This window comes from Scyliorhinus torazame, chromosome 12 (genome assembly GCF_047496885.1).
Source record: "Scyliorhinus torazame isolate Kashiwa2021f chromosome 12, sScyTor2.1, whole genome shotgun sequence".
In the NCBI taxonomy this organism is placed as follows: domain Eukaryota; kingdom Metazoa; phylum Chordata; class Chondrichthyes; order Carcharhiniformes; family Scyliorhinidae; genus Scyliorhinus; species Scyliorhinus torazame.
The window spans coordinates 24163618-24235706 of record NC_092718.1 but is presented as its reverse complement, the minus strand read 5'-3'; the positions used below and the strand labels follow the sequence as shown (position 1 = coordinate 24235706).

Sequence of the window (72089 nt, the reverse complement as noted above, 5' to 3'; positions counted from 1 at the left end):
ACACGGCCCTGTTATCTGCAGGTGGCCGCACGGCGACGTGCATCCCATCGATCGCGTCCTGGACCATGGGGAACCCGGCCATGGCAGAGAAGCCCACGGCCCGGGCATCTTGGCTGGCCCGGTCCACAGGGAAGCGGATGTAGCAGTCCGCAATGGCATATAGGGCATCTGTCACTGCCGGGATGCACTGGTGCACCAATGTCTGCGAGATGCCGGACAGGTCCCCACCTGGCGTCTGGAATGACCCCGTGGCATAAAAGTTCAGGGCCACCGTAACCTTGACGGACACGGGGAGAGGGTGGCTGCCCAAGTGCCACCCGGTGCCAGGTGTGCCAGCATGTGGCAGATGTGTGCCACGGTTTCCCGGCTCATCCGGAGACCCCTCCTGCATTCCCGGTCTGTGAGGTCCTGGTACGACAGCCGGGGCCTCCTCGGGTGCCTCCGTTGCCGTGACACCGCGACGTCCTCCTCCCCCTCCTCGTGTTCCTCCTCCACTACGTGCTCCCCCTGCTCCTCCTCCTCGTCCTGTCAGGCGGGTGTCCCTCCAGCCTGGGAGGCTGCCGCCTGCCCCTCTGTGGCATGCTCCTCTGCGGCAGCCTGTGCTGCCTCTCTGGCATGCTCCTCCTCCTCCTCCTCCTCCTCCTCCTCCTCCAGGGCAACATGGAGAATAGCTGCTGCCGCCACGGTGGCCAACATCGCTGGCTGATCGGAAAACACGATGGCCTGGGGGGGGGGCGGGGGGGGGCGACATGTGGCATGGGCTGCAGGGGCGCGACTGTTGGAGGATGGCACCTGGCCAGGCGGACAAACTCCCTTGCCCTCACACCCCCCTACCCGGCACTCATCCCCCCCCCTACCCGGCAATCATCCCCCCCCTACCCGGCACTCATCCCCCCCCCTACCCGGCACTCATCCCCCCCCCTACCCGGCACTCATACCCCCCACTACCCAGGACTCATCCCTCCCCCCCCTACCCGGCACTCATCCCCCCCCCCTACCCGTCACTCATCCCCCCCCCTACCTGGCACTCATTCCCCACCCTACCCGGCACTCATTCCCCCCCCTACCCGGCACTCATCCCCCCCCCTACCCGGCACTCATCCCCCCCCTACCCGGCACTCATCGCCCCCCCCTACCCGGCACTCATCCACCCCCCTACTCGGCACTCATCCCCCCCCCCCCTACCCGGCACTCATCCCCCCCCCCTACCCGGCACTCATCCCCCCCCACCCGGCACTCATCCGCCCCCCTACCCGGCACTCTTCCCCCCCTACCCGGCACTCATCGCCCCCCCTACCCGGCACTCATCCCCCCCCTACCCGGCACTCATCCCCCCATCCCCGGCACTCATCCCCCTGTCCCCGGCACTCATCGCCCCGTCCCCGGCACTCATCCCCCCATCCCCGGCACTCATCCCCCTGTCCCCGGCACTCATCGCCCCGTCCCCGGCACTCATCCCCCCATCCCCGGCACTCACCTCCCACTCACCTCCCGTCCCCGCCCCCGGCACTTACCCCCCCGTCCCCGGCACTCTACCCCCCCCCCCCGCCCCCGGCACTCATCCCCCCGTCCCCGGCACTCCCCGAATCCCACACACACACCTCTCCCTCACACACACAGACTGCGGCCACGCCATCACCTCTCCTGCGGCCACCCCCCAGGCCGTGACCTACCTCCACGCTGGACGGCGTCAACCATCAGCACGGGGGAATATGGGCAGCCCCGGAGTCCATTGTCCCCTGCCCGCCCCTGCCATTCTCCGAGGTGGGCGGCGATTGACGCCCCGCCGAATTTTCACCCTTCGTAGAATTCGGCGGGCGGCGGGGGCGGGATTCACGCCAGTCCCCAGCGATTCTCCGACACGGTGTGGGGTCTGAGAATCCTGTCCATTATTTCTGAATCTACTCTGTCTAATCCTATTAGAATTGTATAAGTCTCTAAGAGATCCCCTTTCACTCTTCTAAACGCCAATAAATATAATCCTAACTGACTTAGTCTCTCCTCATATGACAGTCCTGCCATCCCAGGAATCAGCCTGGTAAACCTTCGCTGCACTCCCTCCATAGCAAGAACATCCTTCCTCAGATAAGGACACTGAAACTGCACACACTACTCCAGGTGGGGCCTCACCAATACCCTATACAATTGCAATAAAACATCCCTTTTCCTATCCTTAAATCCTCTCGCCATGAACATACCATTTGCCTTCTTTACTGCCTGCTGTAACTGCTTGCTTGCCTTCAGTGACTGATACACAAGGTCATCAAAAGTCTCGCTGAGTATCCACCTCTCTCAATTCATACCCATTCAAATAATAATCCACCTTCTCATTTTTGGTACCGAAGCGGATAACCTCAGATTTATTCACATTATACTGCATCAGCCATGCATGCACCCACTCACTCATTGTGTCCAAATCCTGCTGAAGCTCTCTGCATCCTCCTCACAGCTCACCCTCCTACCCAAGTTCATATAATCTGCAAAATTGAAAATAGTACATTTAGTTCCCTCGTCCAAATCATTAATATGTAATTTGAACAGTTGGGGTCCTAGCACAAATCCCTTCAGTACCCCACTAGTCACTGCCAGCCAATCGGAAAAAGACCCATTTATTCCAACTTTTCGCTTCCTTTTTAAAATAAATTTAAAGTACCTAATTATTTTTTTTATCCAATTAAGGGGCAATTTAGTGTGGCCAATTCACCTACCCTGCACATCTTTAGGTTGTGGGGGTGAGACCCACGCAAACACGGGGAGAATGTGCAAACTCCACATGGACAGTGGTCCGTATCGAACCCAGGTCCTCAGCGCTGTTAGGCAGCAGTGTTAAGCACTGTTGCTTCACAGCGCCAGGGTCCGAGGTTCGATACCCGGCTTGGGTCACTGTCTGTGTGGAGTCTGCACGTTCTCCCCGTGTCTGCGTGGGTTTCCTCTGGGTGAACATAGAACATACAGTGCAGAAGGAGGCTATTCGGCCCATCGAATCTGCACCGATCCACTTAAGCCCTCACTTCCCCCTATCCCCGTAACCCAATAACCCCTCCTAACGTTTTTTGGTCACTAAGGGCAATTTATCATGGCCAATCCACCTAACCTGCACGTCTTTGGACTGTGGGAGGAAACCGGAGCACCCAGAGGAAACCCACGCAGACACGGGGAGAACGTGCAGACTCCGCACAGACAGTGACCCAACAGGGAATCGAACCTGGGACCCTGGCGCTCTGAAGCCACAGTGCTAATCACTTGTGCTACCGGGTGCTCCGGTTTCTTCCCAAAAGTCCCGAAAGACGTGCTGTTAGGTACTTTGGACAAGCTGAATTCTCCCTCTGTGTACCCGAACAGGCACCGGAGCGTGGTGACTGGGGGCTTTTCACAGTAACTTCATTGCAGTGTTAACGTAAGTCTGCTTGTGACAGTGAAGATTGTCCTTTTAACGTTTCTTGTCCCATCCCTACTATTTTTACAGTGACATTATCTGATACAGGCCGTCACTTCTCTGCCTATCACTTTTCTTATTCTCCTTACTGTCTTTTTCTCTTATTGTTGATTCCCCTGCTCCGAATCCTCACATAGATTCACAGACGTCATGGCCCTGCACACTGCACTCCCCCCCCACTACCCCCCTCCCCAAAGACAAGGCAGTCTGGATGGAGGTGGCAGAGGAGGTGAGCAACTGTGGGGTTACCCAACAAACTTTCAGTACAGGAAATAGGGCACCAATCGGCTCCAACCTGCAACGGTAAGTGCCATTGTCATTTCTTCAACAGTCGTCTCTTGTGTGGTCACCAATAAAGTATAATGTGCAAGTGGACAACTATACCAGAAGAGGGAATACATGATCAGCCTTGGCGCTACATGACAATTCATGCCAAATAGTCTGGATGTTTGCCTTTTACGTGTGCTTAGATGCCACATGTGAGTTTCAGGCCTTAATATGTGATGGGGATGAATACAGACAAGAGACAGAGGTGTCATTTGACAGGTCTCTAACTCTATATTTTGTCATGCATGACAAGCAGACCACAATTCCCATGAGAGGAATTTCCTTGGTTATCTGCGCCGTAACTTGTACTTTAGGAAACTGTCTCTTTGCAGTTCCCGTCCTGTCCAGTCTCTCTTCTGGCAGAGTTGAGAGATAATGACTTCCTGAGATCCTGGGCTGCATTCACCGCCCCACATTTCTGTTTCACCCCACCGGCGGGATTCTCCGCTACGCCGGCCGGTCAATGGGGTTTCCCATTATGGGGCAGCCCCACGCCATAGGGAACCCTCCCGGGCTGCCAGCAAAACAGAGCATCCCGACGTCGGAGAATCCTGCCCCCTGTCTCCAACTGCCAACAAATTCAGCTGAAACTAACTTACAAGGCACCAGTTGCTAAGCAACACTGCATACCTCTGCTGGTCTATTTATTTGCTCTTCACACCATAACCATCTCTAAGCAGAAAAAAACAGAGTTGGAATGTAACCAACCCCCACACATACAAACACCTTTGTCTAGCATGAGCCTAACTACAAGTTTTATCCTTGCAGGCACGAAAAAAATTAAATTAAACCCTTTTAAAACTCCACCTTATTTAGCATATTTACCGATACAAATATAAATCCCTTAAAACTACCTTTGTTTCCCTAACAGGGGTTACATGTAGATTCAGATTCAGGAGCACAATCTGGTAAGCACACCACAGATACATCCCAGAAGCTGAGGGAGGATGTGATAGCTGGGTCCCCAGAAAATTAGAGAATAGCTGGTGACTAGGCCCCTGCTGAGACCCGAATAGATGATGGGTCTCTGGTTGTGGCCACAAGAAGCCTTCTGAACATGTAGCAGAGGCTAGGGGGGGAGTAAGCCAGAGGTGCTAGGAATTATGCGGGGCATGGAGGAGTGCTTGCATGCCATGGGTTCTGCCACGTCCCAGGCACTTGAATGCATAGCTTCATCCATGGAGAGAATGGCGACCAATATGGAAAGCCAAGTCGAGCATTCGATCCATATGCACTCAGAGCTGCATTCCATCATCCTAGCTATGGGGTCAGTGCAGCAATATCTAAGCAGGAGGGGTCTAGGCACCTGGACACCCCTTCAGTCGCCCAACCCCCTCAGACAGACAGTGAGGTGCCATTGTGCACATAGATGGCGGAGGAGTGAATGCCAGCTGCCCTGGGTCTTCATCTCAGGACATCCACAGGGTTAATGGTGCCTCTTCATCCCCTCCACCATTGACCCCAATAGTTTCAGCAGGTGAGGCTGAAGGAAACACCACTGCAGGAGACCCCCAGTAATCAGAGCCCTCAAGGCCCCATGCCTCCAGAGGCTCGTGCCAAGGTCATCCAAGGCAACATTGAGCAGACTGCCTCCACCTCAGTTGGTGATGTTGGGGTTGCATCTCGGTATTGTGATAGAAAAATCACATTGATAAAGGTAGGAGCCTGAAGGTGCCACAGGTGATTTTCTTCTATGTCTCTCTCCCTTGTTGAAATAACTGCTTTATAATTGGTCTTCTGTTCTTGCTCATAATTATTGAGACATTTGGGGGCCAGTTCTTTGTTTCTCGCATTATGATGGCTAGAGATGAGATAAGGACTGAGACATTTGAGGTGGGTTGTGTCATAGTGCGTTCTTTATTGAAAGTTCATGTGAATTTAGTTCTGGGATGACCATTCTGTGCCGCATGATTTTAAATTCAGGCATAGCTGGTGGTGAAAGGGATTGGTGTGATTAACTAGGGCATCGGTCACCTCCTTCATGCGCCAATGTGGGGCAGCCTGTGAGATGTTGCATGTTGCCTGGCATGTCCTGGAAACCAGTGCTGGCATAGAAATTGAACCCCGCTGTAACCTTGAGGGCCGCTGGCATCAGGATCGCACCAAATCCACGTGGCTGTACGTCTGGATGAACAATCTGACATATCTGGGCGACCATTTCCCGGGACATCCTCAGGGTCTCTGACATTGCCCCTCTGGCTTCTGGAAGTAGTTTGCTCTTCTCGTCTGGATGCGCCTGTGTTCGTCTTTAGATGTCAGCACCAGGACCGCCTTCGTCCTCTGTTGCTGCCTACTGTGGTCTTGTGCCCTCTTGTTGTTGGACAGGAAGATCTCACCTTCTTTGTGATCTCCTCTGCTCCTGAGGTTGCAGGAGTATTGGGTGAATGAGACCATGGTAATGGCAGTCATTGCACTGTGTGAAGAGGGCAGACATACATATGGCAGCATGCTCAGCCATGGTTCTCATCCATTTATCTAGTTATTAGGGAGACCCTTTTAATTGGCCAGCTGTGTGTACAATTAACTCCACCCACCCAAAACAACCCTCTTCCCACTTCAACTGATCTTATATTCAGAAAAGCTGCATTTGAAAGGAGACTTTAAGATTATTGTGTGTGTTATATTTGAAACCGGAGACTTTACAATCTACTGTCCTTTTGTCACTGTCACATCACCCTTGACCACCCAACATAACGTTTCCTCAACCTCTCAGTTACCATTGAACAGTCCCTCTTACCCTGAACCCTATACTGATTTTCCAACACATACTTTCTCTCCCTCCTCTGCCAACACCCGTGGCCATCTAAATGCCCCCTTTGACCCTGAACCCTCAATGCTTTTGTTCAGTCTCTCTCACCTACCCCATAAGACCTTCTGATACCCATCCTTGACTCTGGATCTGCCCCTATATCGAGTACAATTACCCTTGGATTGTGACTGTTCCCCCCGCGCCCCAGCACCCTCAGGTCCGCCATTGACAGCACTGACCTCACCCTTATGGCCCTTCATTCATCTTTCAGTCCCTGCCTTGATCCTCCTACCACAACTCCTTTACCACAGCCAAAAGCTAGGCCCTTCCCTCCTCCACCCAAAAACTAACCTTTCATCACTCACCCACCACCTGGTGGTGCAGACTTCAATATAGAAACCCGTTGACCTCAGCCACAACAGCACAAAGCCAATTGGTGCAAGTGACCTTCAAAAAATCATGAACTGGGTGCACCACTGACTTTATCCTGAGGAGAACACTTTATTGCAAACTGTTTCATGTCAATGAGTATTGATTGCATTCAAATGTATTAAAAGGCTGAAGATGCCACAGACCGGAGTAATTTTCGACATGCCGCAAAAGCTTTGTTTATAAATTTAATGTACGCAATTCATTTTGTTTCCAATGAAGGGGCAATGTAGCGTGGCCAATTCACATACCCTTCACATCTTTGGGTTGTGGGGCTGAGACCCACGCAGAAATTGGGAGAATGTGCAAACTCCACACGGGCAGTGGCCCGGGGCCAGGATCGAACCCGGGTCCTCGGTGCCGTGAGGCAGCAGTGCTAACCATTGCGCCACTGTGCCGCACTAGCGGATCGGGAATCTCACTGGCGGACAGCGTGAAACTGATTTACATCTTGCTAACGGAATACAGATGATGACCCGACGGGAATCTTCCTGATTCTCTGCATGCGACGGGAAAACACACTGGCCCAGAACATGACTGGAACAATGTCGTGTGCAGTAGTCGGCACTTACCTGAAAGAGGCCTGGGGCTGCCTCCAGAGTGGGGATGGACGCCGCTAGCGACCTGAAGCCTGGAACACCTCAACAGTGAGCGGCGGGAGCATCTATCAGGTGGACCTTCCAGTTTTGATGACATCAAAGATGTCTATCTTCCAGCCTCAGCGTGTCCCTGGAGGTCCTTCCTCATTCTTCAACAGGAGGGTACTGATGTTGGGAACCTTTTAAATATGGTACGTGGATATGATGACAGATTGCGCGCCATCAGGCCCGTCCCTCCACAGATGCATAACTAATTATGCCAGGGATGGAAGATACAGTGTGGTTTTTCATCGCCATCTGCAGCGTTCCCTGTCCTTGCCCCCACCATGGCGCTTAGTCACAGATGGGAGAAATTGCCCCATGTTTTCCGTTCTTGTGAGCTCCATAAACCCCCCCTTCCCCGATAGAACTATTGATGTGGAAAGTCAAACAAATCTCATTGTGGTGCAGTGGGGGAAGGCGGGTGTCTGTTCTGCGGCAGTGGTTGAAAAATATTGGGGGCGATTCTCCAATATTGAGGCAAAGTATTCGGCGTCGCTCCAGCGTCCTTACGCGGCGCCAAATGGGCGCCGCTCCAACCCGCGCATGCGCAGTTGGGGCAGCCCAATCCTGGAGCCAGTGTTCTGGGGCCGCGCACGGAAGGAGGTAGGCCCGGGGGGGGGAGAGGCCGGCCCGCCGATCGGTGGGCCCCGATTGCGGGCCAGACCCCATCGGAGGCCACCCCGGTGAAGGAGCCCCCCCCCCTCACAGGCCGCCCCCCCCAGCGTTCCCGCAGAGTTCCCATCGGCAGCGACCAGGGGTGGACGGCACCGGTGGGAACCTTTCATGTCGTAGCGGCCGCTCGGCCCATCCGGCCGGAGAATCGCCGCTCGCCAGTTCTCCGAGCGGCTCGGTGCGAATCGCGCGCCTCTGGTTTCTGGGGGTGGGAGAATCGCGTGCGGGGGTCGGGGCGGCGTGGCGCGATTCGCGCGGCGCCCCAGCGATTCTCCCACCCGGCGTGGGGAGGGAGAATAGCGCCCATTGTTGGTCAGGATGGGCCAGGCGTTATCTTGTTTCTAATCCCTTCCATACTGACTCAGCTCAGGAGTGCTTGATGTTGCCATGTAGAGAGAATTTTATTCAATAGCTCATCTGGGCGAAATCTGACTTGGGAGTGCTTGATGGAACAATAAACTGCATTACATAAAAATTACAAAGAACAAAGAACAAAGAAAAGTGCAGCACAGGAACAGGCCCTTCGGCCCTCCAAGCCCGTGCCGACCATGCTGCCCGACTAAACTACAATCTTCTACACTTCCTGGGTCCCTCTCCCTCTATTCCCATCCTATTCATGTATTTGTCAAGATGCCCCTTAAATGTCATTATCGTCCCTGCTTCCACCACCTCCTTCGGCAGCGAGTTCCAGGCACCCACTGCCCTCTGTGTAAACATCACAGGGAAAACCAAATCAGTCCATCATGTTTTGTATCCTTCACGTGAGCACAAGTCCTTATCCCGTGAGCCTATCATGTTTTCACATCCCTAATCCCCTGTATCGTCAGCCACCTATGTGTCAGCGAGCAGTTCCATGAGCTATAGCAGATGTAATATGCTTAGTGCTGACAATGGAAGAAAAAGGATTGTCTCTATAGGGGTCATTTTAACATGTCGCGATGATGCAAACTGAGCAATGTCAAATTGCCTACCTATGATATACCTGGCTTACCCGATCTTTCATTTGTAAGTGTGAAGATTTCCTCTGGTCACTGATAACCGGTAACAGTTTTATATTGGTTCCTGGGTACCGGTCATATTAATCCAATAACATCTGGAATGCTTTCATGAAGATGTCACCAGATTGTTACACATGTGTAACATCTTGTTATGCATGTTCCTGAAGATTTCCTCTTGTCAGTATTTCTAAAAGAAGTCATGAATCTGTTCTTAAAGGAAAGCATCACAGAATGGTTGCACCACAGGAAGATGCCCATTCAGCCTGTGGTGTCTTTGCTGAATCTCGGTGAGAGCAACTCAGCTAGTTTCATGTGAGTATACCTGACAATTTCACTTAAAAACCAACTGGAGGAAATCTTTGTGCCTGCACTTGCAACACAGACATATGTATCACCCCTCAGTGACACGTATATTGCTGTTTTCCCACTATCATTTGTCGTATAGCTGCAGGAGCTAATTGCGCTAACCTGGAAATGACTATCTATGTTGTTGCTGCACAAATGTTTAACGCACTCATACCAAGTTCCTTCAAGCTGGCAAACTCCTGTTTCAAAATGCTAAAGGAGAACATGTTAAACCTTTCCGTAGCACGTCCAACAGTTATTTCCACTCTTTTTGTCTCTCAACCTTTTTATTTATTGATTGGCCATGGGATGTGGGTGTCACTGGCTAGAGCAGCCTTCATTGCCCATCCCTAATTGCACTTGAGAAGGTGGTGGTGAGCTGCCTGCTTGAACTGCTGCTGTCCTTGTGGTACAGGTACACCTACGATGCCATTATGGAGGGAGCTCCAGTATTTGATCCAGCGACAGTGAAGGAACGGTGATATATTTCCAAGTCAGGGTGGTGTGACTTGGAGGAAAACTTCCAGGTGGTGATGTTCCAATGCCCTTGTCCTTCGAGATGGTAATAGCCATGGGCTTGGGATGGTAATAGCCATGGGAAGTTGTTGTCAAAAAAAAAAAAAAAATTCTATGAACCTTGGTGAGTTCCTACAGTTTAAAAAAATTAATTTACAGGATGTGGGCGTCGCTGGTTAGGTCAGCATTTATTGCCCATCCCTAGTTGCCCTTCAGAAAGTGGTGGTGAGTTGCCTTCTTGAACCGCTGCAGTCCTTGAGGTGTAGGTACACTCACTGTGCTGTTAGGGAGGGCGTTCCAGGATTTTGTCCCAGCGACAGCGAAGGAAATGCAATATAATTCCAAGTGAGTGATTTGGAGGGGGACCTCCAGGTAGTGGGGTTCCCAGGTATCTGCTGCCCTTGTCCTTATAGGTGGTAGCGGTCGTGGGTTTGGAAGGTGCCATCTGAGGAACCTTGGTGAGTTACTTAAAAACATTTTTTTTAGAGTACCCAATTAATTTTTTTCCAATTAAGGGGCAATTTGCCGGGATCGAACCTGGGACCTTGCGCCGTGAGGCAGCAGTGCTAACCACTGTGCCACCGTGCTGCCTGTCCTTGGTGAGTTACTGCAGTGCATCTTGTACATGGTACACACGGCTGCCACTGTTCATCGGTGGTGGAGGGTTTGACTGTTTGTGGAATGAGGAGCAATCAAGCGGGTTGCTTTGTCCTGGATGGTGTTGAGCTTCTTGAGTGTTGTTGGAGCTGCACTCATCCAGGCAAGTGGAGAGTATTCCATTACACTTTTGATTATGCCTTGTAGATGATGGACAGGCTTTGGGAGTCAGGAGGGAAGTTACTCACTGCAGAATCCCTAACCTGCGACCTGTTCTTGTAGATACAGTATTTATATGGTTCGTCCAGTTCAGTTTCTGGTCAATGGTATGCCCCAGGATGTTGATAGTGGGCAAGTCAACAATGATATTGCCTTTGAATGTTAAGGGGAGATGATTAGATTCTCTCCTTTTGGAGATGGTTACTGCCTGGTACTTGTATGCTATGAGTGTTACTTACCACTTACCAGCACAAGCCTGGATATTGTCCAGGTCTTGCTACATTTCGACATGGACTACTTCAGTGTCTGAGGAGTCACAAATGGTGTTGAATCATCAGTGATGGACAGGCTTATGACCTTATGATGGAAGGAAGGTCATTGATGAAGCAGCTCAAGATAGTTGGGTCTCGGACACTAATCTGAGGAACCCCTGCAGCAATGTCCTGGGACTGAGACCACCAGCAACCTGAACCATCTTCCTTTATGGTTGTGGCCTGTTACTCAAATGTGAGAGAAAACACTTTGCATTACGACACAGCATTTCAGAATAAACACAGCAGGTACCCAGGTACCAGTTTCAAACTTATATATAAATGCTGTATGGTCATTTCAAGCTGACCCACCTGAACAGATGGGGTCTGACCAGCCATCCAATTTTTCTGTCAGGGAAGACGTCTGCTGGCAACCAGAGGTGTTAAAAATTACCCTTTTAAAAGTCAGACCATCTGGTAGGTAGTTTTAAATTGGATTACAGCTTTGCCACAGCTTTACATATGAAGGTGGGGCACGCACTTTTGTGAAGAGACTTTGGTATGGGACAGCATAGAATTGAGAGCAATGAAATGAGACATGAAGCCGAAACAGTTTGTGCCGATGTTTTTTTTAAAAAAATTTACAGTACCCAATTTATTTTTTCCAATTAAGGGGCAATTTAGCGTAGCCAATACACCTAGCCTGCACATCTTTGGGTTGTGGGGGCGAAACCCACACAAACACAGGGAGAATGTGCAAACTCCACACGGACAGTGACCCAGAGCCGGGATCGAACCTGAGACCTCGGCGCCGTGAGACTGCAGTGTTACCACTGCGCCACTGTGCTGCCCGATGTTTATACACCACTCCTCCCATGTGAGCTATTTCATCTCGCCCAATCAACATATCTTTTATTACTTTGTCCTTTTTATAATAATAACCTTTATTGTTACAGGTAGGCTTACATTAACAGGGCAATGAAGTTACTGTGAAAAGCCCCTGATCTCCACATTCCGGCGCCTGTTCGGGTACACAGAGGGAGAATTCCGAATGTCCAAATTATCCACCAGCACGTCTTTCGGAACTTGTGGGAGGAAACCGGAGCACCCGGAGGAAACCCACGCAGGAACGGGGAGAACATGCAGACTCCACACAGGTAGTGACCCAAGCCGGGTATCGAACCTGGGACCCTGGCGCTGTGAAGCAACAATGCTAACCATTGTGCTACCATGCCGCCCCCTCATGTACTTCGGAGGTCATCTATTCAAATCCCACCATAGCAAGTTGTTAATTCAAGAAATCTGGTAACCTGTGGATTCACTGGAAAAGCTGCTGGATTGTTGTAACAACCCAACCAGTGCCATTCATGGAAGGGGACCTGCTCTCCACCATCCCTAGTTTGGACTGTACGTGGTGGAGACCATGCAGCTGACATTTAATGGCCTACAAAGTGCAAGCCACTACATTGTAATTTCTCCTTCCTGTTTCTGACAAAATCCCCTCTCAGGGTAACAAACGATGAGCAATAAATAATGCAGTGTTGCCAACCTTACCACATTCGAAGAAATAGCCGGTACAAAGTGGGGATTTGTACTGCATGGCCAACCTGCCAGTTGGATTTCCCCATGAGTTGAAATGTCAAATGTGAAATTCAAGTAAATTATGTAGTGCACCATGTACCTTTCCGTTTATAAGGGAGAAAAACAAGAAATGGTGCCCTGCTTGTGTGTGCGTGTGTGTGTGTGAATGTACATATGTAGAGTCAGCATAATGGGAGATGCAATGTTTGTGTTTATTTTTTAATTTTAAAAAATAAATTTAGAGTACCCAATTCATTTTTTCCAATTAAGGGGCAATTTAACATGGCCAATCCACCTAGCCTGCACATCTTTGGGTTGTGGGGGTGAAACCCACGCAAACACGGGGAGAATGTGCAAACTCCACAGGGACAGTGACCCAGGGCCGGGATTCGAATCCGGGTCCTCAGCGCCGCAGTCCCAGTGCTAACCACTGTGCCACATGCTGCCCATGTTTGTGTTTATTTTATGGATGTAAGAGAAGTCCTGTGCCACCCAATTAAATGTTGTGTATCGATTTTATTACAAGTAGCGTATTGAGAGGAATTCTTTAATGCGTAACCCTGTTTTCTTTAGTCAGTGCGTGGTATTCGAAGGCTTCTTCTCTGAGCCTCACTTGCTGTACCGGGCTCGTCTTGTCTCGCCGATCTGCGCTCATGTTTTCTTACTGAATTAGCACATGAATAGAGGAGGTGTGCTTTTCAAAGCAAGGCCCATGCCTGAGCCCATCTGAGCGGCCCTACTGTCCACTCAAGCAAACAATTTGGCCACCAAATTGACATAATTATAGAGAACAGTGGAAGAAAAGAGCCTCCCCTCAGTGGGACAATTTGCTGAGTAGGCCGAGGCTAACCCCTGCCGTGAGATTTGAGGCCTCCATTCAATTTGGTGCCGTGTAGTCATTAAAAATCTGGTGTACTCTCAATAGCCATAAGTATGAGGACCGAGTCCTCTAATCTGATTATAATTTAGAGAAATCTTCAGAGGGCATGATGGTTTCACACACCAGAGGTTTGTTTTAACTGGACGGGGTATATGATCTGAGTAGGCTGTCTCAATTTAAGGAGCACTGTGGCAGGCCATTCATGACGACTGGGATCTGAGCCCACCTGCTCTGCCCATTAACTGGAGGATTAAGTGGTACAGCTCTCGGGAGTTTTAATACCAGCCTGTAAACTGACGTTTTTACATGAAAATCCATTGACCTATTTTTCTGCTTTTTTTTCAGCCAGAGATCAGATGGATTAGCCTGAAGGGCAGGGCCTAGGATACTTGAACATCGTTCTGAGCAATGCGAACCCCTCCCCCTCCCTCCCCTCCACCCCACCCTCTCATGGGAACTTACTTAGGGTAGTCTCACGTCAATTTCACCTGCCCCTCCCATCCAATTTGTCAGCCTAATCCATGCAGCCTGTTGCTGGCCACTCCTTTTATGGGTGCCACATCCCCCCTCCCCCCGTTTTGTCATTCATAGTTGCTGCATCTCTTTGTCTCAATGTCAGTTGCCAAGCTGTATTGAAATGAGCAAGGCAAGAAAGCGAATCAAATATGTGAGGTGTCTCCCAGCGGTCTTGTCCTCTCCAATAAAACAGTGGTTTGCGGCCTTGTTAAACCAGTGAGAGTCATTTGACCTCTTGACCTTTGACCACAGGACACCATTGGGATCAGCAGCCAAATAAACGGGGATTGAACTGAATGCAGTTTGTCCATTGACACTCCCACACTGCTACAGGTAATTAATCACTGCCAGAAAACTGGAATAAAAATGATTCCAGGCCCCAAAAAATTATTGAACTGAATGGAGCAAAATCTAACGCTCAAAAGGTTTTATTTGATTTGAAATATTTTACATCAGCGGAAATTTAAATGGACAACAAATCAAACTTCTCAAGAACTAATGATTTGTTATTATTGAAAAGTGTTAACCATGCGAATGCATCGCCGTGTGCAGTCTGGAAGTCTGAGTGAAAATTAGTCTTAAAATCTTAATGTAAACATTTTTATTGTTAATAAATAATCATTTTCATTTAAATTGCACTTTATCACATTTCTCTGTTGAATCTTAAAGTGCTTCTGGAAAAGTAACTCCTTGGATTCTGCTGGTGAAGCTTCCACTGATCTCTCAATGTTCTAGAATAGACTAGAGGAATCTGCAGGAATTCTGTTTAAGGAGCCTCTCAGGGTCCGAGCTGACTCGCACTGGGAGACCAGTGCAGCCCTACAGATGGTCAAGGTTTGAATTACTTTCAAAGTGCGCGCGGTGAGTTTTTATTTAAAAAAATGTTTGAGTACCCAATTCTTTTTCTCCCCAATAAAGGGGCAATTTAATGTGGCCAATTCCCCCACCCTGCACATCTTTTTGGGTTGTTGGGGTGAGACCCACGCAGACACGGGGAGAATGTGCAAACTCCACATGGACAGTGACCCGGGCTGGGATCGAACCCGGGTCCTCGGCGCCGTGAGGCAGCGGTGCTAACCTCTGCGTCACCGTGCACGGTGTAAGCTGCTATGTCGGTCAGCTCTGCACTCTTGCTTCAACAGGTATGTGTGCTGTGTAGTGTGGGTCATACAAAGCAGGCAAGGGACAGCCACCTAGATGAGATCCTTAGGAAACACAACCCTCAGGTGGCACGGTGGCACTGCTGCTTCACAGCGCCAGGGATCTGGGTTTGATTCTGACCTTAGTTAACCATCTGTGTGGAGTTTGCACATTCCTCCCCTTGTCTGCGTGGGATTCCTCTGGGTGCTCCGATTCTCTCCCACAGATGTGCAAAGGTAGATTGGCCATGTTAAATTACCCCTAGTTTCCAAAGGTTAGGTGGAGGTTGGGTTATGGGTTTGATGGGGAATGGGCCTAGGTAGAATGATTTTGCAGACTAGATGGGCTGAATGGCCTCCTGCTGCACTGTAGGGATTCTCAGTAACTTTTCTATGGTTCTGGTTGATGTGTTGGGTACTCTGCTACACAGACGAACCAACACAGTTGCGAATGGTACAATTCAGTTTTATTACTAACATTTAATTACAGTGGTAAACTGGTTACTCGTCCAGGCCGCGGGCCGGGAGGAACTCGATCGCCTGGACCCGTTTGGCCTCGTAGGACACCTGCCTCACCGATCCGGCCACGTAGGACCCCTGCTGCACCGATTCGGCCGCCTGAAATTGGGAGTAGCGGCTAGTCGCGTTTTCATGCAGGACACAGGCTTCGATTGAGGAGGCTAGGGTGAGGCCTTTTATTTTTAAGAGCTGCTGGTGTAGCATGCCCAAGGTGACCCCAAAAACTATCTGGTCCCGAATCATGGAATCGGAGGTGGTGTCGTAACCGCAGGACTGCGCGAGGATACGGAGATGCGTAAGGAAGGATTGAAAGGGCTCATCCTTACCTTGCAGGCGCTGCTGGGAGAGATACCTCTCGAAACTCTCGTTGACCTCAACGTTGAAGTGTTGGTCGAGTTTGAGAAGGACCGTCTTGTTCTTGGTCTTGTCCTCACCTTCCGCGAACACCAGGGAGTTGTAGACATGGATGGCGTGTTGACCTGCCGTGGAGAGGAGCATGGCGATCTTTCTGGTGTCCGAAGCGCTCTCCTTTTCGTTGGCTTCCAGGAAGAGCTGGAAGCGCTGTTTGAACAGCTTCCAATTAACGCCGAGGTTTCCAGCGACTTGTAGTGGCTGCAGTGTGCTGACGGTGTCCATGGCGCAGGATGGCAGATTCCGGAGGATCCGTAGGTAGGTCCCACAGTTACTCCTGGTACTATGATGTGTTGGGTGCTCTGCTACACAGACAAACCAACACTGTTGCGAATGGTACAACTCAGTTTTATTGCTAACATTTATTTACAATGGTAAACTGGTTACTGAGGTTCGATCACAACCCTAGAATCTGTGGACCTATTCCTAATGCTATCTTGTAGTGGCACTCAGCACATGGTGGATGTCTGAGTGGCTTGCTATGAGCTCTGTGCCCTGAGCTGTCTCCTGCTGGAATGCTCAGGAAGTGTTGTGTTCCCTGTTTTGTACTGTGTATGCTCTTGCCTGTGATTGGCTGTGGTGTTGTGTGTATGTTGATTGGTCCGTTGATCTGTCCATCAGTATGTATGTATGTTTGTGCTGTGATGTTTACCTGAATATCATGACACTGGTCACGTTCCAAGTTCCAATAATGCATCAGACAAAATTGTCCCCACTGGAAACCAGAATGGCAGGTGTGGGAAATGTCACATGGTTACAATATGGGACATTCTTCTGCTGGAGGCTGAGGCAGATTATTGGGTTAGTGTAGAGTATGTTGTCATCTTCACCGAATGCACATGGAACGTGACCTGGAAATTCTTGGTTGTCTTAATGGTGAGAAAACCTTAATCTGATTTTAAACAATGTCATCCATGTGCTTGATGTTACGCCACATACGGAGCTTTGGCCGGCATCTAACTTGTACCATACTTGGCCTAGGAGTGTTTGGCTTGGCAGAATCGGAAGAGCTTTACTCTGAATTGAGTAAGTCCGGTAGCTGAGCTGGGCATGCTTGATGTGGTGGTGTGGGGGAAGCTTTACGCTGTATCTCACCAAACGTGATTTAACCTGGGAAAACCTGATGGGGCGGAAAAGCAGGGGCTTTCCTCCTTCATATAAACCTGTGCTGTACCTGTTCCATTTCTCACCAGTGTTTCCTTCATTTTGGTGAACATAAGGTGGCATTTGTTTTGTACAGTGGATCCATTCATGTCACACCTAACCTTGTCATAGAATTTGCCACTGTAGATTATAAATGAGAAATACTCCTGCCTGAATTTTCCAGGGAGGCAGATTCATTTTGGAGTTGCCTCTGTGCACTTTCCCCCGATATCCCATAGATAGCGTTCACCAGCCAAGAGTAGCACTTAAGGGGGCAATTGGCCCGTGTTTGTGAAATTCACAGACCCTCTCGCTGTGTCCAATCCCCAACACGTGATGGCTTCACAGCAAGAGATCAGAGCTTCGTTCAGGCTGTTGGAAAAGGTCACCGACAGGGGCTGGTTTAGCACACTGGGCTAAATCACTGGCTTTTAAAGCAGACCAAGGCAGGCCAGCAGCACGGTTCAATTCCCGTACCAGCCTCCCCAAACAGGCGCCGGAATGTGGCGACTAGGGGCTTTTCACAGTAACTTAATTGAAGCCTACTCGAGACAATAAGCAATTTTCATTTTTTTCAATTGGCAAGGCTCATTTTACAGCCTTGCAGTTGAGTAATGAGGTTGTGCAGACGGATGGCTCAGATGACCAGACGCTTTTTACTTTTCAAGCGCTTCACTCTGATGCTGATGACTACCTACCTGCTGCTCCCTCTGACTCCCAACAGAGCTCCCATAGAATCCTACAGCAGAAGAAGGCCATTCGGCCCATCAAGTCTGCACCGGCCCTTGGAAAGAGCACCCTACTTAAGTCCACACCTCCACCCTATCCCCGTAACCAGTAACCCCACCTAACCTTTTGGACACTAAGGACAATTTATCATGGCCAATCCACCTAACCCGCACATCTTTGGACTGTGGGAGGAAACCGGAGCACCCGGAGGAAACCCACGCAGACACGGGGCGAAGGTGCAAACTCCACACAGTCACCCCATGCCGGAATTGAACCTGGGACCCCGGAGCTGTGATGCAGCTGTGCTAACCACTGCACCACCACGCCGCCATTGGTCTCACAGTGACGGCTGCTGTGCCCGCAGTGGGCCAGGCTCTCTTGAGCACTCACCTCTGGAACCCATGGCCCCTGACTGGCTGGCTGGAGAACACCCTGTTAATTGGCTGCCAGCTGCAAAACGAAATGCTGGCTCCAGGGCCCCGAAATGATCTCGACACCAACAGAAAAAAAGTCAGCCCTCTGGCTGTCCCGTCACTGTCAGGGGGGGTGAAAGGATTAGACCCACGGAGCTGAAGATGCCTCAGAAGTGAAATGCAGACAGAGATCCCAGGCAGAACGGCGGCACTCCCGACAACAGATGGTGGGCATCAGTTCTATTCTACTGCTTTCCAGCCATTCCCAGGCAAATCTCACAACAATTAAAAGAGCCAACGGTGTACACGCCGATTCTGAGGAAAGTGACTGTTTTTCACTGATGAAACCCGCGGTCAGCTGACAATGCAGCAGGTACTGGTTGGTTCAGCTCAGTTGGCTGCTGGTTTGTGATGCAGGGCGAGGCCAACAGCACGGGTTCAATTCCTTCTCAACCTCGGTGTGGTGATCCTCAGATTAAGTCACCACCAGTCAGCTCTCCCCCTCAAAGGGGAAAGCAGCCTATAGCAGCTTATAAAAAAGCACCTCCTCCACAAACAAAATGGAGGCTCTTCCTCACAACCACACCTTTGCTACCGAAGGCCAGTGTCTGCCTTCAACGATGCCTCCTATCAATGGCCGTATCCTGACTTGCCTTCCTCTCTGCTGTTGCCCCCGTTATCGACTGGGAAGAGACACACACCTGAACTTTGTCATATTGGGTAGGATTTTGTGCCACCTCCCCGGACAGGCAGAGGCAGCTCAATATTGGCCTCTGGTGGGATCTTCCGGTATCGACGCCTCGCCCCGTCTTTCCAGCGGAGTACCCATTGCGGAGCTCGTCTTCAGCGAGACTGGAAGCTCGTTGGTGGAGAGGGCTGGAAAATCCCACCCATTGTCTCCGCCTGCTGCTGAGGGTGCAGGGATCTCAGGTGTGTGACACCCAGATGTATCTCAGCAATTGTGTGAAGGAAGTGTTCAGTGAGATGAGAATGTTTCTCCCTGGTTCTCATGTCTGGAACTAATGAGCAGTGAGATTTTCACCTCCTTCCACTGTCCGCAAGTAGATCTCCACCCAACTCGCACTAAGTTCCTCCCACTTCAATCACAAATCGCATGCATTGCATGTAGGGGCTTTTAGAGAAGTAACAAGAATGGTAATTGTAAGGTTTGCGATAGAACCTATTGCCCTCCACCCATTTCATGTTCGTCCCCATCAGTCTTGACCCTCCCAACATCACATTGCCCCTTCCCTCTAGAATTCCTCAACCCCCCCCCTCCAAGCAATTCCCTGGACTCTGTCACTCTTCAAATTGTCATGCCACCTACCCAGCAACCCCCCGTCAACACATCCCCCACACACAGGCCCAAGTCCATCCCCATCAACATCTGCCCTTTCCCTTTGACCCTAGATCATCATTCCTAGAGTTGCTGTAAGATGCCATAGCCTAGACTATGCCACCTTACATTGTCCTAACCTTAGGGTAGACCTCCCTCCCTACCAAATTGATATCCCCCTTTGACTGTGAACCTATGCCACTGAACATCCTGAGATGGCCCACATGTGAACAGTACCTACCCTGCCCTTTAGGCCCCTCATGTTTTAACCTTGACCAACAGTCCTGACCACACTCAGGATGTCAGGCCCTTCCATTTCCACTCCACCATGCCCCCGACCCATTTCACCCACCCCAACCCACCCCTGATTTGCCCTTGCTGTTAATGTAAGCCCACTTGTGACAATAATAAAGATATTGAGTAATAATAAAGAGTCAGCAAGGAAAACTGCTGACTTTAGACTCGACCGCACAAGGCCCCTTCAACTGAACGTGGAGTGGGTAGTGCGAGATCCAGACATGCTGCTGACTTGAGCTTGATGGTAGGAAGTCATTTAAAAAGTTTCACGCGTGAACAAGCATTCGGGGCATGCAAAAGCATCACCACCAGGAACACACCACAAGAAAATGCGAGGCCCCACCTGCTACAAACACGCGGCTGACTTAATATCTGCATCTCCGTCAGTCGGCAGGACATGGAAATCTGTGCCTCTGCTTCATCCAGTCACCTGGAACGCCGCATTTCCCCTTCTGTGCAGGCTCCATAAAACTCTCCAGATGCAGGGAAAATAGATTTTAACAAATATTTCTCTTAAAAGTTAAACCCTTTACAAATATAAATTTGTGCAAACCGTATATTTAAGTTCAGAAACTTGCTTTAAAAGTACACATGTACATTATACATTTTAAAAGTCAAACTTCAATCCCATCACGTTTCCTTTCAAAAAGGTTTAGTGCCTAGAAGCGAATAAGTTTGAGTTGTGTTTACCATAATTAATAAGGGAATACATTTAAGAACCTATCCAGGTATCATAGAATCAAAGAATTTACAGTGCAGAAGGAGGTCAGTCTGCACCGGCTCTTGGAAAGAGTACCCTACCCAAGCCCACACCCCCACCCTATCCCCATAACCCAGTAACCCCACCCAACACTAAGGGCAATTTTGGACACTATGGGCAATTTAGCATGGCCAATCCACCTAACCTGCACATCTTTGAACTGTGAGAGGAAACCGGAGCACCCGGAGGAAATCCATGCAGACACAGGGAGAACGTGCAGACTCCGCACAGACAGTGACCCAAGCCGGGAATCGAACCTGGGACCCTGGAACTGTGAAGCAATTGTGCTAACCACTATGCTACCGTGCTGCCCTTATAAGGTAAGGATAGTAGGTTTCACCAATCCATTCCATTGATTGTAAAGCCTCCCTCACATATTGTCAACCCAAAGATCCCTGGTTCAGACCTTGATTCTCGCCATTGAACTTCCACAGGAAGCATTGGGTGTCAAGAGTTATGCAGCTGGGACTGCAGCACTAAGGACCCAGGTTCTAATCCTGGCCCTGGGTCACTGTCCCTGTGGAGCTTGTACATTCTTCCCATGTCTGCGTGGGTTTCACCCCCACAACCCAAAAATGTGCAGGGTAGGTGGATTGGCCACGCCAAATTGCCCCTTAATTGAAGAAAAAAAATTGGGTACTCTAAATTTATTTTGAAAAAGGAGTTATGCAGCCGAGGTTCCCTGTCTGGAACGTACTTGTGTATATGTCCGCTGAAGGCAGAATGGAGCTTAGCTATGATGCCTCTCCAGGTTAAACATCATACCGACACTCACCCTTTAGCTTCACAGCTTAACAATGGTTTCTCAAGCAAGCTGTCCGAGAGAAGTCACGTCCTTTAATAATAATCTTTATTGTCACAAGTAGGCTTCCATTAACACTGCAATGAAGTTACTGTGAAAAGCCCCTAGTCGCCACATTCCGGCGCCTGTTCGGGAACACGGGAAAAATTTACTGGCTCAGTCCGAGTGAGGTCCAGCAGTTTGGGGGAAGCAATAACACCGCTGCAGGCCCCTGAACAATTTGCTCTGCCTCCGAGCGAGCCCAGGTTTCTGGGAAGCCTGCTTAATTTGAACAAATTTCAAATGAATTTTGAGCTGGGGCAAGGCCATTTTATTTTATAGATGGCTGTCAAAATAATGCCGAGGACAAAAACTAGGCAGTGCTTTCTGGAAAACAAAAAGATTCAGCCGGAAGGTCGGGTTGACGTTTGGTGGCTCTGCAGACTCTGTCCACATTAAATACAAATGTGATTGACACTGCACACATCAAATTAGCAACAACGCAACACTGACAAAAACCCAGGCCAGCTAGTTAGACCTCTATGCCGATGCATCAGTGAACACCTTTAGTGCATGGTTGGTGCTTCAATTTTTATTTTTTATAATCTTTATTGTCAGAATTAGGCTTACATTGCAAAGTTACTGTGAAAAGCCCCTGGTCGCCACATTCCGGCGCCTGTTCGGGTACACAGAGGGAGAATTCAGAATGTCCAAATTCCCTAACAGCACGTCTTTCGGGACTTGTGGGAGGAAACCGCACTGGAGAGGACACTCACACAGACACGGGGAGAACGTGCAGACTCCGCACAGACAGTGACCCAAGCTGGGAATCGAACCTGGAACCCTGGCGCTGTGAAGCCACCGTGCTAACCACTGTGCTGCCGTGCTGCCCACGGTGTGCAATACCTCAGTATTACCCGTCTGTGCCACATGTGTAGCAGGATTATGGGGGAGCACAGTTTGCTCGTGAAGAGCCCTTTTGATGAGAATTGCATTGATAATTACCATTTTGCTACAAATACCAACTGGAGAAAACCTTCACCACGTTTCCAAAGCTGGTTCCACATAATAAGGAATATATAAAAAAATAAGAATTCTTCCCAGTTTAAGCATTGGTGGTCGAGTAAGGAAGGGGGATTTGAGAACACACCATGAACCCTAATTTTAATAAAAACTCTTTGGACTAAACCCGGCGCTGATTTGCATCGTGCTGATAGAAGGGGCAACCTGCACGCGTGATGCTGGCTGCTGCGGAGGTACCATAATCGTTTGGATAAAGCTCTCAGGAGACTGAAGATATTGGATTTTCCAGACCAAAACCACTCTCCCCAATCACAGTGAAAGCGTCCTTCACGCTATGAAGGCATTTTCACTGCCAGAGTAATTCATATTGGAGTTACAATGGTGACAGTGTGATATGGACCTCCCAGAAATGTATATGTTTATTAAACTCACTTTTCAAGGGAAAACAAAATCGAGATCAGTTCTGTTTTAGAGGCTTTGAGGGCAGGCCACTTTCTTATCTCATTGCGAAATGCCTCTTAGTTTGTTCTGACTGCAGCCGCATTTCCCATGTTGATACAGCAAATGGGAGTCAAATGACCAGTTCTGGAGCTGAGCTGTTAAGAGTTAAACCAGCAATCGACAACTATCTCTGTATAACCCCTTTCAGCTCTCCAACCCTCCGAGGTCAGGCCACTGCCATGGCTTCCTGGGCGGCAACCTCTGGCCATCCTTGCCCTCTCGGTCTTGCCACATCTCTCTCCTTTCAAGCAGCTCCTTCAAAGCAATTTATTTGGACCAACTTTTAGTCATCTTGCGAACCTTATTAGTCCCAATTCCTCCCTGTGTGACTCGATGCCAAATTTAGCTCGTTAATGTTTCTGTGAAACACTCTGGGATGTTTTACTACATCAAAGGCACTAGATAAATGCAGACGTATGGAGTGATATAGCACAACGTTCTGTTCGTTCCCTCAACTTGAACAGGTGAGGGAGGCGGGTCAAATATTTCGCCTGTCAAATCACCATTATCCATTGTGCACACTTCAAAACCGATAAAAACAAGTATTTCAATTTATGGTGCGGTTACTTAACAAAACACATCTTTAAAATTTAGTAAGACTCAAAGGATGTTATGCTGCCTTAAGAATTTAAGGCCCAGGGACCAGGGCAACATGGGGGAATTTTTATGAGGAGATTTGTGCAGAATTGATTTCGACCGGGTTTTACAACGTTTGAATTTCCTCAATCGCGCGCACTCTGTCCAAACGCCCTCTGCTGCTTGTTTGCGTAGCCCCGCTACACACCATAGACCTAATCACCCTACACTGACTCCAGCCATGCATTAGTGTGCAATTACCATCAACAATTGCAGCATGACCTAAAGTCGCCCAGTATTGAATTAACTAGAGGAGTCAGCCCATTTCTCGGTGCCGAAGCCTTCGTTTCTTTTTGGAAAGAAGCATTTATTGAGAACAATCGAAGCTTCCTAGTTTTAAAAGTATCATATTATATCCTATATAAATAATTTTAACTGTTGACTAGAAAGTGTAGGCTCAGCCCCTGGAGATCGCCTCCAGCGAATGATCACCTGCTTTCAGTTAGTGTTCGATCTGAATGCATCATAATAATAATTGCTTATTGTCACAGTAGGCTTCAATGAAGTTACTGTGAAAACATAGAACATAGAAAATACAGCACAGAACAGGTCCTTCGGCCCACGATGTTGTGCCGAACCTTTGTCCTAGATTAATCATAGATTATCATTGAATTTACAGTGCAGAAGGAGGCCATTCGGCCCTTTGAGTCTGCACCGGCTCTTGGAAAGAGCACCCTACCCAAACTCAACACCTCCACCCAACACCAAGGGCAATTTGGACATTAAGGGCAATTTATCATTGGCCAATTCACCTAACCCGCACATCTTTGGACTGTGGGAGGAAACCGGAGCACCCGGAGGAAACCCACGCAGACACTGGGAGGACGTGCAGACTCCGCACAGACAGTGACCCAAGCCAGAATCGAACCTGGAACCATGGAGTTGTGAAGCAATTGTGCTATCCACAATGCTACCGTGCTGCCCTTAAGAACAAATAAATCTACACTATATCATTTTACCGTAATCCATGTACCTATCCAATAGCTGCTTGAAGGTCCCTAATGTTTCCGACTCAACTACTTCCACAGGCAGTAGTTGAAAAGCCCCTAGTCGCCGCATTCCGGCACCTGTTCAGGGAGGCCGGTACGGGAGTTGAACCCGCGCTGCTGGCATTGTTCTGCATTACAAGCCAGCTATTTCGCACACTGTGCTAAACCAGCATCTTCCCTGATGGAACTGTGAATTCATGCAATTTCTCAAAGTTCATGCTCATAGACTTTCATTCTATGCCCCTTGTCAATTCAAACGTCTCCATAGAGAACTTCCAGTCGCTTGTTTCTCGAAGGTTCGGAAATGGAGATCAGAGGAACAGGCGGAGACCGTTCGGCCTGTCTAGACATGAAATTACACCATTGCTGATTTGTTTTTTTCGCTCGCCTACAAACAGGGGAAATCTGATTGGCAAATGTTACATATCACAAAGAAAAGACTGGCCCAATTCTGCAATACTATTGGAAGGGAGGTGGTATGGAGCCATAAGATTCAGATCCAGCTTCTGTTCAATTTTGACTTCCTAAAAAGAAACCTCACTTTGGGTTTCCGAACTACTTCCACTTGTCAAAGGCTGACATGGCGAAGAACGCTGTTTTACACTCTGTTAGCATTATTGTTTAAAAGAAAAATGCAACAAAGAGAAACATGATGCTCTATAGGTGCACAGTTTCGGTTTGTGCACCAATGCATGGGGCTGGTTTAGCACAGGGCTAAATTGCTGGCTTTTAAAGCAGACCAAGGCAGGCCAGCAGCACGGTTCAGTTCCCATACCAGCCTCCCTGAACAGGTGCCGGATTGTGGTGACTAGGGGCTTTTCACAGTAACTTCATTTGAAGCCTACTTGTGGCAATAAGCATTTTTCATTTCATTTTTTAGTTTGCATCTATTTTAATAGGATCTGTCCAAATCGACTATTTCAGGGGTTTGAGTTTTATATTTTCCTGCTCAGAATGGGTGATCCAATTCCATTTCCACAAATCTCCAGGTTTAGTGCCAGGAAGGGGTAGACGGGCTGATTCCAAAATGCTGATTGGTGGTCCCCCGACAGTAATCAACCCCTCAAATTGCTTTTTAACTGGGGTCTGAGCAAAGTGGACACCGCCAAGTGGACATAGACACTCGTTCTTGTACAAGCCAGGAGATCGAGCGCCCTCCTCATCACGAGGAGATCCCCTGACGGCCCTCATCTGCCAGTAACCACCGTGAATTCTCTTACCACTCTCTGCCCAACCATCTTCAATATGCTTCGAATGTCAGTTTGCGCTTCCGTTATGAAAACCGGGTGAGCGAGTTCAGTGGTAGAATCTGGTGCACAATTTCCCAATTAGCATTTCAATTAGCAAGATTGGCGCGTCAATTTTGGTGTAATTTACACACGTCATCGATGAAATTCTGGGCCTTCCAGGTACAGGACTGCTGTGTCTGACCAAGCTACATATAATAATTTGCATCTTGCAGGGTCATTGAATATTTTTTTAAGGCTGAGATGATAGATTTTTGGTTAACAAGACGCTATAGGGAGCAGATTCTAGATTAACAAGAGGATACAGGGAGCAGATTCTAGATTAACAAGAGGATACAGGGAGCAGATTCTAGATTAACAAGAGGGTACAGGGAGCAGATTCTAGATTAATAAGAGGATACAGGGAGTAGATTCTAGATTAACAAGAGGGTACAGGGAGCAGATTCTAGATTAACAAGAGGATACAGGGAGCAGATTCTAGATTAACAAGAGGATACAGGGAGCAGATTCTAGATTCACAAGAGGGTACAGGCAGCAGATTCTAGATCAACAAGAGGGTACAGGGAGAAGATTCTAGATTAACAAGAGGATACGGGGAGCAGATTCTAGATTAACAAGAGGATACAGGGAGAAGATTCTAGATTAACAAGAGGGTACAGGGAGCAGATTCTAGATTAACAAGAGGGTACAGGGTGCAGATTCTAGATTAACAAGAGGATACAGGGAGCAGATTCTAGATTAACAAGAGGATACAGGGAGCAGATTCTAGATTAACAAGAGGGTACAGGGTGCAGATTCTAGATTTACAAGAGGACACAGGGAGCAGATTCTAGATTAACAAGAGGGTACAGGGAGCAGATTCTAGATTAACAAGAGGATATAGGGAGTGGACCAGAAAGTAGAATTGAAATCAGATCAGTCATGATCTTAACAAATCTTAACATGTTCTTGGCAGGGAGTCAGCTGACCTAATTCAGACCACCAATGCTGCAACTGGGTTGGCCTTTGTGGTCTGAACCAGGGAGAGAGAGGGCAAATAAAATCCGCCAAGTTCCTCCCTGATCATTTTTCACTGACACCCAATGGAAAACAAGTAATAAGCAAATTAGCAGATGCTTTAAACAGGACTGGACAAGGGTTCTGCAAGTCAAGTTGCCGATTTCCTGTCTCATGTTTATTGTTCTTCGATAACACATTTGACAATACCACCCCCCTCACATGTGTGTGGAAATTGAATAAGAACAAATGGAGGCTCTTTTTTGGTGTCACACAGGGTGGCAGGTTGCCACTACAACAGTGAGCACACCATTTAGAAAAAAACGTACCCCACTCTCTGGTGGTGAAAGGCCCTCTACACAGTTCTGGCATTCACCATGTGGCCTCCAATCTGAGATCAAGAGGGTAGAGGCTGCCACCTGTGCCCCAGCAAGAGTCAGTACCCTTCAACAGAGGAAAATCAGAGGGGAATTTACAGAGAAACGAAAGAGATGAAAGGAGCTGCTGGCGACAGTCGCTGGCTCTGAATAGATCCGTCCTTAAAAGAGCTAATGGTTCGAGGGAGACCGAGCAGTCCTCAGTGAGAGCAATCGTTCGTGGTAAATGTTGCTGAAGAGATGGAACTGGTCGTGGTCCTGATCCCTGCCATCTCATTCCGAGAGGATCCCGAAGAATTCCATCACCCGTTACCTGGAGTCATGAAGGAAGACGGATTGTATTGCTCATTTCCGGATGAGGTCAGTGAAGGTGCTGATTTTAATCGTTGTTCAGTATTTACAGAGGTATTCGACAAATGCTCTTTTTCTGTTTTCTAACTGAAAATGCTTCATAAAATTGAATACGACCCAAAAGAGGCTAGAAAGAGACACAGACATAATCATTTTGCAAGCAGGATCATCTTCAATAGGCTGCTCACCTGATTTCATCCCATCTCCAATGTTTCTTAGTACAAATTGTCACTCTTTCCTTCAATCTCGGTGCAGATTATGCTTTATATGTTTTCTTAAACTCTTCACCCCAGTGCCCTTCCTTCTCCCTTGTCTTTTCTGTGGTTCAGAGCTGAACTGCGCCCCCCTGTGGCCAGCTAGCGAGGCTGCAGCTATTTATTCAATACATGTTGTTTGTGCCAGAGATACCCACCAAATCTAGAGAATGAAGTTTTATAAAACAGGCCACGGAATATGATCCAGGTGTGGCCTCCTCTTTCCTGCAGTCACTAGACGATCAGTAATGTTTGAGATTCAATTTTCCATTCATACTTTTGCTATCTCTATACTAGACTATTTCAGGGTCACCTTGCACATTCTACCCTCGTAACCTTGCGGATGTCACAAATTCTGCCACCCGTATCCTAACTCGCAGCAAGTCTCGCTTACTGACTGACATACACATCCTTGTTTTCAAATCCTCTGCCCCGTCTCTGTAATCTCCTCCAACCCCACTACCCTTTGAGATATCTGCGCTCCTCTAATTCTGGCCACTTGTGCATTCCCAGTCAAAATCCTCCACCTTTGGTGTCTGCGCCTTCAGTTGCCCAGGCCCTGAGGTCCGGAATCCCCTTCCTAGACATCCCCACCTCTCTACCTCACCTTCTTCTTTAAGAATCTCCCGGGTTGGGATATTCCACCCGCGGAGTTTACAGAATTTACAGTGCAGAAGGAGGCCATTCGGCCCATCGAGTTTGCACAGGCTCTTGGAAAGAGCACACTACCCAAGGTCCACATCTCCACCCTATCCCATAACCCAGTAACCCTACCCAACACTAAGTGCAATTTTGGACACTAAGGGCAATTTAGCATGGCCAATCCACCTAACCTGCACATCTTTGGACTGTGAGAAGAAACGGGAGCACCCGGAGGAAACCCACGCAGACACGGGGAGAATGTGCAGACTCCGCACAGACAGTGACCCAAGCTGGGAATCGAACCTGGGACCCTGGAGCTGTGAAGCAATTGTGCTATCCACAATGCTACCGTGCTGCCCCTAGTGTAGCGGCGGTGGCTTGCCGCCATTAGCCGGCAGCGGGATCAGCAGATCCAGCCACTGTCAATGGAGTATCCCGTCCTATCGCCACCCCCACCACGGAATCTATGGCAGGAGTTTGGGTGGACCAGCAGATTCCGCCGGCGAGAATGGCTGGTTGGATAAGTCCAGCCATTACAACCTATCCCTTTGACCAAATGTTTGGTTATCTGACCTGTAATATCTCCTTACATGGCCTAGTGTCATCATAACTTGTTTTATATCGCTCCTGTTTCAATATGTGAAAGGTTTCTAGAAATAAAAGTTGTTGTTTTGTCTCCATTTGTCTCTCTCCTGAAGAGTACAGTGAAGAGGAGGTTACACCCGGATCATATTCGTCATAGAGGTTTTACAGCATGAAAAGAGGCCCATCGGCCCATCATGTCCGAGCTGGCCATCAAGCACCTTTCGTATTTTCCAGCACTTGGTCCATAGCCTTGTATACTTTGGCATTTCAAGTGCTCATCTAAATACTTCTTAAATGTTGTGAGCGTTCCCGCCACTGCCACCCCTTCAGGCAGCGAGTTCCAGATTCCCACCACCCCCTGGGTGAAAAGGTCTTCCCTCACATCCCCTCTCCAGCACGTTATCTTAACTCTATGCCCCCTGGTTATTGACTCCTCCGCTAAGGTGGAAAGTTCCTTCCTATCCACCCTATTCCACGTCCCTCATAACTTTATACATCTCCATCAGGTCCCCCTCAGCCTTCTCTGCTCCAAGGAAAACAACCCCAGCCTATCCCGTTTCTCCTGATAGCTGAAAGGATCCAGCCCAGGCAACATCCTGCCCAATTTCCTCTGCCCCCCTCTCCAGTGCAATCACTTCTTAAAAATAAATTTACAGTACCCAATTCATTTTGTCCAATTAAGGGGCAATTTAGCGTGGCCTGCACATCTTTGGGTTGTGGGGATGAAACCCACGCAAACACGGGGAGAATGTGCAAACTCCACACGGACAGTGACCCAGAGCTGGGATCGAACCTGGGACCTCAAGGCAGCAGTGCTACAACTACGCCACTGTACTACCCCACCAGTGCAATCACTTCCTTAGTGTAGCATCCAGAAGTGCACGCGGTACTCCAGCTGAGGCCTAACTAGTTAAATCTCTGTTATTATATTCTATGCCTCAGTCCCCGTACCAGCCTCCCCGAACAGGCGCCGGAATGTGGCGACTAGGGGTTTTTCACAGTAACTTCATTTGAAGCCTACTTGGGACAATAAGAGATTTTCATTTTTCATTCATTTTCATTTCAAAGGCAGGTATCACATATGCCTTCTTAACCACCTTATCTACAGGGATCAATGTACATGCATACCAAGGTCGCTCTGGTGCTCTGTACTTTCTACAGTCCTATCACTCATTGTATATTCCCTTCCCTTGTAATGTTCTATGTTCTAATTAAGGAGCAATTTGGCGTGGCCAATCCACCCACCCTGCACATCTTTGGGTTGTGGGGGCGAAACCCACACAATCATGGGCAGAATGTGCTAAACTCCACACGGACAGTGACCCAGAACCTGGATCGAACCTGGGACCTCGGCGCATTTACAAACTTACTGATCTTACCTCCTACATTCACATTCAGATCATTAATATACATAAACGGCACGGGACTCAGAATTGATCCCTGTATCCTGAGCATTTTGAGTCCTGTTTTATATTTTACAAAATAATTCTCAGGAAGTGGGATCTCTGGCACGGTCAATATTTATTACCTGCTCCTAGATATCTTTTAAAAAAAATTAATTTAGAGTGCCCAATTCATTTATTCCAATTAAGGGGCAATTTAGTGTGTTCAATCCACCCACCTTGCACATCTTTGGCTTGTGGGGGCGGAACCCATGCAAACACGGGGAGAATGTGCAAACTCCACACAGACAGTGACCCAGAGCTGGGATCGAACCTGGGACCTCGGCGCCGTGAGGCAACAGGGCTCACTCACTGTGCCACCGTGCTGCCCCGCTCCTAGATATCTTGAGAGAAACTAACAATCAAGCATATAAAATTATGAAGGGAATAGATAGGATAGATGCGGGCAGGTTGTTTCCACTTGCGGGTGAAACTAGAACTCGGGGGCATAGCCTCAAAAAAAGGGGTAGCAGATTTAGAACTGAGTTGAGGAGGAACTTCTTCACCCAAAGGGTTGTGAATCTGTGGAATTCCCTGCCCAGTGAAGCAGTTGAGGCTACCTCATTGTATGTTTTTAAGGCAAAAATGGATAGATTTTTGAACAGTAAAGGAATTGAAGGTTATGGCAAGCGAGCGGGTAAGTGGAGCGGAGTCCACAAAAAGATCAGCCATGATCTCATTGAATGGTGGAGCAGGCCCGAGGGGCCAGATAGCCGATTCCTGCTCCTGGTTCTTATGTTCTAACCACATTGCTGTGGGTCTGGAGTCACATGTAGGCCTGACCTATGGTAGATTCACTTCCTTAAAGGGAATTAATCAACCAGTTAAGCAACAATCTGATGGCTTTACATTCATTTTCTCTGTCTTTTCAGGCGTCTGTTCCAAATTGTCAAACTGATAATGCTGAGAATTGAACTTCTGCTCCCTGTAATAATAATAATCTTTATTATTGTCACAAGTCGGCTGACATTAACACTGTGAAGTTACTGTGAAAATCCCCTAGTCGCCACACTCCGGCGCCTGTTCGGTTACACCGAGGGAGAATTCAGAATGTCCAATTCACCGAACATCATGGGCGTCATTCTCCGACCCCCGGCGGGTCGGAGAATGGCCGTTGGCCGCCGTGAATCCCGCCCCCACCCCCGCCGAAGTCTCCGGTACCGGAGATTGGGCGGGGGCGGGAATCGGGCCGCGCCGGTTGGCGGGACCCCCCGCTGGATCTTCCGGCCCGGATGGGCCGAAGTCCCGCCCAGAAATTGCCTGTCCCGCCGGCGTAAATCAAAGCTGGTATTTACTGGCGGGACCAGGCGGCCTGGGCGGGCTCCGGGGTCCTGGGGGGGGCGCGGGGCGATGTGACCCCGGGGGGTGCCCCCACAGTGGCCTGGCCCGCGATCGGGGCCCACCGATCCGCGGGCGGGCCTGTGCCGTGGGGGCACTCTTTCCCTTCCGCCTCCGCCACAGCCTCCACCATGGTGGAGGCGGAAGAGACTCTCCCCACTGCGCATGCGCGGGAAACTGACAGCAGCCGCTGACGCTTCCGCGCATGCGCCGCATTTCCGCGCCAGCTGGCGGGGCAACAAACGCCATTTCCGCCAGCTGGCGGGGCGGAAATCCCTCCGGCGTCAGCCTAGCCCCTCAATGTTGGGGCTAGGCCGCCAAAGATGCGGAGCATTCCGCACCTTTAGGCCGGCGCGATGCCCGTCTGATTGGCGCCGTCTTTGGCGCCAGTCGGCAGACATCGCGCCTTTGGGGGAGAATTTCGCCCCATGTCTTTCAGGACTTGTGGGAGGAAACCGGAGCACCCGGAGGAAACCCACACAGACACGGGGAGAATGTGCAGACTCTGCACAGGCAATGACCCAAGCCGGGAATCGAACGTGGGACCCTGGAGCTGTGAAGCAACAGGATAACCACTGTGCTACCGTGCCACCATGGTGATCGTAGGCATCTAGGTGGCGTAAGGTAACCATCTCGCTACTGCAATGCTCCATCAGCATTGGGCCTGTGCTCAAAAGTAGCCCATTAATACCTCATGAGCATTAACATAGTGTTAATTGTATATGAACTTTGTTTAATTGTACGCAGCTGGTGGGCACAAGCTGGTGATTCTCTTGAATCCTCGTGAATAGACACAGAGTGCAACTGTGGTAGTTGGGTTGGGAGATTTATGTTTGTAGTATGTATGTGGAGGTGTGGTATGCTTGGCCTACTGCTCATGTCATTGAACTAGTAATCCAGAGGCCCAGGCTAATGTTCTGGGGACAAGGAGTTCAAATCTTCTCACAGTAGATGGCAGAATTCAAATGAAAATAATAAATATGGAATTGAAAGCTCGTCTCGCTGGTGGCGATCAGGAAACTATTGTTAAAAGAAAATTACTGCGGATGCTGGAATCTGAAACCAAACAGAAAATATTGGACAATCTCAGCAGGCCTGACAGCATCTGTGGAGAGAGAAGGGAGCTGACGTATCGAGTCCGGATGACTATTTGCCAAAGCTCTTTGATTGTTGCAACCCCACTAATAAATACTAAAGGAAATCCGTCGTCCTTGCCTGGTCTGGCCTACATGTGACTCCAGATCCACGGCAATGTGGCTAACTCTTAACTACCCACTAAACAGCAGTTCAAGGGTAGGTAGAGATGGGCAATAAATCCTGGCTTTGCCAGTCATGCCCTCATCCCATGAAAAACTAACTCCTAATCAAAATCTTTGTCAATAAATTTAAGCGTGTAATGATTGGCTCCAGTTCCATCCTTCATCAACTGGCTTTGTGGAATGGAACACACAGCTCACCTTATTGTTGGGTGTCTCCATTTACAGCAGGTTTCGTCGGTGGGCTGTTCACATAATGGACACTGTACAATGCAGCCTCTTCCTCCCCCGGCACCTATAGATTTAAAGATGTTGCCAAGAGTTAAATGGATCGGAAACCAGCTTCTCTGAAACAACCATAACCGCGAAGGGTGGAAGCAATAAGTCCAGAGAATTCTGGACATCGAGGGAGATCCAAGCTTGGGTAAGGGGGAAGAAAATGGAGGCCTATGGCAGATACCGAGGGCTCAAAACAACGGAAGCCCTAGAGGAATATAGGAAGTGCAGGGGGTTACTTAAGAAAGAAATTAGGACAACGAAGATGGGGCATGAAAAAGCACTGGCGGGTAAAATAAAGGAAAATCCAAAGGTGCTTTTTAAGTATATTAAGAGCAGGAGGTTGATCAGGGTAAGAGTGGGCCCTATTAGGGTGCAATGTGGCAAATTGTGTGTGGAACTGGAAGATCTTGGTGCGGTTTTAAATGAGTACTTTGCATCTGTGTTCACTATGGATAAGGATGATGCATGTAGGAATCGAAATCAGGGAGGCACATTGTGATTTCCTTGAATGACTTAACATGGAGAGGGAGGAGAAATTAATAGTTTTAACGGGCCAAAAAGTGGATAAATCCCTGGCCCAGATTAAATATATCCCCGGTTTCTGTGGGAGGCAAGGGAGAAGTTGGCAGGGGCTTTGACAAAAATGTTCAATTATTCTCTGGTCACAGGAGAGGTGCCAGAGAACTGGATGACAGCTAATGTGGTGATATTATTCAAGAAAGAAAGTAGAGGCGAATCAGGAAATTACACGCCAGTGAGTCTAACTTCAATGGCAGGGAAACTACTGCAAAAAACTGAGGCACAGAATTAATCTCCACTTGGAGAGGCCAGGATAATCAAGGATAGCATGGTTTTGATTGAATTTTTTGAGTAGGTAATTAGGTGTATCGATGAGGGTAGTGTGGTTGATGTAGGCTACATGGACTTTAGTAAGGCTTTTGACAAGGTCCCACATGGGAGGCCGATGAAGGAGGTAAGAGCCCAGGGGATCCAGGGCAATTAGCAAACTGGATCCAAACTGGCTTAGTGGTAGGAGGCAGAGGGTGATGGTTGAAGGTTGTTTATGTCCAGTGGTGTTCTGCAGGGATCGGTGCGGAGCCCCTTGTTGTTTGTAGCATACATCGATGATTCTGGATGTGAATGTAGGAGATGTGATAAGTAAGTTTGCAGATGACGCAAAAATTGGTGGTGTTGCAAATAGTGAGGAGCCAGGCGTAGATTACAGGAAGATGTAGATGGGCTGGTTTGAGGGGCAGAAGAGTGGCAATTGGAATTTAACCATGAAAAGTGTGAGGTAATGCATTTTGGGAGGACACAATTATGAGAGACATAGGGTGGATAGGAAGGTATTTATCCCCTGACTGGAGGGGGCAATAACCAGGGGGCATAGAGTTAAGATAACGTGCTGGAGAGGAGACGTGAGGAAAAACCTTTTCACCCAAGGGGTGGGGGGAATCTGGAACTCGCTGCCTGAAAGGGTGGTAGAGGCGGGAACCCTCCCAACATTTAAGAAGTATTTAGATGAACACTTGAAATGCCAAAGTATACAAGGCTATGGACCAAGTGCTGGTATTTGGAATTATGGTTGGCCCGGATGCGATGGGTTGAGAGGCCACGTTCCGTGCTGTAAAACCTCTTATGACTCTAATCTTCATTGCAGAAGGTCTCATTTCATTCACAAAACAACATTTTCTTTCAGACTTTTAAACTCACTGACCACCAGTTTGGGCCCTTTTATGAAAAATGAAATATGAAAATCACTTATTGTCCATGGGTCTGTGCATGGAGATTAGATAAATGGAATAAAGTTCATGATCGGGTAGGGTGTACACCGGCAGTGCACAGGACGAGCTCAATGGGCAGAATGGTATTCCTTTGTTCCAGTAGAATAAGAACAAATTACTACGGACGCTGGAGATCTGAAATAAAAACAGGAAGTGCTGGAAATGCTCAGCAGTTCTGGCAGAGAGAGAGAGAATAAAGTTAAGGTTTTGAGTCCAATATTATGCCTCTTCAAAACCGTGGGTCCGATTTTCTGGCCCCACCAGTGGGGGGGGGGGGGGGGGAAATCACTTGGTGCTAAATGGCCTTCACCGTAGAACGATACAGCAGCGAAGGAGACCATTCGGCCCAACATGCATGCGCTGGCTATTACACAGTGCAATCCAAATAACAACATTGCCAATCTCTCTCTGCATCGCCCTGCAATTTGTTTCTCTTCAATCCAATTCTCTTTTCGAAGTGACAACCGATTCTGTTCTCATCACATTTTCAGGCACTGCATTCCACATCACAACAATTTGGCTTTTTGAAAATGTTACCTGGTTCGTTTGCCTTTCAATTTTGTGTCTTACAAATCCTTCATCATTATTTATTCAATTCCAGGCTTGAAGTGTGAAATAGAGCAAAGGGACTGACTGCAGGAGAGAGAGAGACCGGATTGAGCTGACTGACACCCCCCCTCCCCCACCCCTCTCATCTTTCTAACAGTGCGAGGTTGAAAAGTGCAGGAAAGAAACCAGGAAGTGCCGATTAGCTGATGTTGAGATTAAGCGCACAGGAAGCAGAATGAAGGGGAGCCTGGTGGACATATGGGGTTCGAGAGGTTTTAAAGGCCCAGGAAAGAAAAACATTTGAGTGGGAGATGATTCTAATTCTACAAATCAGAAGAATTTATGACTCTGGTGAGAAGCTAGTTAATTAATATTTGTGTGTGTCGCTGTGTCTGAAAGATCCGAAATATGAAGCTATATTCCGTGTTAGTGAAGCAGTCACTTAACTGAGGCGATCGTTTGACTAGACTTAGTTACTAAAATTACGTAAAAAGAAACATACTCCAGTTAAGGCATTAATATATACACCGGCTCACTCTGACAAGTGCATCAATGGCAAAAAAAAACCCAAACTTGTGTCTTTTAAATATGTCCAGTTATAAAAATGGAAGGCCAATGGAGATATAAGCAGGAGATGGGGCTGACTGGATTGGCTAGTATGGAATCAATGGGCCAAACGGTCTCCTCTGTGTCATAATTACATTCTAACCCATTGAAAGCAGGAGAAGGTACAGCTCCCGGTTTCAGTGGTGAGGAATGACCAACTCCAGTTTTGCTGTCACTTTGCACCCTCGCATCTACCTACCTCCCAGTACACATCGTCTTCAAAGCAGTTTTCATCTGACGGATCGCCCCAGAATGGCAACTTCAGAATAAAACCTTCAGGGGAAATAAAACATCAACAGCAATCAGTGGCTTTCAAACAAACTTTGAACTGTTAAAACTTTCCCGGGATGACTGGACTGTAAAATTAGGCTGGGCTATTTACGTGGCGGTAAAAGATGCTGAAGAAAAATGAAGCTAAGGGGCATTGTCTTCTTTTAGGCCAATTGGACCAACCTTTCCAGATTGCCAGCCCTGCAATCTCCGCACGACAGCACCCCACAAGAGGACACAAGCTTAATACTGTGAAGGGCAGGTTTAGGGGCAGAAGACAGAAGGAATTTCTTTAGGCAGAGGATTAAAAATGGCTGTAACTGGTTAGCAGGCAGGGTGGATGAGCTGAGGTAAAGCTGTAGGCAGTAATGGAAAAACGACAGGATTTGTATCGGGAAGAAATGGGACCAGGTGGACTTTTGCATCTAAATGCAATCGTGTCAAAGATCCCTTGCAACGTATGATACCTGATCATTTTTTAAATAGGCTGTTATTCTACAGATTAGAATACACCAAATAACAATTTTTACTTATTCTTGCAATGTGACATACTCGGCAAGCGGATTTCTTCCAGCTTTTCATAATTACTCTAATGTAATGGCACAGCAACACCACAAGGTGGCAGCCAAAGACCAGCCTTTTTTTTTAATGGGATTTGATTGTGGCTTCTGAAACTCAGTTGTGCGGTTTCCAAAAAGGTGCAGTGCCTTAATGAATTTAACGCACGTTTCTTTTAGGTTTGGGAAGGTTGTATTCGGGGCAGCTGTCGCACTGTCACCGTAAGGTCATTTAATCAGCTTTATGCTTTCTCGCCCGAGAAGGAATTGGCCCTTTGCTCGTGTACAATTGCACACTGTGCTGACTCATTGGCCAGCATTCGTGCCTCAGGCTCCCCAGATTCTCAGGTCAAGTCCCACTCTGGGGTGGCTGGCGCTCCAGTGCAGTGCCGAGGGAGTGCTGCGCTGTCAGAGGCACTGCCCTTTGGATCAGACATTGAGCCGAGATCCCCAGCCGCCTGCTCGGTGGATGCAAAGGATCCCAGGGCACTACTTTGAAGACTGCCTGCAGCTACTAGTGTACATTCCATTTCTTCGCAACCACACCCACAGGCTTTAAAAAACAGCACAGAGAAATAGAAATCCACAAATAGAAATGACTAGATCTGATCTGATTGCTGTTGAAATGGGTTACCTAGGACAGAGGCATGTGTAATAAATATTATATAACCCACATTTATATATATATATCTTCATAACTAACTATGAGTTGTCCGCAAGGCATCAAGGAACCTAGCTAACTAACTTGACCACATTCCTCATATGGGCTGTCTCACACAGAAATACGCAAAAAGGCACATTCAGCAGAATGCTCCTAATCAGCAACCCTCAGGCAGATGCTCCTGTGGAACAATGCAATGGTACCAGCCTGTAACAAGATTGAGATAGGGAACTGTGTATGCACAAGACCCAAGGACGGTCGATAAGGGGGGTCTGGAAGATGACATAAGGGCATGAGTAACCCCTTTAGTTGTCCATGAGATGATCATGAAGTTCGCTGGTGCCCAGTAAGCAGTTTCATTTGTTCTAAACGTCAATGTATGTAATCTGTAATCATTAGAATTGGAATGTGTCCAGCGGGGAAGGGCTGAGTAACCATTTGAAATTGTACAAACAGTGATGATTCTCTTTACTCGGTGGAGAAGAATCTGGTTAGCCCAGTTGCCTGCTCCCCGCCGGTGTAATAAATAAACCCTTTGATGTTTGGAGCAGACCCAAGCGTCGAGTGATTCTTTTTGGATTCATTCCCGCTAATATTGCCATTACAGAGACGTGGCTGCAGGGTGACCAAGACTGGGATCTGAATAGTCAAGCGTTGTGACATTCAGAGAGAGAAAGGGAGGAAAAGGTGGTGGGGTAACCCTCTTAATTAAGGATGACATTGGCACATTAGAGATGACCTTAGTTCTGGAGATTAAGCAGAGGTTGGAGACGTCAGGTTTGTATCAATTAGAGTTTAGAAGAGTAAGAGACAACTTGAATAGGTTTCCATAGAGATGGGGGATAATAAAGGCAAGAAGTCACTTTGGGGGGGGAGGGGTTTATCGGTACCCTAACAATAACCACACTACACGACATGGTTTACTGGAAGTAAAATGGGGGCTTGTGATAAAGGTACAGCTATAATCATGAGTGATTTTAATTTACATATATAACTTTGTCAACCTGATTTGTCCAATCTATATGAACTAGGAGCCAGGGGTAGGCCACTCGGCCCCTCGAGCCTACTCCACCATTTAATAAGATCATGGCTGATCTGAACGTAACCTCAAATCCCCATTCCTGCCGACCCCCGATAACCTTTCACCCCCCCCCTAGCTACCTCTGCCGTAAAAATATTCAAAGATTCTGCTCCCACCACCTTTTGAGGAAGGGAGTTCCAAAGACTCCCGGCTTTCCAACACAAAAATTCTCCTCATCTCCATTTTGATGGGCGACCCCTTAATTTTAATCAGTGGTCCCTAGTTCTAGATTCTCCCACAAGAGAAAACATCCTCTCCACATCCACCCTGTCAATATCTCCTCCCAGGATCTTGTACGTTTCAAGCAAGTTGCCTCTTACTCTTCTAAACTCTAGTGGATACAAACCTAACCTCTCAACCTTTCCTCATAAGACAACCCACCCATTCCAGGTATTGGTTGAGTAAGCCTTTCCTGAACTGCTTCCAATGCATTTACATCCTTCCTTAAATAACGATCAATAATAAATGAGTTATAGAAAATGCTTAATCATTCATATATTAATAAAACTATCAGCTTCACATGGTAAAAATAAAATAAATATTTGCATTTTGGACGCAGAGGACACAGCTCTCTCAGTCAATGTTGTGAGAAATCAGCATACACCTCACTTCACTCGCCCTCGCTTTACGTGTGGATCACGTCACTCACTCAAAGGAGACCCCCAATTTTCAAACAGTACCCCCTAGTTCTGGTTCACCCACAAGAAGAAACATCCTTTTCCCCATCAACCTTGTCAAAACGATAGGATAGATGCGGGGAGGTTGTTTCCACTGGTGGGTGAAAGCAGAACGAGGGGGCATAGCCTCAAAATAAGGGGAAGTAGATTTAGGACTGAGTTTAGGAGGAACTTCTTCACCCAAAGGGTTGTGAATCTATGGAATTCCTTGCTCAGTGAAGCAGTAGAGGCTCCTTCATTAAATGTTTTTAAGATAAAGATAGATAGTTTTTTGAAGAATAAAGGGATTAAGGGTTATGGTGTTCGGGCGGGAAAGTGGAGCTGAGTCCACAAAATATCAGCCATGATCTCATTGAATGGCGGAGCAGGCTCGAGGGGCCAGATGGCCTATTCCTTCTCCTAGTTCTTATGTTCTTACGTTCAGGATCGTATATGCTTCAACCAAGTCACCCCGCAGTCAGACCCAGTTTTTCTAACCTTTCCTCATAAGACAACCCATTCATTCCAAATGTCAAGTTAGTAAACCTCCTCTGAACTACCTCCAATGGATTTACACCCTTCCTTAAATAAGGAGACCAAAACTGCACAGAGTATTCGAGATGTGGTCTCACCATTGCCCTGTAAAACTGAAACATTAGTTAGAAGTCTTACTGTGCCCACCCCATCCAGCGCCGGCATCTCCACATCGTAACTGAAACATAACACCCTTACTATTATGTTCAATTCCTCTCTTAATAAAGGATAACATTATATTTGTTTTCATAATGAAAGGGTTAAAAATCATACACTCTAAAAATCACACAAGCCAATAGCTGCTAAATTCTCAAAGTCAGAAAACTAGTGATGAGAAATAGCTCAGATTATCTGGAGATACAACTCAAGGACCCTTGCTATATTAATTATAGTGAGGCTGTAGACACACAGCTCGCACACAGAAGAAAATCAATTGACCATTATGCAGCTGGAATGGATACAGATAATTCCCAACAAATGGTATATTACTTGGAAGATAAGCTAATGTATAATTGTCCTGCATTTTCTGTGTCCAGGAAGCTGGCAAGCCACCTAGTGGATGCTTGGCTCCCGTGCTATAGCTGGAATGAAGTTATTGAACTGAAAGTGTTGTCTGGTCAGTTGGGGAGTGAGGAACACTACTGCTCTCTCCACCTGTCCTGCTACATTCAATGATACACCCATGTCCCTCTGCTCCTGCACCCTGCTTAAGAATCGTACCCCTTATTTTATATTGTCTCTCCATGTTCTTCCAACCAAAATGCATCACTTCTTCTCCACATTGAACTTCAGCTCTCAAATATCTGCCCTCTTCACCAACTTGCTTATGTCCTTTTGATGTTCTGAACTGTCCTCCTCACAGTTTACAATGCTTCCAAATTTTGTGTCATCCGCAAACAATGAATTATTCTCTGCACACCAAGATCTGGATCATGACTATATATCAGGAAAAGCAAGGGTCCCAATTCCGACCCCTGGGGAACACCACGACAAGCCTTCCTCCAGCCCCCCAAAATATCCATTGACCATGACTGATTGTTTCCTACTCCTCGAACAATTTTGTACCCATGTTGCTACTGTCCCTTTTATTCCAGGAGCATTTGTTCCATTCTGCTAAGCTTTGACCATCAGCGTCCTCAAGCTATTCGACCATGGGTAGCATTTGCTTTCCCTGTGAATCAGCTTCAAGGTTGTGGGATGGAGCCTTTGGTTTGATGCCGACATTCCCACCTCAATCAGAAATGTCTGCCTTTGATGGCTCCAATGAGTGGAGTGCAGGGCTCCAACTTTGAACTCAGTATGGACAAATTACATGTGCAGGTGTCTCCCTCCCCTCTTCCTTTGAGCTGCAGGAGCCCATAGAAAGCCTCCCCCATCCCCACTGTTGAGGACTAACCACCTCTGTACTGTATGTTGGCTGGTTGCAGTCATGGTAGGTTCATTCATATCGCGGTCCGTCCGACTGTTAATAATAATCTTTATTAGTGTCACAAGTAGGCTCATATTAACACTGGAATTAAGTTATTATGAAATCCCCGAGTCGCCACATTCCGGCACCTGTTCGGATACACAGAGGGAGAATTCAGAATGTCCAATTCACCTAACAAGCACGTCTTTCGGGGAGGAAACCGGAGCACCCAGAGGAAACCTACGCACACACAGGGAGTACGTGCAGACTCCGCACCGACGGTGACCCAACCCAGGAATCGAACCCTGGCGCTGTGAAGCAACAGTGCTAACCACTGTGCTACCGTGCCACCCATCAGTCCAGGAGTCCTTCCTCTATTTTGTCAGTGGGTGAGGGTGATGGAGCTTCATGACGCAGTCTCCTACCGCTAATTATTAGCATTCACTGGTCTTTACATTGTGCACTTCATGGTCCCCTAGCATCAGAGTCCGATCCACTCACCTACAATCGTTCCTCCCCCCACACTCAGAAGGAGTGTAACACAGAGAGCCGCAGCCTGATGACCTCCCTGGACACTGGGCGTCCGATCTGCAAACCTACCCTCGAAACCAAAAGCAGCCTTTAACCTGAAGGAAGTGGAAAAAATCAGTCACGGAATGGTACAAAATGAAGCCCCGCCCATCCGCTCATTGGGGCTGTCAATGGCAGGCACTCTTTTTTATTAATAATCTTTTTAAAAATAAATTTAGAGTACCCAATTCATTTTTTTTTTCAAATAAGGGGCAATTTAGCATGGCCAATCCACCTAGTCTGCACATCTTTGGGTTGTGGGGGCGAAACCCATGCAAGCATGGGGAGAATGTGCAAACTTCACACGGACAGTGACCCAGAGCCGGGATCGAACCTGGGACCTCGGCGTCGTGAGGCAGCAGTGCTAACCACTGCGCCACCGCGCTGCCCAATGGCAGACATTCCTGACACGGGAACTGGAGCATCAGCACTCAGCCAAAGGCTCAAAACAAATAGCTCCCGCCCATCAAATGGGCTCCCTTAACACCGTTAACAACAGCTCAGCTGAGATTAGTTGATTCAGCATTAACTGAGGGGGGGAGGGGGTATTTATCAGAGGTATTTATTTTTCTTTATTCATATGCAGGATGTGGACATCGCTGGCTAGACCAGTATTGATCGGCCATCGCCAGTTGTCCTTGGGTACGTTGTGCTGAGCTGCCTTCTTGAATCGCTGTAGCCCATGTAGTGTAGGTACTCCCACAGTGCTGTTTGGGAGGGAGTTCCAGGATTTTCACCCAGTGAGGAAATTAAGATCTATTTCCAAGTCTGGATGGTGAGTGATTGGAAGGTGAATTCCAGATGGTTGTGTTCTGATGTGCATGGTGGCTGCCCTAATGTGATCCTGTTCAAAAAGAAAGTCCATATTCATAAGGTTAAATTTAATGGCGAGCCAATACACAAATAAAATGTTTCATTATGAAACCTAATATTTGAAATGGCTGTGAGATCAACTCTGTGGTGGTGTTACACATAGGTCTGGTTCTGTTCTGTCCTACCCTACACATCTTTGGGTTGTGGGAGTGAGACCCTCGCAGACACGGGGAGAATGTGTGAACTCCACCCAGACAGTGACCCGGAGCTGGGATCGAACCTGGGACCTCAGCACCGTGAGGCAGCGGTGCTAACCACTGCGCCATCATGCCGCCTAGAAGGCAGTATTAAAATGAAAACTTCTCAGACGATGACATAGACAATATGTGAGGTATTTTGATCGGGAAGAAATGTTTAGAACTGCCTCCTACAAGTTACGTGAATGGAAAAGGTAACAATCGGGAGGGAGGTGTATTTTTAAATGTGAATCCTGTTTCGATTGCAACTGTGGGGAGAGTATAGCAGCTTGCTGGGTCAGTGGACTCTGCCCGAGTCTCAAATCTCCCACCATGAAGGCAGGCTATGGCTTCAGAATTTGACGAGCATCTCACACTCCAACTCATTATTTCTCCCCGTGAAATATTTTGCGGTTGAATCAATTTCAAAATAAGCTGACGTCTGAAAAACGTGACAATGTATTGTGTGACATTGGACATTTATTTTGAATTTATATGTTGACGAGAGGAATAAGATTGATCGTATTTCTTTATAGCTGAATTCACGTTGATACAGCGCGACCAGATCAGCGAAAGTGTTCATATCGGCGTGTTGGAACAACGCGTGTTGAATCCTCTGATCGATTCAGCAGCGTACCGGGACTTTGGACCCAGAGTTAAATCTCAGTTATGAGTTGGAAATATCTGATTGGACGAAGCCAGCAATTTCAGTGTCGAGGATGTAAAGTTAAATTTGCAAAACACAAGGTGGAATTATTTTGTTGCCATGCAACATCTTGGCTGTAAACATGCGGAACTGAATGTAACAAATGAGGAAGATCAATTATATTAATTTTAAATGCATAAATGTGAGGACAGGCTCACCTGAGTAGTGAGTGAACATGGTGCAGTCGCAAGGGACAGCCATTTGGTAAAAGTGGGTCGCCAGGAAAAAAAGTTTGATAAATACTGGGCGGGATTCTCCGACACCCCCCCCCCCCCCACCCCCCCACCTCCCGCCCCCGGCCGTGTGAATCCTGTCCCGCTGGCTGCCGAATTCTCCGGTGCCGGAGATTTGGTGGGGATGGGAATCTGGCCCCGGGCGGTGCCCCCACGGTGGCCTGGCCCGCGATCGGGGCCCACCGATCCGCGGGCGGGCCTGTGCCGTGGGGGCACTCTATTCTCCCGCGTCGGCCGCTGTGGTTCCCCCGCCATGGCCGACGCGGAGATCCCCCCCTGCGCATGCGCCGGGATGACGCCAGCAGGTGCTGGCGCTCCCGCGTATGCGGCAACTCGCACCGGCCGGCGGAGGCCCTTCGCCGCTGGTTGGCGTGGCGCCAAGCCCCTTCCCCGCCAGCCGGTGCGGCGCAAACCACTCCGGGCACCTTTGGGGCAGCCCGACGCCGGAGTGTTTCACGCCACTCCTTGGCGCCGGGACCCCCCCCCCTCCCCCCGCCCCGCTGGGTAGGGGAGAATCCCGCCCCCTGTCCTGGCAGACAGTGCCTATATTTAAGTCGTGGCTTAGCGTGAATGTCCCTCCAGTGAAATTGCAATCAATACCTTCAGGCACAGTGCAGGCCTCAGTGAGTCCACTAAAGTACAATGCTGACCAGTTTACCCTTATTCACAATATGGCAGCGACAGTGCCGTGAGCTCCACCTTACCCCTCTCTGCTGTACACTTCCTCCGTCGCAGCTGCTGCAGTTACAGCTCCCACGATAGCTCCGATCACACCCGGAATACCGTGGAGATTGTGGATGCCGCAGGTATCTTGTATCTTGAGGTACTTTTCCAGGAGTGGCTTTAAAACAGGCAATCACAGCGTAAGATCTTGCGTGAGGTTTATTTACCCAGCAAGCAATTATAAAACTCACCCTGGCCAGTCACTATTCACCTCCGGCCGCTGGGGTCAGGGGTCGCGTCAAACGCAACCCTCAGAGGTGTTACCCCATCCGCGCTGCTTTTAAAAAAATAGAACCACAAAAGCCTTTTGCTATTCCGCAGCCCCTCAAGCAGGATTGCAGCGTTGAGCTGGAGTGAGAAGCGGCTCTCAGATTGGGTGGGCAGAGGGTGAGGTTTGGTCAGAGAGACTTCACCAATCCTCAAAACCACTCTGCCAATAGTAAGTGCCCAGGTGCCAGCGGCTGACTTGGTTCAGCTTGCAGGAAGGGTAGTGCAGCCTGATCAAACCTGGGGGAGGGGGGATCGTCATCCCATTGTGTGTGCCTCAGAGTGAGTGGCCAGTGGGGGGAGCGAGTTGTATTCACACTTTTTGTTAACATGGTTGCTATCACTCCTAGAGCTCTGCTGGTGAAGCTGAGATATCGGGACTCACCGACAGGAAGATGAAGCCCAGCGTCGACACGGTTCCTGAGATAGCTCCGACAATCAGCGATCCATAGGGAGTGAGCATCATTTCCGCGGCTGTGCCAAGAGCCACCCCGCCAGCCAGTGTCCCGTTCTGAACATGAACCTGGCGAGAGAACGACACACAATCGCCACAATTAGCCACTCTTCATGGGCCAGTCCAGATGGCAAGTGCAGGCTATTCAGTCACTGGGGCATCACAGCCAAGTGTGACCCTGTCCCTACCTGTGACCCATGCATTGCACACTTTCACGGTTCACATGCAAATGCGCACAAACACGTACATGAACACGCTCACACAAGCGTATGCCAATGCACATGCATACATATGCCCACCCTTACGTACAGTAACATACAATGCATGCACATATTCCTGTTCCAGTATCAAGGCAGTCCCAATTCACTGGAACAGGAGAAGGTCATTCAGCTCCTTTGGCCTCTTCTGCCATTGAAGGAGATCTTGGCTGATCTGTGCCTTAGCTCTATCTTCCTACACTTGACACCAGTGACCTTGCTCAATGATCTGCTCTGACACGACCTTTGAATGGGTGGGATTGAGACTCATTACATTTTGGAACCCCGGAAGGTGTCAGGGAGACAAGGTTGTCATTCCATCAGTCCGAGCTAGAACTAAGCCCAACTCCTGGAGGTGATAGGTCAAGGTCTAACAACAACCCTCCGTGAAGTGGCACGGGACTGAGTTTAAGGCTTGTAAGATTAGGTGGCTATGTTAAACTCCAGTCATCGCGATGTGCCCATCCTCCCCAACGAGGTGATGCCTTACCATGTTGATTTTTCCCTTCTTCTCAAAGAAACTGGAAACAGCAATGGCAGTGAGTACACTGGCTGCCAGTGAGCAGTAGGTGTTGATGACACCACGGTGCTGGGCATCCCCATTGTTTGAAATTGCCGAGTTGAAGCTAGGCCAGAACATCCAGAGGTAGAGGGTGCCTGAGGAAGAGAGCAAAGTCCTTGTGGTAAATAAACCCTCGTTAACCCTTAACATAGGATACCCTACAAGCAACATCTTAATCTTCCTTCGCCCCACTCAGTCAAACTATTCCACTCTTTGGAACTCAAAGCCGTCTGAATTTGATACCCCCCTCACTACCCATAAAGACCTCAAAATAGCCAACTCTTCCACTGTGTTTTTGACCTTCTAACCTTTAATCTCCTTTTTGTCACGCACACCATCCACTTTATTTCTCAACTTATGAAATGGTCTTAGGCCGTATTTACAGTGCAACAGCGGTGTTCTCAGAGTGTCTGACATTGCACAGGTCAGTTAGGCCTGACTAGACATTAGGGCAAAGTGATTTGAGAATCCCAGGAGGACACAGGGTTTTGCTTCAGTGTGAATTCAGGCTCTAACATCCATATTTGAATTGTGCAAATTTAATAATAATAATAATCTTTAACCGTGTCACAAGTAGGCTTACATTAACACTGCAATGAAGTTACTGTCAAAAGCCCCTAGTCGCCGCATTCCGGTGCCTAGTCGGATACACAGAGGGAGAATTCCGAATGTCCAATTCACCTAACAACACGTCTTTCGGGACTTGTGGGAGGAAATCAGAGCACCCGGCGGAAACCCACGCAGACACGGGGAGAACGTGCAGACTCTGCATAGACAGTGACCCAAGCAGGAATCAAACCTGGGACGTTGGTGCCGTGAAGCAACAGTGCTAACCACTGTGCTACCGTACTGGGTTATGGATTCAGTATCATTTTGCACCAAAGAAGATGACACGGCTTCCAGGGGGGGGCGAGAGGGAGATGGAGAAGGCGGGGGGTCCAGAAATTGACGGTGTTTTCAAGCCGTGATGTTCCAGCGATTGTAGTGTTGAGTAGGTTTCAGCTGGGGTTTTCCTGCCAGTCATTTTTGTACATTTGTACCACTGAATATAGGAGATTCCGCGGCAGTGGACAAAATTCTCACCTCTGAGCCAGGAGCTCTGTGTTCAAGACCCACCTTGGGACTTGATGGTCAAGGAAGGTAAATCAACGCAGCCAAACAGGTTGCGTATCAACCTGCAAATGCTTCCAACACGCATCATTGGCAGGCAGTGAGAGTGGGAGAGACTGCTAGTCAGCCATTAGATGGAAAGAAAGTTGAAGCCCCTACCATCATTACCCAAAGTTCCAGATCAGAATATCCATGGAAAGTGCTCTGACCTGGGGCGAAATTCTCCGGTATCAGCGCGATGTCCGCCGACTGGCGCCCAAAACGGCGCAAATCAGTCGGGCATCCCGCCGCCCCAAAGGTGCGGAATGCTCCGCATCTTAGGGGCCCGAGCCCCAACCTTAAGGGGCTAGGCCCGCGCTGGACGAATTTCCGCCCCGCCAGCTGGCGGAAAAGGCCTTTGGTGCCCCGCCAACTGGCGCGGAAATGACATCTCCGGGCGGCGCATGCGCGGGAGCGTTAGCGGCCGCTGACGGCATTCCCACGCATGCGCGGTGGAGGGAGTCTCTTCCGCCTCCGCCTCCGCCTTGGTGGAGACCGTGGCGAAGGCGGAAGGAAAAGAGTGCCCCCACGGCACAGGCCCGCCCGCGGATCGGTGGGCCCCGGTCGCGGGCCAGGCCACCGTGGGGGCATCCCCCGGGGACAGATCGCCCCGCGCCCCCCCCAGGACCCCGGAGCCCGCCCGCGCCGCCTTGTCCCACCGGTAAGGTAGGTGCTTTAATCTACGCCGGCGGGCCAGGCATTTTAGCTGCGGGACTTCGGCCCATCCGGGCCAGAGAATCGAGGGGGGGGGGCCGCCAACCGGCACGGCGCGATTCCCGCCCCCGCCGAATCTCCGGTGCCGGAGAATTCGGCAACCGGCGGGGGCGGGATTCACGCCAGCCCCCAGCGATTCTCCGACCCGGCGGGGGGGTCGGAGAATCTCGCCCCTGGTCTTTCTATGGGCATGTAAAAGTGCATGTTGTCACAGCAACTCGGACTCACTGAGAGAACTGTAACAGACCACCACAGAACATACAGTAGCATAGTGGCTCACATTATGGCTTCACAGCGCCAGGGTCCCAGGTTCGATTCCCGGCTTGGGTTACTGTCTGTGCGGAGTCTGCACGTTCTCCCCGTGTCTGCTTGGGTTTCCTCCGGGTGCTCCGGTTTCCTCCCACAGTCCAAAGATCTGCAGGTGGATTGGCCATGCTAAATTGCCCTTAGGTTAGGTGGGGTTGCTGGGTTACAGGGATAGGGTAGATACGTGGGCTTCAGTAGAGTGCTCTTTTCCAAGAGCCAGTGCAAACTCAATGGGCTGAATGGCCCCCTTCTGCACTGTAAATTCTATGATGCTATGATACAACATAACGGCACCATTAGAAACTATTTAACCAGTGGGGTGCTGCATAAATAAAAATTAGCAGCAGTGCTCTGCAAACCAGTCTGTATTGTAATTTGATTCCACGTCCTTATTTTAATCTGAGCTCCTTTTCCTCTGTGTCTTCACGGAGTTCCTTTAAGGATGTCAGTGATACAGTGCAAAATGGGGACTAAGTTTTCTTCCCTCTGATATCTTCTATATACTCCCTTCCTCTCTCAATCGTGGCAGGGTGCAGTTTTTTCCCTATCATGTTGGACCAACTGTAACAAATCAATTGTAACCCCAGCACAGAGCAAGAACTGAGAAACGAAACGTTTATAATCTGCATGGCTTTGCTTGATTCTGTTTGTTTGAAAAATTGATTACTAAACCAATGTTTTTTCTCAATTCACAGGATGTGGGCATCTCTGGGAAGGTCAGCGTTTTCAACCTAATTGCTCTTAAGTAGCTGGTGGTGAGCCACAGTGCTGATAGGGAGGGAGTTCCATGATTTTGATCCAGCGACTGGGAAGGAATGACGATATAACACCAGGTCAGAATGGTGTATGGCTCGAACAGGAACATGCCTCTGCTCTCCTTGAATTTCTAAGTGGTGGGAGGTTGTGGAATTTGTGGAGAGAGGAGAGAAGCTGGGGTGTAAAACTGAAAGTGCTGGAAAAACCCAGCAGGTCCGGCAGCATATGTGGAGGGAGATACTTACTAAAGTTGTCAACTGTCCACATTTGAGATACACTTTTTCAGCCTCCATTCACTCTATCCCAGAAAGGTTGTATCAAAGCAAAATACAGCGATGCTGGAATCGGAAAGAAAAACAGAATGCACTGTGGCACAGTGGCTAGCACTACTGCTTCACAGCGCCTTCACAGGGACCCGGGTTCGATTCCAGCCTTGGGTGCCTGTCTGTGTGGAGTTTGCACGTTTTCGCCACGTCTGCGTGGGTTTACTCCGGGTGCTCCGCTTTCCTCCCACAGTCCAAAGATGTGCAGGTTAGGTTTACGGAGATAGGGCAGGGGAGTAGGCCTAGGGAGGGTGCTCTTTCAGATGGTCGGTGCCGATTCGATGGGCTGAGTGGCCTCCTTCTGCACTGTATGAATTCTACGGATCTCATGTTGGGGAAAAAAACAGCAGGTCTGGCAGAGAGAGAAAAACTAGAGTTCGAGTCCTTCGGAGTCTTCTTCAGAGCTGAAGAGAGGTAGAAATGTGATGGATTATACGTTGTATGGGGGCGGGGGTCTAGCAGCTGGAGCAGAGCAGAAGCTCAGTGATTGGTGGGGAGCGCGGAGGGATTGCAACAAATAAATGTAAAGAGAAGCATTAATGGCAGGAGAAGGTGCTCGTGGTTCATTGTCCTTCATTGCTAGAGGGATGGAGTTTAAGACTAGGGAGGTTCTGCTGCAATTGTATAAGGTGTTAGTGAGGCCACACCTGGAGTATTGTGTTCAGTTTTGGTCTCCTTACTTGGGAAAGGATGTACTGGCACTGGAGGGTGTGCAGAGGAGATTCACTAGGTTAATCCCAGAGCTGAAGGGGTTGGATTACGAGGAAAGGTTGAGTAGACTGGGACTGTACTCGTTGGAATTTAGAAGGATGAGGGGGGGATCTTATAGAAACATATAAGATTATGAAGGGAATAGATAGGATAGATGCGGGCAGGTTGTTTCCACTGGCGGGTGAAAGCAGAACTCGGGGGCATAGCCTCAAAATAAGGGGAAGTAGATTTAGGACTGAGTTTAGGAGGAACTTCTTCACCCAAAGGGTTGTGAATCTATGGAATTCCTTGCCCAGTGAAGCAGTAGAGGCTCCTTCATTAAATGTTTTTAAGATAAAGATAGATAGTTTTTTGAAGAATAAAGGGATTAAGGGTTATGGTGTTCAGGCCGGAAAGTGGAGCTGAGTCCACAAAAGATCAGCCATGATCTCATTGAATGGTGGAGCAGGCTCGAGGGGCTAGATGGCCTACTCCTGCTCCTAGTTCTTATGTTCTTATGGTTGAGAAAGGTGGTAATTGCACTAGAGATGGTGCAGAGGACATTGACAAGGTTCTGCCAGGACTTGAACATTGAAGCTTTGGGGAAAGATTGGACAGGCTGGGGCTGTTCTACTTGGGGAGATTTGATTGTGATGTAGAAAAACAGAAACCCTCAACTCATTTAAAGGTCGGTATGCACCTCAAGTGCTGTAACCTGCAGGGCTACGACCCAAATGCTGGAAAGTGGGATTAGACTGTGCGGTTCAGTTTTCGGCTAGCACTGTATCACTGCCATCCCTTATAGGAACTCAGTGAAGGCACCGAGGAAAAGGAGCTCAGACAAAAATAAGGTTGTGGAATCAAATTACAATACAGACTGGCGATGGGCTGAGTGGCATATTTTTGTGCCATAAATTGTCCATGGTTCACAGATGCATAGAAAATAAGAGCAGGAGTAGGTGATTTGGCCCGTTGAGCCTGATAAGGGGCTGTTTAGCACAGGGCTAAATCGCTGGCTTTGAAAGCAGACCAAGGCAGGCCAGTAGCACGGTTCAATTCCCGTAACAGCCTCCCTGAACAGGCGGCGGAATGTGGCGACTAGGGGCTTTTCACAGGAACTTCATTTGAAGCCTACTTGTGACAATAAGCGATTTTCATTTCATTTCATTTCATGTTCCACAGGCTCAGGCTGCTTCTCGATAAATTTCATTAAAAAGTGAATGCTGCTCAGTTTATTTTACTTCCTGGTTTGGAGTCTGTGAGAATTCCGGGTAAGTTTAGCTGCTAACCCTGCTTGATGCAATCACCGCCTCGGGACACCCAGAGATTCCCCCTGACTTTGACGTCATAACGTGGATAAGCGGATATCCACACCGGAGAGATCCCTGGAATCACTGTGGGCAGCTTTCTTCGAGGTCAACAACAAGCACCATTGACTGCAAGACCGAAGCTAATGCATTTTGTGCATTTCCAGTTTTACTCCTTTAGGCAGTATGGTTCGGGAGGAGGAATAAGGAGGTAACATGCTCCTTGGAAAATAAACGGGGCAGTGGAACAGAGGGATCTGAAGGTGCAAATCACTCAAAGCAGCAGCACAGTTTAATAAGACCATAAAAATCAAACAAAGCACTGGATACGCATTTCTTGAAGGGTGAAATGTAAGAAAACAGAAAGGTTATGTTTATCTTTCCAGAACATTGGTTAGGCCACACTTGGGGTGCAGTGATCATTTCTGTTTCTGGATTTAGAGGCACTGGAGATGGTGCAAGAAATATTTACTAGAATGATACTGAAACTGAAAGGTTGTAACTGTCATAAAATATTGAATAAGCTGTGGCTCCTTTTTTCCAGAAAAGCGAAAACCTTGGGATGACCTTCCTGCAGTGATGGACAACCTGGGGTAGTGAGTGAGCCGCATGAGTGACCCTCCATCTCCCCGGGCCCCAAGATGGAAATCGGCCTTGTTCACGAACCATGACCCCTTGAATAAGATTACATTTAAATGCATTCGATAAATTACAGAAAATGCTTATAGAAAATATATTAATAGAATTATCAACAACTTCAATTGGTGAAAACAAGTGATATATTTGCACTTTGGGCGCCGAGGGAGTGCACAGTTCTCCCAGTCAGTGTTGTGAGCGATCCGCACACGCCTCACTTCACTTGCCCTTTGCTTTACGTGTGGATCACTTCAGTCACACTGGTAGGAAGAAAAACCGACACGGACGGAAATTAGCGGAACCTGCGTGTGGGCAACGATCAACAAAATGTCTGGTGGGCCCCACTCAGAACCCAGATGGGCCACATGTGGCCCCCGGGGCTTCAGGTTACCCACCGCTGTCTTAGGGGATCTTCAGGTTGTGAAAAGGGTTGATAGGGTAGGCGGTAGAGATGTTTGGGTCAGATCCAGGGGCCGTAAGTATCACTTGGTTACTGATAAATACAACAGGGAATTCAGAAGAAACTTATCGATCCAGAAAGTGGAACTCACCACCACAGAGAGCGGAAAAGCTACTTAAGCACATGAAAGAGAAAGAGATGTTGGTGGAGTTAGATGACGAGAGATGGGAAGGAGGTTCATATGGAGCAAAAACACTACCGCGGATTTGTTGGACTAACATGTCTCCAGCTGTAAATACTTTGCAATCTAACCAATTAGAATATTGAACATGGCTACATTGAGTCACAACAAGTCCATACCCAAAGCGCTCATCCTTTTGTATCTCACGCTTTAAACCATTGAATTCCACAAACTGAATTGGGGAATGTGATCCTGAAATACAAATCAAGGTCCTTAACTCCAGCATAACTAAAAAGGATTTTATTAATTCAAACACTTCGTAGCGGTAGTTGAGTCTCGGGCGTTTCTCAGCTTTTCTGAAGGTGTAAGCACCTTATCAGGTTTTGTTGCTGGCCATGTAAGTGTGAGAGCCACAAGAAGCTCAGTGTACTCCAGAAATTAAGAATACACCTCCCAAGATATAGTGATTAACCCCTGACATCTAGACGGCTAATAAGTAAAAGACAAATGAATGAGCAAAAAGAGATTACTGCAGCAAAGAAGTACTGACACTTGCTTCTCCCTACAGTCTGCGCTGGGGTAAATTCATTTCCTACTTAAATCCATTCTTTCTCTGGTGTAACTCTATAATCCTTCAGTCCTCTCTTCCCCAGACAATCGATAGCTTTCTAAAAACCCAACCATCCAGAACGGCTCCATTCGACTCCTCTATTGTCCTCCTCCTGTTAGTTTTTCCAAGGTGGAAACTCTCAAGACCATATGGAAAAGCACTCACCAATCATGGAGAAGAGATCAGAGTGATAAACAGATTCATTCTTCTTTTGATCCAAATTTGGCCTGTAGAGGACTCGGGCGACTGTGAGTCCGAAATAAGCACCCAACACGTGGATAACCATCGCACCCCCAGCATCTTTAGCCTTGGGAAAGGAGAAGATTTACGACACTCAGTGTTAAGTGACTTTTATTTTGTGACTTATTCTCTCTCCCCTGTTTTTCCTAAAGTTTGGGTCTGACCCAGGACAAGAACTAGCACAGAGGTACTTAACAAACACCAGGAATGGGTGGGTTGGCTTACGCCGATAGGTTCAATAGGCTAGGCTTGCGTCCGCTGGAGTTTCGAAAAGTAATAGGTGACTTGATTGAAACGTTTAAGATCCTGAAGGGTATTGACAGGGTGGCTGTGGAGAGGATGTGTCCTCCTGTGGGAGGCTTTGAATATTTTAAAGGCAGAGGTAAATAGATTCTTGATAAGCAATGGAGCGAATGGTTATGGGGTGATAGGCAGGAATGTGGAGTTGAGGTTACAATCAGATCAGCCATGATCTTATTGAATGGTGGAGTAGGCTCGCGGCACCGACTGGTTCCTAATTCATATGTTCACTTCAGATCTGCTTGGAGGCCAGGTCAGAGCTAAACACTAACAAGCATTTGACCAGGGTAGGGCTGGAGGAAGCAGAGTTTTCTTAAAAATTTGAAGTACTCAATTCTTTTGTTTTCCACAATTAAAGGGCAATTTAGCGTGGCCAATCCAGCTACCCTGCACATCTTTGGAGTGTGGGGGTGAGACCCACGCAGACACGGGGAGAATGTGCAAACTCCACACGGACAGTGACCCGGGGCCAGGATCAAACCTGGGTCCTCAGCGCTGTGAGGCGGCAGTGCTAACCACTGCGCCACCGTGCCATCCCTGGAGGAAGCAGAGATAGGCTGCCGGCGTCTCAACTGAGCTCAGTGAGGATGACACTAGGATTTAGCTGTAAAGGTGAAGAAGATGCTGATGAGGGTTTTAGCAGCCCAAAGGGGCGGGGGGGGGGGGGCGGTTTAGTGAGGGGTGCTGCCGGCAGCAACAATTTCTGGCTCCGTGGCCAAACTGTACCGCTGGAAGGGTATCTTTCCCCTGGGAACAGAGGGGCCTGTCTGGTTGGCACTCCAAGGAGTTTATTGATTTTTTTCACATTTTCCTACCTGCCTCAGGAGTGTCCAGCTCTCTCAGTGGAGCGGTCGAGACCCCTGTAATTGCTGCCGGCAGCATTGGGAGACCTCCAGCTGTCCTTAGCTGGTCGACGAACTTGAACAAGGCCAAGTAGGAGGCTTCCCTACGTGTGGCTCCCAGGAAGTGTGGGCTCCGAACCGAGCCCTGATGTCAGGGTCCCGAAGCCTGGAAGAAAATCCCGTCTGGTTGCCCCAAATAATTATTACTCGTTCCAAAAAACACTCTCACGTTCTACGAACAAAATCTACAACTGATTCCTACAGTTAGATTGGTGACAGGAGAGGTAAGTAGTAAAGGGGCAGATTGGGTAACTCACCCCCAGAACATCCAGGATGATGAATTCATTCACTGCGTACAGAGTCACTTGAAACAGTGACATGATCAGCAGCTGGACTGGACTGACCTTCCCGAGAACACCTCCAAATGCAATCAGTACCGAGGCGGCACAGAAATCAGCATTTATTAGACTGGGGAAAGAGAAATCAGAGCAAGAAATTTTAATGGATGAAAGCACAGGCACCACAGCATCATCCAACATCTACTGAGACAAGGTTAACTAGTAACAATGTATTGCCAAGGGCCACACCTCAATCCTTTTCCATTCCTCCATCCGTGGGCCAGAGATTACTGAATCTTCTGTATGATTATTTAATGTGTTCATATCAAATTCCTTTCCTTGCCATTTTAACATTTTTAAATAAACAGCGATACTGTCAGTAAAGCAGGTTGAGAGAAGAATTCGACAAACAAGTACAGTGACATGGAAATAATTGTTAATTATGTTACTATGCTTCAGTCTCGCTGTCTACCTGTTGCTCTCTCAATCTCTCACTCTCTGCCTATCCTCTCTCTAAGTAACATAGGAATTAGGAGCAGAAGTCAGCAAATCAGCCCTTCTCGCCATTCAATCAGATCACAGCTGATCTCTTTCTGGTCTCAAATCCACCTCCCGACCTTTTGCCCATATCCCTTTCTAGCTTTTATCATCTCCCTCTGGCTTTCTGTCTGTAATTTCTGCTTTGTGTCTTTCTCGTTGTCTTTTCACCTCTCTCATCTGGCTATAATTCTCTCTCTTTCAATCCTTCATTCCTCTCTTTCTCTGATTGCTATTCCCTTACCTCTCTCACTTTCTCTGCTTCACGCAGTCCCTCTGTCTTGGCCCCAGTGATGTTGGAGGCTGCGAGGTCCACCGGAACAAACCGACCAGAGGGAAACATGCAATCTAACCCATGGGTGTACAATGGAATTGGACAGAGTTCACCCTGTGGTGAACAATACCCACTGCAGATGTAGCTCTATGTAGATGGCTACATCTCACTTTATTCAGGATCAAACAATTCTGGAATAGCAGCTAGCTGTAACATAGACCTCTGCATTGATACAGCAAGTGTAGTTCTGCCCCTAATAGATTTGGAGTGCTTCTACTGCACCCACTCTCTGGCCAACAGTGAACTCAACAGGGGTCAAGAACTTGCTTGCATGTATGAAGAGCATTTTCTTTAAATGCAGACATCATAAAGACGCCACAATACATAGACTTTTAGCATCCACGCAGAAATGCCCTGTGTCTATAGCCTACTTAGCATAACCCCAATGTCAGTATTCATTCACTGATGTCAGTCCAGTGATTGAATCAGCTTGAGGCCCAGGTTTGAGAAGTGGCCCTCGAAATTTGTCGTGATCCCAAGAGTTCTATGGATGGCCTTAGCCACTACCTCCTGTACACACAGGAATACCTGTTCCATTTTGTAAAACAGCAGACACATAACTGATTCCAGGTAATGAAGATATCTCAAACACTATCAAGCTTACATCTGAACTTATTTAATGGGGATAACAGTTTTAGCAAGCATCCCGTTCCCCATCTCTGTAAATGTTAAATGCGACTGCAATTTGACATCGGTGAATGGATGTCATTGCTCCCTTGCTCCCTGCTGGAGATAATAATATGACATTCTCCTATCTCATTGGAAAATGATGGGTCACATTGGAGTACTTGTACCACCAGTAGGAGTCACCACAGCAATCATGCATCTCCATCCTGCGAAATAAACATTTGCCAGCCAGCACGTTGCCAAGTGAACAAGTGCAAATTTATTTTAATTCCTGAATTTTTCTCATTAAATCTTGGCAGAGAACCTTTTTTACATTATTGATAGCACAGTGGTCTAAATCTCCCCATTATTCCCTTTCAGCCACAACTCCTAGGAGATGCTACTCCAGAATGCTGACAACCTCATAGGCTTTTGGCATGTTTTTAAATTGCTATCACAGGTCAGATTCACTCCCTCCACCTTGTTCATTGTGACGTAACTGGGCTCTCAATTATTGCTCCCCATTAATGTAAAACAGGCCAAATGATAACCAATTTAGCATGGCAAAGGCCGAAATTTGATCCGCACAGGGTTTCGAGTCACTATTAAGTGGTCAGGATTTTATTTTCCAATTGGCTCTGGTGGCACAAACCTCTTTGAACTTCCTGTACTCATCTCAGACCTTATGATGCATAAATGTGTCAGACGTTATGATGCAGAAACTGTAACGGGCATTTTTCGGTCGTTGCCCATTTTTACTAAGTATTGAAAGACCAGCCAAGTCTTTCCTAAATGTCTACAGACAAGCCAATACTCCAGACTTAAACTTGCCCTACATGCCTGGAAGGCAGCTTTTATCACTTACCTTTCCAAGCCGATTTTGATTTTGCCATCACTAAAATCTAAGGAATGAAACCATCCTTGCATGAGCAGAGACCACTGGATGCTAAAGGACGCAATGAGGAAGTTGAATCCAACACTTCCAAATCCGTATCTCTTCAGGAAGGTCATCAGAAACCCGAATCCCACAAAAACCATCACGTGAACATCTTGGAAGCCTGAAATTAAAGGAAGGAAATAATCTGAATTCCAACCGGGCTTTTTATAAAGTCCGTCAGCAGAAAGTGAGTCTGTTGCCTTGTACTGTCAGTGGCTGCACAGCGCAGTGTTTTCCAAACCTTTTTTCCCGGGACCCACTTTTGCCAATCGGCCGACCTTTGCGACCCACGCCACATTCACTTACCTTTAATGTGGAAGAGCAGCCTGCTTGGACCTCACAAAATCACTCCAGTCAGGTTCACAGGAGGAGAGAGAGGAATGCACAAAGCAGGTGCAGACTTCAGCCAATTCTTTTGTGCCTTCTTCATCTTTGTGCGAACAGAAAATCCAACCTCGCACATGTAGGTCATCGTGAGGGGCAAAAGCAACAAAATGCTTGTTTTACTCCACAGTGGATACTCCTAGGAGATGCTACTCCAGAATGCTGACAACCTCATGGGTTTTTGGCATGTTTTTAAATTGCTATCACAGGTCAGATTCAGCAGCTTAATCTTTTCATTTGGAGTCAGCTATAGGTTAATAACTGTCTCTGGGGTCTCAACCTCAAAAGGAATTTTTCACCCACCACTTCTCTTTCAAAATCTGAAACTTCTCCTCTCATTTGCCAGTACTGCCCTGCACATGACACACAAATGCCTTGCATCCATATTTGCATTGGCACATTTGAAAAAAACCACACCATAAGAAATCATCTTTCTCCTGCTTTGTTCCCGTGTTAAGTTTCTTCTTTGTAGCCTGTTAACCAGAACCCTGGAGCTCTGTACAGAGCAAGCACTAGCACTGCTCTGTCCTGCCCAGGACTCTCCTGTGCAGCTCTCTCCAGTAGTTCAGTTGTGAGATCTTTGTCAGTAGGTACACTGCCTATTTGAGTCTCTGGCCGTCTCTTACTTGTAAGAAAATGATTTATATTCACAGTCCTCTTGCCTTGCTTGCCAGCAGCTAGAAAATGGAAAAGGTCTCCTCCGTGGTTTGGTGGCAAAAGCACTTACCTGACGTCAAGTGTCTGTGCAGGGAGCACAGACATGCTCACTGCTGCCACGTATGGCTGGAGGTCTGCACACAGCCTCATTTTGTTCTTATTTAAAAGGTGGCAGCGGCCGCCACCCTCAATAAAAATGTCGATAGCGGCCGTTGGGCACTTCTACCGGGATCGGGACCACCGCAGGAATGCCGCGACCGACCACGCTGCGACCCTCCCACGACCCACCCACACTTTGAAATACCCTGGCACAGTGGAGGAGGAACGATATTCACAAGTTCAGGATATCTTTACAGCCGATGGAGTAACTTGAATATATGCTATATGCCTGGCAAATCCTCACAAACAGCATATGATAATCATGTTAGTGGAGGCATAAATATTGGCCTGAGCACCGGAGTAAACTCCCTTCTCCATTAATATATATATTTGTAATTCTTTCCTGGGATGTGGGTATCGCTGCTAAGGCCAGGATTTGTTGACAATGCCTAAGTGTCCTTGAACTGAGTGAGTACCTCGCTTGTTCATTTGAGTCAGCCACGTCCCTCAATTATTTCACAAAACTTTTAATTCAATATTTTTGATTGAATTCTACTTCCACCATCTGCCCTGGTGGGAGTCGAACCCTGGGCCTTGGGTCATTGGATTACCAGCCCAGTGACAATACCGTTAGACCACCGTCTACCCAGTACCCAAAGGCTACCCTAGCATCGTTTATATCCACCCGAGAGGGCAAACAGGGCCGTGGATCAACAATTAATGTAAATGCACACAGCTCTGACTGGATTATGCACTTAGATGCCCGCCTAGATGTTGTGCTTACTTCTCTGGGGGTGGGGGTTGCATTAAGCTTTCTGACTCAAAGTTGAGAGTGTTACCACTGAGCCATAGCTGAGGATAAACCGCCCCCCCCCCCCCCTCCCCCAGTCCCAACTTATGCAGCTTCTATTTCTCTCTGGCATCTCCAGATCCCTCAGCACAAATATCACCTAATTCTACCTCCACCCTTCTCTGCACATTTGCAGCCAAAACCCCCATCATCCCTACACCCCTGCCCCCCCCCCCCCCCACATACACACAAGTTCCACTGTTTCCAATGCCTTCCTGGCCTGTGTTGTGTTATGTACTCTGGGATAACACAGGCTGCAACTCGATGCAGCTTTGACCAAAAGATACTCCAGACTTTGAAGTAAGTTCAATGTGATTTATTGAACTATCAGCACAGTTCTCTATGAGTTTGACTCTCCTGTTAATCTTGCCATAGTAACTCAGTCTAACTAACCAGTCTGCTCTAAGCCACGTGGTGGGTGTGATGCTTCTAAACTGCCCCTGTCCTACTCTCTAAGTGTTGCCTGAGGAAAGTGACAGAGCATGTGTGCCCTGTCCCTATATATGGGTTGTGTAATGCCCCCTTGTGGTAGTGTCACCTCTGGGTGTCTCGACTGCTCATTGGTTGTGTCCTATTCTATGTGTTCATTAGCTGTATGTCTGCATGTCATGACGTCCTTGTGCTCCCTCTAGTGTTTACTTAGTTGTAATGTATTTACATTAACCCCTTATGTGTATACGGTGATGCATATCACTTTATCCCCCCTTTTTCCGTGTTACAAATTTTCTGTACAGTGTTAAATAAAAATTGAACAAAAACAGGTAAATAAGCGATGATATGTACAAGTTATGATGACTGTGATGACGATACAAGATCAAAGAATAGTTATGATAACATTGAGGATTATACAATACCAAATAATAGTTATGAGTCCAAAGTTCATGAATTTACACGGTCGAGTGGCTTTCTTGTGCTGTTGTGGAAGTGTTGATGTTGATGTTGTCATTTCCTTGTGAACGCCGTCAGTGTTCCTGTGTTTACGTAACCAAGAAGTCATCAGGAGGTGTTCAAATGGTCAAATCACTTCATTATCGGAGGTGGACTCTTTTTTTTATATGCTTGTGGTAGCAATTCTTGATGACATCTTTCCTGAAAGCTGGTTTGCTTGTCCGTAGTGTAGCAAACATGAATTGGTAAGATGCGTTGACATGCCATGGTATGTTTGTACTCTCACCATTGTTCTGAGCTGAGTAGTAACATTGTCCTTCATGGGTAGAGTCTTACCATGTCGTACCAGTTGTTGTTCTATTGTTGTTGTCATTGTTGTTATTGACGTACTTGTTGTTGTGTTTGTTGCGCCCAATGCCCACACCGAGTGGAGAATTTGAGTCCTTCACAAAGTTACTTGTGTCAGTTTCCTTTGTGGCATCTGCTGTTTCATTGAGCGTGCCGTCTCTGATTCCTCGGCGCTCCCCGTCTGGAGTCATGTCCGGTTCACTGGAATCATCTTTGGCTTGTCGATGCTCCCCGTCTGGAGCCCTTACTGGTTCTTATGGAGAGGCTCGAGTAGATGAGGTTTGAATTAAATTGGTGTCACTGGAGTCACTAGTAGCCTCACTTTGATTGTCCAGTGCCTCTGTACATACTAGCTGAGATCTGTCAGTCTCGCTGAGATGTCGCACATCTTGTATGGGATTTGTGAAGCCTTTGTCTCTTGTCGCACATACAGTGGGTAGATCTTCAGTGTCTTGTCGGTTAGATGAGTTGTGTAGACTGTCAGAGTCTTCTTCTGGTGGCTCAAATAATCTGGGTAGACTGTCATAGTCTTTCTGTTGCTCACGTGAGCATCATCTGCTGCTGGTTGCTCAGATAAGGTGGTAGACCTCCATGGTCTTGTTCATGCATGGACTGTGCTTTGGAGTCTTGAGTTGCTCCCATTGTGGAGTCTGTCAACGAGCTCGCTGTGGAGGCTTGTATCGCTCTCTCTGTGGAGTCTGGCATCTTTCCTAGTGTGGACTCCACACAAGGAAAGATGCCAGACTCCACACAGAGAGAGCGATACAAGCCTCCACAGCGAGCTCGTTGACAGACTCCACAATGGGAGCAACTCAAGACTCCAAAGCGCAGTCCATGCATGAACAAGTGGCCTCGCTGTGGAGTCGATCTGTGCGCTCTCAACAGAGTTGTGTAGTGGTCTCGCTGTGGAGTCTTTCATCGCTTTCTGTGTGGAGTCGGGGACTCTTCGTGGTGCGTGGACCATCCTCTGTATGGAGTCGGGGACTCTTCGTGGTGCGTGGACCACTCGTCGTGGTGCGTGGACCACTGGTGTGGCATCAGGCCGCTCTCTGTGGGCTTGTACCGTTCTCTGTCTCATGGCGTCAGGCCGCAGCATAATCCTGTCCTCAAGGGTTGGGATATCGTCTATGCTGGGCTGAGGATCCTCAAATCCGAAGAACTCGTCCATGACTGTGTCGGCTGCTTCAGTGTACAACACATCTCGAAATGGTTCGGATTTGGTACTGTTTGCGTCTTCTCGGGAACTGCACATGTGCGGCTCCTTGCGCAAGATGGCCGCCAATCAAAATTGCCGTTTGCTTCTGTTGCATCCTACCTCTGCCTCGTGGTGAGTATAGACGCCAGTTTTACCAATTTCTGTTGTGTTCACCTCGCAGTAGTTTTCAAACTTGTCCAGGACTGTCTGGAAGTCTCTCTTGTCCTGCCCTTTGGAGTACTTGAAGGAGTTGAAGATTTCTGTTTCACTTTCACCCGCAATGGTGAGTAGAAGCTTTATCTTCTCAGCATCGGCCACGCCATCTAGGTCGGATGCTACCATGTAAATCTCAAATTTCTGCTTGAATGCACGCCAGTTGGCACTGAGATTGTATTGGTACCTGAGCTGCTGAGGAACCGGAATCTCGATCATCTTGCCTGGGTGCTGTTGCTGGTTGTCATGGATCTTGCTGAGTTGAAGTATATAGATTCAACAGGCACTTTTGGTACCATGTTGTGTTATGTACTCTGGGATAACACAGGCTGCAACTCGATGCAGCTTTGACCAAAAGATACTCCAGACTTTGAAGTAAGTTCAATGTGATTTATTGAACCATTAGCACAGTTCTCTATGAGTTCGACTCTCCTGCTAATATTGCTATAGTAACTCAGTCTAACTAACCAGTCTGCTCTAAGGCACGTGGTGGGTGTGATGCTTCTGAGCTGCCCCTGTCCTACTCTCGAAGTGTCACCTGTGGAAAGAGACAGAGCATGTGTGCCCTGACCTTATATATGGGTTGTGTAATGCCCCCTTGTGGTAGTGTCACCTCTGGGTGTCTTGACTGCTTATTGGTTGTGTCCTATTCTATGTGTTCATTAGCTGCATGTCTGCATGTCATAATGTCTCTGGTGCTCCCTCTAGTGTTTACTTAGTTGTAGTGTATTTACATTAACCCCTTGTGTGTATAGGGTGATGTATATCAACACAGCCTCACCCTAAATTCCAGCGCCCATAGCCCAGCCTGCAGTAAGTGCAGCTCACCCAACACTCAGTGCGACTTCCCTGTCCCCGAAATTCAAATGTGCATTTTGGTATCACAGAATCACAGAATTTACAAAGGCAGAAGGAGGCCATTCAGCCCATTGACTCTGCACTGGCCCTTGGAAAGAGCACCCTACTTAAGCCCTGTGCCTCCACCCTATCCCCATTATCCCCTTAACCCAGTAACCCCACCTAACCTTTTTGGATACTAAGGGCAATTTGGAATGGCCAATCCACCTAACCTGCACATCTTTGGACTGTGGGGGAAACCGGAGTACCCGGAGGAAACCCACACACACACGGAGAGAACGTGCAGACTCCGCACAGCCAGTGACCCAAGCTGGGAATCGAACCTGGGACCCTGGAGCTGTAAAACAACTGTGCTAACCACTATGCTACCCTGCTGCCCAGATCCCTGCAACGTGCCTGCATGTACTAACAGGCAGCTTTAAAGAGAGAGAAAAAATCAGCAGTTTAACCGAACCGTTCAATTAATAATACTTGACAGCTGACATTCATCATTCTTTTATTTAGAATTTACAGTGCAGGAGGAGGCCAGTCGGCCCATCGAGTCTGCAGCGGTCCTTGGAAAGAGCACCCTACGCAAGCTCACATCTGCACCTATCCCCGTAACCCAGTAACCCCACCCAACCTTTTTTGGACACTAAGGGGAATTCAGCACGACCAATCCACCTAACCCGCAAATCTTTGGACTGCGGGAGGAAGCCGGTGCACCCGGAGGAAACCCACGCAGACACGGAGGGGGAGAACGTGCAGACTCCGCACAGACAGGAGGAGGTGGTGGAAGCAGGGACGATAGTGATATTTAAGGGGCATCTTGACAAATACATGAATAGGATGGGAATAGAGGGATACGGACCCAGGAAGTGTAGAAGATTTTAGTTTAGACGGGCAGCGTGGTCGGTACGGGCTTGGAGGGCTGAAGGACCTATTCCTGTGCTGTACTTTTCTTTGTTCTTTGACAGTGACAGGAGCCGGGACGCGAACCTGAGATCCTGGAGCTGTGAAGCAACAGTGCTAGCCACTGTGCTAACTACCGGGCCGCCCGCGATCTACAAAAGTAAACGCTGGAAGGACACAACAGTCCAACAGGTTTGTTTGGAATCACTAGCTTTCGGAGCACAGCTCCTTCCCCAGGTGAATCCACCTGAGGAAGGAGCTGTGCTCCGAAAGCTAGTGATTCCAAACAAACCTGTTGGACTTTAACCTGGTGTTGTGAGACTTCTCACCGTGCTCACCCCAGTCCCACAACGGCATCTCCACATCATGGCTAGGATCAAAATTACAAACGGGGAGCTCACCATCGATGTCAGGTGTGGAGGGGGGGGGGGCGGTGCTGGTATGTTTTCTTTCACCCCACCCCACCTCCATCCAGCAGTTACAGTTTGAGTTCCCCAAACCCCGTTTGTCCGCAGGTGCAAAGAGAAATTGGATGGGGGGGGCGGGGGGGGTTGGAGGGAGGATTTGGAGTTGGTGGCAGGGATTTTTTTTGGGGTGGGGGGGGGGGGGGGGGGGAAGAGAGGGGCATTGTTGGCTGTACTTACTGGGATACCTGAAGTAGAATTGGTTTTCCAAGAGGCTGTGGTTCTGAGACATTCTGGTGACGGACCAATGGGCGTCCGATTCCTCGTCGTAACGAATGAAAACCCCAAAGAGGATGATCATCGCCAGTTGCCAGACGAGGCAGACGATTGGCAACTTCCAGCGCATCAGAGTGTTCTTCATTCTTCCAGTGCAGGCGCGGGGGTCCGGGGAGGTGAGAGTGAGGGACAATAGCAGTCAATTTCAATGAAATGCCCTTTGCGTTATCCTGGGGAGCAGAGGGACAGGAGTGAGACTAGCCGGAGGTGAGGGTGGATGGCAAGTGATTAATCATCCCATGCAATTCAGGTTTTAAAGCTCCGGAAATGTGGAGGCTGGCTCTCCAGGGAAGGCGGAGACTGGACGCTGCATTCAGCTGCAGGCGACTTCCTTGCCCCCCACAACCACCCTCCTCCAAAAAAGAAAACCGTGATTCATTGATAACAACGCATTGAGACTGAAATTGTATTTCTTTTTATCTCCCAAGAGAGCCGCAATTCAGAAGCAAGCCGGCTGGGGGAGGCAAATGTGAGCAGGACAGGGCTGGGTCCTTTTTATGCAAGCACTTGCATTTGTCTAGCACCTCTTGTCGGCCTCCCCTGGACGTCCCACAAGCGAGTTGATACATTTCTGAGTTGCAGGAAGCGCGGCAGCCAATGAGAGCGCAGCAAACTCCCACCCAAACAAAAAAGCAAGGCTTTTTAAAATAAATTTAGAGTACCCAATTAATTTTTCCAGTTTTAAGGATTTTAGCTTGGCCAATCCACTTGACCTGTACATCTTTGGGTTGTGGGGGCGAAACCCACGCAAACAAGGGAGAATGTGCAAACTCCACACGGATAGTGACCCAGAGCCGGGATCGAACCTGGGACCTCGGCAACAGGGCTAACCCTCAGCGCCACCGTGCTATCCTAAAAGCAAAGCTTTTCGTCTTGTTCTCTTGATATTATTTGGGGGATGCACGTCTGTGGGTCGGGACACGGGTCCGGGGGGGGGGGGGGGGGGGGTGGGCACCTCTGTGTCCTCCAAAAATTTGCCCCAGGGTCTCTTTACGATCGCTCCAGAGGATAGAGTGTGAGAGGAGTTTGAATGGGTCCGAGTCGACGCTAGGTTAGATTGTACATGGCCTGCGGGTTCCAGTGGCGGCTTGTTGGAGTAGGTCACACATAAGGTAGCTCCCGCCAAAGTTCTTGCTATTTGGTCCTTTTCGCCCGGTTCTGGAGGGAGGGAGGGGGGGGTTGGAATTGGCTCACAAACCCGACCAATCCAACACTACTTTATGAGAAGATGTCGGAAGCCGGGAAAAAGAATGTTGGAAACAAGGGTACGAATGGTAACCGTTCAGTGGAGCTCACTAGGAGGAAAGATGCCAGAGGCGATCTCGCCTGCTGGGGCCACACCAAACACAGTAGCAACGTTCATTGAATAATGGTACTCAAGTTCAAGAGCACTGAGAGGCAAGGAAGGGAGGTGATGGAGACCCCTCAATAGACCTGTTGAGGATACGCTGGGTCCGATAAGAGCGAGATTAGGAAGTATCTCGGAGGCGGTGAAGGGGCATGGAGAGGTGCTGAAGGGGGTGGAGGGGACCTAGTCGCGACATAGCGACCACCTAGTCTCGCTGGAAGCTGAGCTGCTGATGCTGGAGGAGAGGAATAAGGACCTGAGGGCGAAGATCGAGGGCCTGGAGAACAGGTCGAGCAGGCTCAGGATCGTGGGGTTGCTGGAGGGGGTGGAGAGTTCGGGTTTAGTGCTGCCAGTATACATGAGGCCACATGCGCCGCCTCCTTTGCACCTCCTCATCCTCGGCCTGTTGGGCGGCTGGATCTCCATCCTCAGCGGCTGTCTTCTGTTCTTCTGGGGCACGCTCTGCTGCTTCAGCTTTCTCCTCCTCGAGCAGCTCCAGCTCGTACAGCCACAGAGTATCCCCCAGGGCTGCGGTGGCTCCCAAGGCCACCATTGCTGGTTGAATTCCAATATCCATTGTCTGCAGGGGATGAAAGACCAACATGTTAGCACTGCGGACTCTGCCCCTACATGTCCGCTTCCCCCCTCCTCTCCGCACCCCTGAACCCGTCGGTGCCCAACACCATGGGGACCTCTGGCCCTGGTGCCCATCCCTGCTGCCAGCGGTACTGTTGGCTGGTGCTGCCCTTACCAGTGGTACGCTTTGTAGCCCCCATCTGGCACCCTCCCCTGTAGGGGCTACTCTGGGCGTGATGCCCCATTGGTGGGTGCCGGCCAGTTGGGTGGGGTGTGGTATGGCTGAGGGTGTGGTGCGGGGTGGAGGGTGGGGGCTGCGGTGCGAGGGTAATCGGGTGGGGCACCCATGTGCCAGGTGTCACTCTACAAAACCAGGAGCCAAGGTGGGTGGTCACTGGGGTGCGGAGCAAGATGGCTGCAGCATTGGCAGTCCATGCCTGGGCACTCCTCAGTCCCATGGGAAGGGTCATCCTGGCCCCATGACCCTTCTCCCCGTCCACCACGATTTTGGTGTCAAAACCGATTCTCCGCCCAATCGCGTTTCCCGATCCCGGCGACAGCCGATGGAGAATCCCGCCCAGTGTGTTTCCACAGTTACCGGATGAAAGAGCAGGTCCTGAAGTGGGCCAATGAAAACCAGGATGTGAGGTGGGAAGGCAGCAGCTTTCAGATTTATCAGGGGTAGAGCTTGCAAAGAGGCGTGCGGCCTTTAATAAGGGAAAGTCGCCATTGTACAAGAGCGGAGTGCGTTTTTGTTAGGTTGATGCACGATCAATTAAACTCAAAGACGAGGTTGTAACATAACTGAAAGCTTTAATCGACTAGAACTGTTCCCCAGCAGCTTCAGTACAGAAAGTGAGGGCTGCTGGGGCGGCACCGGTTCTTATACCCCGCCCGTCAAGGCGGAGCTACGTACCAACAGCCAATGGTAAACTCCTAGGTTTAACCAATGGTATTCTGCCTCTTGGGTACTGTAATACCTGATAATACCACATTCACCCCCTGTTAAAAAAGAGCCCAGCGGGGGTGGTGGCCAGTGGTTACAGTTGCATCTACATGGTATGATCAGATATGGAGGTACCGTGGTACCTCGTTACAGAGTTGTCGAGAATATTTTACAAGCGTGGAAGATATATACATTCAGTGTACGTTTACGGTTATAGTTACAGTGAAACAGTCAGTTGGTTGGGTGGCCTGGTCGTCCTCCTGGATCGTCTGGGCTTCGGTGGTGATTCTGGTGAGGTTCCGGACGTCTGCGACTCCGGGAGCGTGGCGTCGGTCTCCATGGCAGCTTCGTCACCCCTAGACGGCGCTGGTGGGGCCAACGGTTGGGCCGAGAGGGGGGCACCTGTAGGGGGCGTCGGTGGGTGGGATGGCCTAGGTAGGAGTGGCGGGAGGACTGACCCTCCAGTGAGGTGTTGTGGGGGGAGGGGGGTAATGGTTCGGGTGCGCGTGGGGTTCCAGCGGGCGCCAGGTCCTGAAGGGAGACTGTATCTTGCCGGCCGTCAGGGAACGCCACGTAGGTGTACTGGGGGTTAGCGTGGATCAGGTGGACCCTCTCGACCAACGGGTCCGACTTGTGCGCCCGCACGTGCTTCCGAAGCAGGATGGGTCCGGGTGTCGCTAGCCAGGTTGGGAGCGATGTCCCGGAGGAGGACTTTCTGGGGAAGACAAGGAGACGTTCATTAGGTGTCTGATTGGTAGTTGTACAGAGCAGCGACCAGATGGCGTGGAGGGCCTCCGGGAGGACTTCTTGCCAGCGGGAGATTGGGAGATTCCTGGACCGTAGGGCCAGTAGAACGGTCTTCCAGACCGTTCCGTTCTCCCTCTCTACCTGCCCATTTCGCCGGGGGTTGTAACTGGTCGTCCTGCTCGAGGCGATGCCCTTGCTGAACAGGAATTGACGCAGTTCATCGCTCATAAAGGAGGACCCCCTATCACTGTGTATGTAGGCGGGGAACCCGAACAGTGTAAAGATATCCTGGCGGGACTTGATGATGGTGTTTGCGGTCATGTCGGGGCAGGGGATGGTGAATGGGAACCGAGAGTACTCGTCAATCACGTTCAGGAAATACGTGTTGCGGTCGATGGAGGGGAGGGGGCCTTTGAAGTCCATGCTGTGGCGTTCAAAGGGACGGGAAGCCTTTATCAGGTGCGCCCTCTCTGGCCGATAGAAGTGCGGTTTGCACTCCGCGCAGATTTGGCAGTCCCTGGTGACTGTCCTGACCTCCTCGATGGAGTAGGGCAGGTTGCGGGTCTTAATGAAGTGGAAAAAAAACGAGTGACCCCCGGGTGGCAGAGGTCCTCGTGGAGGGCTCGGAGGCGGTCCACTTGTGCGGTGGCACATGTGCCGTGGGACAGGGCATCGGAAGGCTCGTTTAGCTTCCCAGGACGGTACAAGATCTCGTAGTTGTAGGTGGACAGTTCTATCATCCACCGTAAGATCTTGTCATTCTTTATCTTGCCCCACTGTGCATTATCAAACATGAACGCCACCGACCGTTGGTCAGTGAGGAGAGTGAATCTCCTGCTGGCCAGGTAATGCCGCCAATGTCGCACAGTTTCTACTATGGCTTGCGCCTCTATTTCGATCGAGGAATGGCGAATTTCTGAAGCATGGAGGGTACGGGAGAAGAAGGCCACGGGTCTGCCCGCTTGGTTGAGGGTGGCGGCCAGAGCTACGTCGGAAGCATTGCTCTCGATCTGGAAGGGGAGGGACCCGTCGATGGCATGCATCGTGGCCTTTGCAATGTCTGCTTTGATGCGGCAGATGGCCTGGCGGGCCTCCGTCGACAGGGGGAAGGTTGTGGACTGGATTAGGGGTCGGCCTTTGTCTGCGTAGTTGGGGACCCACTGTGCGTAATAACTGAAAATCCCGAGGCAGCGCTTCAGGGCCTTGGGGCAGTGAGGGAGGGGGAATTCCATAAGGGGGCGCATGCGTTCAGGGTCGGGGCCCATAATTCCATTTCTCACTACGTAGCCGAGGGTGGCTAGGCGGCCGGAGCTAAATACGTATTTATCCTTATTATACGTTAAGTTAAGGATTTTCGCGGTCTGGAGAAATTTCCGGAGGTTGGTGTCGTGGTCCTGCTGGTCATGGCCGCAGATGGTGACGTTATCCAGATACGGGAACGTTGCGCGTAAGCCATATCGGTCAACCATTCGGTCCATCTCGCGTTGGAAGACCGAGACCTCATTAGTGACACCAAAGGGAACCCTTAAAAATTGGTGGAGCCGCCCATCTGCATCGAAGGCAGTGTACTTGCAGTCACTAGTGCGGAGGGGTAGCTGATGGTAAGCGGACGTGAGATCCACCGTGGAGAAGACCTTGTATTGCACGATCCTGTTCACCAGGTTGGATATGCGGGGGAGAAGGTACGCATTCAGCTGCGTAAACCTGTTGATGGTCTGACTGTAGTCAATGACCATCCTATGTTTCTCCCCGGTCTTCACCACCACTCTCCAGGGACAGTTGCTAGCTTCAATGACCCCTTCCCTCAGTAGCCTTTGGACCTCTGACCTGATGAAGGTCCGTCCTGGGCACTGTACCGTCTGCTCCTGGTGGCGACGGGTTTGCAATCCGGGGTGAGGTTCGCAAACAGGGAAGGCAGTCGACCTCAAGGGTCACGAGGCCGCAGACAGTAGGGGGAGATATAGGGCCACTGAATTTGAAGGTCAGGCTTTGCAAGTTACATTGGAAGTCCAAGCCCAGGAGTGTAGCCGCGCAGAGGTGTGGCAGGACATAAAGGCGGAAATTGTTGAATTTCCTGCCTTGGACAGTGAGGTCTGCGAGGACCCCTTTATCTCCACTGAGTGTGACCCGGAGGCCAGAGAGATTCTTTGGTTTACCGGGTGGGTAACAAGTGAACAGCGCCTTACCGTGTCGGGGTGTATAAAACTCTCCGTGCTCCCAGAGTCGATCAGGCAAAACGTCTCGTGGCCGTTGATGAACACCGTCGTCATTGCAGTTGCGAGTGTCCGAGGTCGATTTTGGTCCAGCGTCACCGAGGCCAGATGGAGCAGTTGCGGGTTGTGATCGGGCAGCGTGTAGTCGGCCGTGCTGGGGGCCTGGGGCCCCATTCAAGATGGTGTCTCCCATGGATCGCACATGGTGGTCGGGATGGACAAAATGGCGGTGGTGATGGACAAAATGGCGGCGCCCATCCGTCCAGTGTGGTGTCCGAGGGGCAAGATGGCCGTGTCCGTGGGTCGGATGTGGCCCTAGGATAAGGGGGTGGCGGTGAGTGCTGGCCGCCTGGGGCCCGAGGGGAAGATTGCCGCGGCGGTCCGGAGTCGCTGGAAACCGTGGCCACGGCTCGTGCTTGGCAGACCCCCACAAAATGGCCCTTCTTGCCGCACCCTTTGCAGGTGGAGGTGCGGGCCGGGCAGCGCGTGCGTGGATGCTTCGCCTGCCCGCAGAAGAAACAGCGGGGCCCGACGGAGTTAGCGGGCCGTCTTCCAGCGCAGGCATGCGGGGTCACGGGGAAGGTCAGTGGGGCTGCCGCTGTGGGATGCCACGCAGCCCAGGGTGCCGCTGCGTGGTCGGGCGCATAAGTCTGTGCGTTTCTGGAGGCAACATCCATGGACCCTGCCAGGGCCCGTGCCTCTCTCAGTCCCAGGGTGTCCTTTTCTAAGAGTCTTTGGCGGATCTCTGAGGAGCTCATACCTGCTACGAATGCAACCCGGATTAGAAGTTCTGTGTGCTCGCTGCCCTAAACTTGCGGGCAGTCACAGTTTCTGCCCAGCACCAGTAGCGCACGGTAGAAGTCCTCCAGCGATTCCCCGGGGCTTTGCCATCTAGTAGCGAGCAGGTAACGTGCGTAGTCCTGGTTTACAGGGCGGATATAATGTCCTTTTAACAGTTCGATCCCAGCATCGTAGTCCTCCGCCTTCTCGATGAGGGTGAAGATTCCAGGGCTTACTCTCGAGTGCAGGAGATGCAGTTTCTGTTCTCCTGAGGGGGTGCCTCCGGCCGTCTCGAGGTAGCCTTTAAAGCACGCCAGCCAGTGCTTAAATATCGCCGCCGAGTTCTCCGCGTGGTTGCTGAGTTGTAGACACTCCGGCTTGATTCGGAGATCCATTCTTTCAGCTTAAGTCTAGTCGATTAAATTGATGCACGATCAATTAAACTCAAAGACGAGGTTGTAACATAACTGAAGGCTTTAATCGACTAGAACTGTTCCCCAGCAGCTTCGGTACAGAAAGTGAGGGCTGCTGGGACGGCACCGGTTCTTATACCCCGCCCGTCAAGACGGAGCTACATACCAACAGCCAATGGTAAACTCCTAGGTTTAACCAATGGTCTTCG

At 49.1% G+C, this 72089-nt stretch overlaps 1 protein-coding gene across 2 annotated transcripts; it reads right to left on the bottom strand.

Annotated features, from left to right (window-relative positions):
* Positions 1 to 27194: 27194 nt before the first annotated feature.
* rhcgb (Rh family, C glycoprotein b) lies at positions 27195 to 65105 on the bottom strand. Of its 2 annotated transcripts, none has more exons than XM_072470550.1 (11): positions 64762 to 65105; positions 57663 to 57855; positions 55300 to 55450; positions 53766 to 53907; positions 46457 to 46623; positions 45641 to 45778; positions 44970 to 45106; positions 42209 to 42333; positions 36740 to 36813; positions 33524 to 33617; positions 27195 to 27932 (listed from the first exon to the last, which is right to left on the bottom strand). In XM_072470550.1, the coding sequence occupies exons 1-10, from the start codon at positions 64940 to 64942 to the stop codon at positions 33525 to 33527; spliced, it is 1401 nt and encodes a 466-aa protein (XP_072326651.1). In that variant the 5' UTR covers positions 64943 to 65105; the 3' UTR covers positions 27195 to 27932; position 33524. The 2 variants fall into 2 exon arrangements, with proteins under 2 accessions (XP_072326651.1, XP_072326652.1); XM_072470551.1 differs by having other exon boundaries at positions 27195 to 27767.
* Between the last annotated feature and the right edge of the window lie 6984 nt (positions 65106 to 72089).

Bases quoted from the DNA above. Each gene is read 5' to 3' on its own strand.
- rhcgb (XM_072470550.1), bottom strand. From the start codon at position 64,942: ATGAAGAACACTCTGATGCGCTGGAAGTTGCCAATCGTCTGCCTCGTC. The intron at 57,856-64,761 runs GTAAGTACAGCC...CTTTAATTTCAG, and splicing joins ATTCTACTTCAGGTATCCCA to GCTTCCAAGATGTTCACGTG. The intron at 55,451-57,662 runs GTAAGTGATAAA...CTCTTTCCCCAG, and splicing joins ATCAAAATCGGCTTGGAAAG to TCTAATAAATGCTGATTTCT.